Source organism: Cyanistes caeruleus, chromosome 1 (genome assembly GCF_971803275.1).
Source record: "Cyanistes caeruleus chromosome 1, bCyaCae1.hap1.1, whole genome shotgun sequence".
NCBI classification, from domain to species: domain Eukaryota; kingdom Metazoa; phylum Chordata; class Aves; order Passeriformes; family Paridae; genus Cyanistes; species Cyanistes caeruleus.
The window spans coordinates 137146794-137217915 of NC_141701.1; the positions used below are offsets into that span (position 1 = coordinate 137146794).

General features: G+C 44.5%; 2 protein-coding genes and 1 long non-coding RNA gene across 13 annotated transcripts in view; all 3 read left to right on the top strand.

Annotated features, from left to right (window-relative positions):
- The window catches only part of WAC (WW domain containing adaptor with coiled-coil), a 56817-nt gene extending 44247 nt beyond the window's left edge, over positions 1 to 12570 (top strand). For 6 of the 11 annotated variants that reach the window (XM_086862033.1, XM_086861988.1, XM_086861981.1 and 3 more), the window contains 4 exons: positions 970 to 1088; positions 5776 to 5959; positions 9087 to 9214; positions 11519 to 12570. In XM_086862033.1, coding sequence (XP_086718159.1) covers positions 970 to 1088; positions 5776 to 5959; positions 9087 to 9214; positions 11519 to 11588 — 501 coding nt within the window. In that variant the 3' untranslated portion in view covers positions 11589 to 12570. Of the gene's footprint in view, positions 1 to 969; positions 1089 to 5772; positions 5960 to 9086; positions 9215 to 11518 lie in introns of all 11 variants that reach the window. The other 5 variants (XM_086861986.1, XM_086862024.1, XM_086861975.1 and 2 more) reach the window with 1 other exon arrangement.
- A 24408-nt stretch (positions 12571 to 36978) lies between these two features.
- LOC111924102 (uncharacterized) lies at positions 36979 to 40878 on the top strand. Its single transcript, XR_002861467.2, has 2 exons — positions 36979 to 37858; positions 39001 to 40878. It is a non-coding gene; the product is annotated as an uncharacterized LOC111924102 (long non-coding RNA).
- A 1962-nt stretch (positions 40879 to 42840) lies between these two features.
- On the top strand, positions 42841 to 47522 carry BAMBI (BMP and activin membrane bound inhibitor). Its single transcript, XM_086862096.1, has 3 exons — positions 42841 to 43155; positions 45952 to 46242; positions 46721 to 47522. The coding sequence occupies exons 1-3, from the start codon at positions 43080 to 43082 to the stop codon at positions 47137 to 47139; spliced, it is 786 nt and encodes a 261-aa protein (XP_086718222.1). The 5' UTR covers positions 42841 to 43079; the 3' UTR covers positions 47140 to 47522.
- Positions 47523 to 71122: the final 23600 nt, after the last annotated feature.

The window sequence follows — 71122 nt, forward strand, 5'->3', positions numbered from 1 at the left end:
CCACTAGTTAGTAACCTACATTAATCTGAAGTTAGCGAATTCCAGACAGGCTGGACAGTTTGGGGTTTTTTTGTATTTATGGAGCCCTAGAAGCCATTTTTCCTTTGCTCCCTCCCTTTTCTCTTAAAATTGTTAGCTTGATTTCGTGGAGTGGAGGATAAATTTTGAAGCTGAACCTCTCTTGTACATATTTCAAAATTGACTGAGGTATGCAAAGCATTGGGCAAGATGAAGTATCTTGAATTGCATTTGCTGTAAATTGGACATTACTATATTCCTAAACTTCTCATCCTGACATAGTTCAGAAATTTGCAGAAAAGACTGTATCTTACTGCTGGTATCTTCATAGCTTACGTCGAACGTGTACTTTTACAGCAAAATAAAATCAAGAAGGTACTGATAACTATTTTTGTAGTCACTCATGAGTTTCGAACTTCGAGAAAAGGGAGTAGCAAACTGATAAATATGCTTCCAATTTTCTTTTCCCTTTCTGATAGGGATGTTTTTAATATGCTTGTGATGTAATTATGTTCTTGACACTGTGTGATGTATTTTCAAGTAGGGAACTCTAAAGTTTGTACATGAAGATTTTATTAGGGTAATGAACAACTCTTCTGAGGTTGAAAATTAGCTCAGTTCTCAGATGGAAGATACATTGAAAAATCATACTGAGTTGAACTGTTTTGCCTAGTAAGCTTGCACTGTTTTGACAAGTTACATGAGTCTAAATTTGCTTTTGTTATGTCTATTAATAACTCCTTAGTAAAAAAAAATCTTTCTGTCACAGCTGTGGAACTAGATTTTTTTTTAAAAGAACACCTTATGAAGAGAATAAAAATTGTGTCAACAAAAGGCCTTCTATCAAAAAACCCCACAGGTGTTGAGATTATAATCTTGTTTTTCTACACTTGGTTTCTTACACTTGCTCTTTACTGTGGAGGAATGCTAATGAAATTTTGAACTTTCCAGGTTGCTACTCCAGGTGTTAAACAAGGACCAGCTTCCCAGGCAGCACCTCAGCAGCCAGTAATAGCTGACAAGCAGGCGGGTCATGAACCTGCCTCTCCACGAAGTCTTCAGCGTTCAAGGTATATTGAAGTGCTTCTCTGTTCTGTCATTAGTTTTTCATCTGCATTCAGTGTGTGTTGTGTATGTTGCAGTTAATGGACTCTTCTTTGGCCTGTTCACTGAACTTGAGATTTACCTGCTGCTACTGAGATGGTGCAGCTGAGTACCTTTGTTACATAGTTAATGTGGTAGATTCTCCATTTTTGGGGTAATCATTAGACCATTCTCACAGAAGCAAAATGGAAGTCATAGTTGTGTTCTGTCACTCTGGTGTCAATTTTTCAAGTGATTCCTTGTATTTCAGAGTTTGGAGTTTCTGTCTCTGTGCAGTTATGGAATCTGTGATTTGCTTAGTGTTAGATGTTTGTGTTGCCATAGTGTAATTTGATTTTGAAATTAGCGTGATTTTTTGGTTTGTCAGGTGATTTTGCTGCTCTAATGAAAAACATAAAAAATTAAATAAGTTTCACAAATACCTTTCCTTGACCAGACTATTTTGTCAACATTGCAACTTACTCAGATGTTGCATGATACCAACATTTAACCATTGATTTACAAGGTAGGTTTAGAATCTGTATCTTGTTTAAATTTTTCTTTCGGGAAAAATCTGACACTCTTCATAGTGTCAGATGCTCTGCATTTCGTCACATTGGTTCCAGGGGCTGTAACCAGAGATGTGTCGTGAGATCCTTTTGTGATGGAGTCATGGTATAGAACTGTGGCAGGAAGAGGTTGACTTTTTTAGAGGTTCTGTAAATTTACAGTTCTTAATAGCTGGATTTTTAGAGTGATGGAATAAGGTGGGTGGTGTGGTATGGTATTAAAAAAACAAACAAAAAACTAAAACCCAATACTCTTGATTTGTCAGCATACCTGAAGCTACATTTGGTGCTGCTTTCCAGATCATAAAATAGTGAAGTCTTCTTATCTGCCCTTCTGGGACTAATAACAGTGGGGACCTTTGTTTTCTTTGTTGGTTTTGGCTGTTTTTGTGGGGAGAAGGGATTTATTTTGTGTTTTGAGGTTTTTGGGGGGACTGGGTTATCTGTTGTGTGCTTGGCAGTCCTGTCCCAGAAGCTGGCTTCACTGGAGAACCCTGCATTATTGACCAGTTTGAGGTTACAGACACAACCAGGTCATAAGTTTTGAGTTTTTAATGTAGGCTCTTTTACAGACACTTGATTCTAATCTTTGTCTGATTACAAGCCTATAACTCATTTATCTCTTTTAGGGGAATAAAGGCAAAATGTCCAGCTCCATCCCTAGTAATTATGAATGGTGCTATTTAAATATTTTTGAATTACAGTACCAAAAATTTAATTACACTTTGCAGCAGGCTAAGCTTTTTTATGAGGAGTGGTGAAGTTTTGGGGGACAGCTCTCAGTCACAGGCCCTTTTGTTCTTTCCTGTGAGCTTTTTCCCCACAGGAAAATATCTTAAGAAAGATAGTCTTATTCTTGGAAACCTTTACCATGGCTTGGAGCCTGTGTGAGTTGATGCTGATGGTATTTGCCTGCTAGTCCCTACCTCACCCTCCCTTTGGGTAACATGGCTTTGTACTCCAGCATGACCCTTACCTACAATGAATTTAGGGATCTGCTGTCCCTCTGCAAACCATTGCTTCATTTGGCGTTTTGCTGGAGGAGGCTGAGTTTTCCCCAGCAGTGCTGAAGCAGGGGAGTTGTGCAGGTAGCAAGGTCCCATGGCTGAGGGGGAGGCAGCACAGGGAGGCAGTGTGCAGGCCAGGATGAGAGATCCTGAGGCAGTGTTAGTATTGTTCAGTATCCTTTATCTCTTACATTAATACATATTTGTGACTCTGCTGTACTGTGTGTTGTGAGTTCATGTGATTCAGTTTGCTTTGGAAATGTCTCATTTGCAACAAGTGGAAGATTAAAGAATAGGTGACTTGGAAAAACCTGTGTGACTGGTATTTTCTTCTTTTGAGTGCAGTGGAGTTGAATGAAAGTGGACCAGCTCAGATACTGATTTACTTACCTGCAAGAGATTTGCTGCATCCAGGCAGTATGTCTTAATTGATATGGAACAGATAATTCCTTTGTAGGTGAAAGCTGTTGGTTGGATTGGGAATTGCTCTTGGGAGCTAATGTCCTTTACTTTTATAGGAGTGAACAACAATTTAGAAAACTGAGCTGTGGACAGATGGTCCAAAATCTTTTTAGCTCTGTGAATTAAGGTTGCATTTTTCTCCAGCTTAAATCCAGATTAATTGAGCAGAAGTTAATCACGACTACATTTCCTTGGCTCATTTAAAGTTTTCAGTGAATGGAGGTAAAATTATTTTTGACTTGTTGGGGTGGAAACACTGTGTAAGAAGAAATGAATAACTATTGCTAACTTTAAAGAAGTGAACATTTCAGCCTTTTAAATTGGGAAGTTAACACAATGCAGGCATATAGTGAGTTTTTCTGTTACAGATTGTTCCAAAGATGCACCATGAGTTTTGGTTGCTTTAAAAATGATACTAAATGAGTGCTTCCATAATTAATAGGTTAATCAGGTTGGTAGTTTCTTTTTAGTTTCAGAAAGGACTGAGACAATTTTTCCTTTACCTTAGGAAAGTGCTGTGAAGGGAGGTATTTCATTTTTTGTAGGTTATAAAATTCTGATGTTTGTAGTAGTGTATTTCAGAACCACTCTTGTACCCTTGTTACAGATATTTTTGACTCTCTTACTTCTGTTACTTGTGGCATAGTCAGTCTTTAACTCAGCTAATGCAAGTATTTGCCTTTAGTGAAGCATTTAAAAATACTGTGGTAGTTTAGAACAGTCATTGCTGCATTCATAGCTCCCCCTGCTGCTAACATAGCAATGCCTAGGATATTTTGTGACAGTATGTTTTTGTCGTAATTAAGATACAACTTTATTTTTGAGAAGCCCACAGATTTTATTTATTTATTTTCTTGAAACATTTCTGATGTGTTAGAGTGATTTTTACTGATGAAGTAGGAGCAGAAGACAGGCTGATAACTGAAGAGTTGGCAAGTCATAGGGGTAACTTTAATTCTAGTAGAACTAAAGTGTAAATAAGGTTATGCCTGAATTCTACTTAAGTTAATAAAAGTAGCCTTTCTCTTCATGATCACCATGCTGATGCTAAGTGAATACATTGAAACTTAGCATAATTTACTTTGGAACAGAATTCTAGTTACGTTTTACTTTGGTCTCAACTTAGAGTAGGAATGGCAAGGTTGAAATACTAAGGGCATTATTTAGGTGATTTTTTTTTTTTAATATCTCAGAATATCTTCCAATGTTTGACTGCCCTTAGGTTGATCTTTTTTTATCTCATGTCTAATTAGAATTTCCCTTGTTGCAACTTGTCTCTCTGCCTCTTGTGCTCTCACTGTGCATCTCTGAAAAGAGTCTGTTCTCCCCAAAAGTAGTAAAAATGTGTAAAAAGATCCCTCAATCCCCTTACCCTCAGGCTTCTGTTTTTCTGACTGAATAAACTTGAAGCTTCTCCTGATACAGCATGTGCTTCAGCCCTTTAGACGTCTGTGTGGTCCTCTGCCACATTCCTTTGCTATAGCAGTTTAATTCTTGTCCAGTTTTAGGCTTCCCACTACACAGTGCTCCAGACACTGTGAATCTCATAAGCTCTGAAAAGAGAGGAGGAATTGCTTTTTTTATAGGGGAAGTGCTTCATCCCTCTTGTCAACTTGGTGACTCTCTGGCTTTGTTCCAGCAGGTCCATGTCAGACATCCAGTTTGTTGGCTGTAATTCTTAATGCTGTAATTCTTGGCAAGTGTGAGTTGATTAGGATAAATATCCTGGCATTGGACTAGAAAGATAGTTGCATTTTGTAAGGATGTTTTCAGTCTTCAGGGGGACTGACAGGTTAGGTGATGAAGCAAAAGTCTTTTAAAATTTGGTTTTCCTTCATAATACTTCTTCTTGCCTGCAAATGATACAAAGTTTTAAGAAGTAGACTGAAATTATGGCCTGTTTTGAAAAGCTTCTGACAGTGGGAGAGTTGTACTTAAACAATTAGTGCTACTATATCTTAGCATATGTAGTGCCAGAGAACGTTTAACTGTGAGTTACCATCACTGTTGATGCTGAGTATGTTCCAGTAAAGCAGCAAACTTAGGTGGCTACAATCACACTGCTCCTGTGATAGTTTTGTTCCCCTGAGTGCAGTTAAGTGAGGATACATAGTGTCCCAAAACCATGTAGGTTTTGTTTTGACATGAGCAGTAAACTCCTCAAATCCCATATGGCTGTATTTTCAGATTAGGACATCAGGCATTGTTGTTAATGATTGTTGTGGCAAACCTCTGTTGAATAAACCTGTCTGACTCCCATCTGATGCATCATTACTGAAAATCTTAGATTTGCACCTGTTTGAAGGAAGATCATACATGTACATAATTTCTACCCAGCAGCATTTAGACATAGCTTACATCTCTTGAACAGCTCTCAGAGTTAAAATCCAGGCAAACACAAAACTCTATGAAACAAAAAAACCTCCTGTTATGTTGTAGCACTCAGACATTTCCAGTAAAAGTTAGAGGTTTATAGAAAGGTGGCACAGGTTTGGTCTGCCAGAAGTATTTCTTTGTGGTTTGAACACTATGTATTTTTGTTCCTGGAAGCAATGAATTTTCAGTGTTCATTTCTCTATACGTTCACATATGTTTTTAAATGCTCACTTTCTTTTTTAAATTCTTTCTTCTAGTAGTCAGAGAAGTCCATCACCAGGTCCAAATCATACCTCTAGCAGTAGTGCATCAAACTCAACACCTGCACCACAGAATACATCTGTACGACCCACATGTTCATTAACACCTACGCTAGCAGCACACTTCAATGAAAACCTTATAAAGCACGTTCAAGGCTGGCCTGCAGATCATGCAGAAAAGCAGGTGAGTACTTTGCATTGTTACCTTTAAGAGTGCATAATGTGTATCTTAAAATTTGGATTTCTTACTCAGGTTGCTATTTCTAGGAATTAAAAGTATTAAAACCCTTATGCTTGATCTTAGCCAGAAGAGAGCAGAGGGAAGAGAAATTACGCCAGACCTGCAGGTTTTATGTGTGTTTGCCTTTCAGAGGTTGAGTATTTTAGTCTTACTTGAAGTGTCAGTACTTTTGAAATTCCCTCAAATGAGTAGCTATCCTCCTAACTGTTTTCTTACTTCTAAAGTTCTGTTGAAATTTGCAGAGAACATAAAGTTCAACATATTTTTTCATAATGATATTTTGATTATGTGAAAAATGTTACAAATTAGGTAGTTAAACTATTTGAGACTACTCCACAGTTTTAGTTACTGACTTGTTAGTTCTACTCATTGAAAAAGAAACTCTGCCTTGTTTGTAAATTGATACAGAGTACTCAGACTGAATTTTGGGCTATTTTTAATGAGAAATCCAGTAGAACTGCCATCCATATATTATAGATAATTGCATGAAACCTGTTCTGTTGTAGTAATACAAGGAAACTGGATGCATGTCAGCTGCTTGGAATGTATTACTCAAAGGAACTCAAAGATTATTGAATCTAGTTCCGTTCTTTCCACAGGCAGCCCTATCTGATGCAGTCTAGAGTAATAATCTTACTTAGCCCAGTTTACTTCGCTCTTTCGAAGAGTTGTTGCATGCTGGCACAAGTCTGCATCGGAGACTTTTGAGTAGTAACTTGTGAGATGACTTTTACAAGTACAGTCTAAACTGAGACCCTGTTAGGATTCTTGCTTCTTTTCACTGATTTTTTTAAAATCAGTTTTAGAACATTACCAGCCTGTACTGAGTCAAACACTGAGCCATTGCTATGATGGAGTGTCTTTAAGGAAATGGTGTAGCACAGGTGCTTATCTATGGCCTTGATCCATGGTTTTGAAAGTATTATTTTCACAGTGTGCCGAATTCATAAGTATCTTAATATAGAAAACAGATTTATGCAGTGCAGTTTTGCAGTTTTGGGGTCTTTTTCCCTTGTTGGTAATAAAAGAGATCACAAAACTCAGCTAATGCTAGGCAGTCATATACTCAGTTGGGTACTTCTCCTTTGTGCTACGTGCTACATGCTGTGTTATTCTGTCTGCTATTTCAGATGATTTCACATGGTAGTGTTGTTTATAGACCAGTTTTGCATAGTAACACTTGAGGCACTTAAGTGAGATATTTGATATAAAAGTGAGTGAGAAGATAGATGCAGTATGTAGTGAAGAAGATAAAACAGATCAAAGTGGAAAGACTAAAAATGCGGTGCCTTGGTTTCTTCAGATAGCAGCCAGATACATAGTGTAATTTGAACTTAGGGCAGAAGAGCACATGCCAGAGTAAACTGAAAAATAAATAAGTAAATAAATTAGAAGAGTCAGGACTCTTCTATCAGTCACATACTCAGGTATGTACTAAAGCAGTTAGACTTGAAGAAATGTGCTGTGCAGTAAATAGCTACAACATTCTTGAATTAGAGCAGTTACCTCACAGTACTCATAAAAAGCACTTAACATGGAAAACTGAAAAACAATTCAGTAACTGGAATTGTGCAGAGAAGACATGGGTAATCATATCGTACTGGAGACCAGGGTACTCCTGGATGTTAACAAACTCCAGAAAATAAAACTTCTAGTGTAGAGAATTAGAACACAAAATGCTGCTTTGAACTGGAGAAACACCAAAAGTTGATGAAGACCTGTGCTAAATTGTATTATTTTTGGGAAGGAAGATTAAGCATACAAGTATCTAAGCAGATGTGGATAAATCCCAGGAGACAGCTAAGCACCACACAGCCACTTCCTTGCTCTGCCCCAGTTGGATGGGGGAAATAATTAGGCAAAAGTGAGAAGTCAGGAGTTGAGGTAAAAGCAGGTTAAAGAGTCAGAGGATGGGGGAAAGTGATGCAAAGGCAGTCACTACCAGCCAGCCAGTGCACAGCCAGTTCCTGAGCCATGGCAGCCCTGGAACACTGTCCCCCAGTTTTACTGCTGAGCATGACACCTTGTATGATATGGAATATCCCTGAGGTCAGTTCAGGTCAGCTGTCCCAGCTTTGATTCTTCCCTGTCTATTGTCCACCCACAATGTATTTGCTGGGTGGAGAGAGGGGGTCAGAGAGAGACAGGGAAACTCTTTATGCTGTGTAGGGTCTGCTTAGAAATAGCTAGAACTGTTGTGTTGTCAGCACTGGCTTGGTCACAGATTCAAAACATGGCACCACTTGGACTGCTGTGAAGAGAATTCTTTCCATCCCAACCAGACCCAATGTAGCAGAGGATAACACTGCTAAACAGTAATGCTGCGGGGAAGGCTGTATTTCGAAACAATTTTTCCATGTGCCACTTGAAAGAAGTCCTGTTCCTTATTGCAGTGTAATGCACAGCGCCTCAGGGTAATTATACTGGTCTTCATGGTGCTTTTGAGAAGTTCTCTGGAGTCACATCCAGTTCAGAGATGACACTTCAAGAAATGCACAAATTGGGAATTGGATAGGTCATGCTCTTTAAATTTACATTTCTGCTTGTCTCCAGCTGACTAAGTGGGAATATTAAAGTAATGGAGTCAGTCTGTTAGAGAACACCTGAAGAGAGTTGCATAGTGTTTTTTGTCAGGTAGAAGGTAGCTGGAAAGAAGATGGCATTCAGATATTTTTGTCACTAAGGCTTAATCAGTTGGGAAATTTAAGTCTGCCGTTGGAATAATGGTTGGAGACTTTGAACTACTTGAAAAAATTATTTTAGAAACTCCAAGCCCTGTCATGTACTGTCTTTCAAGATGATCAGGTAAGCGTTTGTTAGGATTAAGAAAGTCTAAACTATCCCTGCCTTAGTACAGGCATGGGTAGACAGTTTCTGGACAGCAGTGTTGTTTATTTGTGATTCAAAGTGGGCTTTTGTAGAGAACTTAACGTGCTTCTGATTTAATACTCCCTTTTGAAATTAGAGTGCTTTGCTGTTTCAAGAGACACTCATCCAGTAATTCTCTGGCTACTGCCGTTGTTTCCTATGCATGATTCAAAATTCTAACCTTTATGTTTAACCACTGCAGGCATCAAGATTACGTGAGGAAGCCCATAACATGGGAAGTGTGCATATGTCAGAAATTTGTACTGAATTAAAGAATTTAAGGTCTTTAGTTCGAGTATGTGAAATTCAAGCAACTTTGCGTGAGCAAAGGTAAGTGTGTGCCTTGTGCTTACTTGTGTGTGCTTTGTGCTTCAGTTACTAATGGAAGTTACTAGAACTTCAATTCTGGCATTATTTTGCATTAGTTTTGTTTACTAATGACTTTGTAAGTGCACCAGTACTTGCCATGTTTGCAAGCTGTCTTCCCTGTGTACATTCTGGCTGTTTCTCTCCACTAAATAGAACCAGATATGCAATTTCTGTATCTATTTTTACTTGCACAGAAAATAAATACCTTTGTAATGCATTAAGGTTTCTGCAAAAACCTGATTAATTCATGGTATTTCAGCATGCTTCTAGAGTATCAGCCTATACATAATGCATAGATCACATAGTTACACATCTGCACAGTTTTTCCTAATCTGAAGCACTACAGTTTATGAGAGATTCAATAGGTCTGAAGCCAAAGCAAGTTTGAAAGGTGTAATTTACATCAGAAGCTAAGGAAAAATGAATGTTTTTTTATAGCAAAGAAGATTTTGCTTCTTAAGTCAGCCACACAGCCACACTTTTGAATACTTCTGTGCAAGATTGGAAACTATAATCATAAAATATATGCTCAAAATATTCACCAGTAGTCATGATTTTGTATCTGCTTTCATACTCAGTTTCCTCTTTCAGTGATGTTATCCCAGCTATTAAGTCACACTACAATTTGAAGACAGTGCTTCTGATTTATTATTTGAAGCCAGTTTAATGGCATTGCATGCTGTTAAAATAGCTGCATTTATTCTAGAAGCTCTTGCATTTTGGCAGTTAGTGGAACAATCCTTTATAAGCAGGCTATAATATATTTGTAAACCTTTCCTGATAAAGAATTGAAAATACCCATTTTTTCTGAAGCTTTATTTCATAACTTCACTGCATGAATTATGATTTCTGTAGTATATTTAATGAAATGTTTGGTTTCTTACAGTTTTAATTTCCTAAGGTGTCACTTGTCTCTGACTGCATATTTGATCTGAAATAACATGTCAAATATTGTTGTTCATCTCATTAAATAGTACCTTCTTTCTTGTACACTTTGTATCCTTAAACTGTCAATGGATAATTATTATTTTGACTTTGAGCCTATAGTAACATATATCTTTTATTTTTGCTGCAATCCCAAAGATGTGGAATACAAGGCATAAGTAACCAAGTTGATGGGGGAGGCTTTCCCAAAGGATGGGATTATCAAAATCAATACATTTAAATGATGATACTATTTCTCTACTTCTGCACAGAAGAGTACTACTTAAATTTCTTCTAAGAAGGAACTTCATCTCTAGACAAAGCACATGCATTGTTTGAATCATAACTGACAGCATGTGAAAAGGCACTTTTCATTGACTGATATATTTTATATGCCCATGCCTTGAAGCTAAATGTTCTCTTTTTGGTGTGTCTGTATTAATACATTATTTTCCACCTACTTTTCAGTAGAAAATTAATTTTTAATGAACTGAGCACATATTTGTAAGTGTTTCACAAAAGTGCTGAATTAAAGGTTTTTCTGCATTTATTGAAGTTGCTTCAGACTTCATAGAATATTTATATAAAACCTAAACTCTTCCTGATTATTTTCTTATTTCAGTGACATGTTTGCATTGTACTTCAGCATCATGAAAAGTGGTTTCAAAATATTCATTAAAAATTCTGGGAAACAGTCCTGTGAGCCAGATGTTTGTTAGTCACAGTAATTCCTTATATCAGTCAGAAGAAAAAAATGTATAAAAAGTTGTGAGCAATATAATTTATTTCTAAGCAAGGTGTAGTTACTTTTTTTTTTTAGATGCCCTTTAATGATGCACCTAATGTTTCTGAAATTGGAGCTTGCCATAATTAGAGACTACCATTAGCCTCAGAGTCAAATACTTGAAAAAAAAGCAAATGAGAAGAAAGCTCACTTTAAAAAAAAAATGAGCACTTTAGGTTGTTTTACAATCTGGAAAACTGCATGACACAGGCATAATGCTATTCTGGAGATTATTCAGTTACTTGGCTTACTTGCCAGCTTTTTCTGGGAGCTGCATTCAAGTGAAGAGCAGATTTAAACAAAACTGTGTATCAGTCATAATAGAAATAGATCAACTTAGTTTTTTGAACTAAAGTGTCAAATGCACCAGGCCTTTGTGCCATCTGCATTTGGCTGTAGATGATTAAACAGAATAGGAATCAACTTGATGTCTGAATTTTTTTATGGGGCTAAGGAACTTGGTATCTTTCACTGAAATTGTAGAAGTACTTGTGTACTTATTTAATATATCTGTATAATGGAAATGTTTATACTAATTTGTTTCTTTTCTCTTGCAGGATACTATTTTTGAGGCAACAAATTAAAGAACTTGAAAAGCTAAAAAATCAGAATTCCTTCATGGTGTGAAAAGTTGTAAACAATTGCACATGGTTTTGAGTACAAGAACTATTAAACTGATGCCCAGTCTTAACATTTTTGAGCTGCATTTGAGTAGACTTTGGACCGTTGAGCTGGGCAGAAAAAAAAAGTTGACATGGGGAAGGGGACAGGAGGGAGTCAAATTCAGGGGAAAGATACAAGAATGATTTGTAAAACCCTTGAAATGTAGATTTCTTGTAGATGTATTCTTCACGTTGTAAATATATTTTGTAGAGTGAAGCCATGGGAAGCCATGTGTATCAGAGCTTAGACATCCAAAACTAATCAATGCTGAGGTGGCTAAATACCTAGCCTCTTACATGTAAACCTGTCTGCAAAATTAGCTTTCTTTTTTTTCCTTTTTTTTTTTTCTTTTTTTCTTTTTTTTTCCTTTTTTTTTTTTAGTTAATTTATCATTCAGAAATTTTTCATTTCCTGAAATTCAATGCAAGCGCCAGGCGATTTGTGTCTAAGGCTGCAACAGTTTGGGCAATGTACAAAATACCACGAAACAACTGTTTCCACACTTGCACCGAGTCGAGAGCAGTGCTTCTCCATTTCTGTTTTACAGAGAAATGTTTTTCATCTTCTGTGTTCCATTTCCCTGTGAAATCCTAAATCTGATTTTACCAGCTTTTTAATGCTTCTAATTTTCTCTTTTCTTAAGGCACTGTTGCTATGGCACTTTTTCTATAATCTTTTCATTCCTGTGTACAGTAGCTTAAAATTGCAGTGATTGAGCATAACCCACTTGTTTGTATAAATTATTGAAATGTATTTCCATTTGCACCCTGTAAGAATGGACTTAGAGTACTGCTGGGCATGTGTGCTGAAAGTACATTACTTGCTCAAATATAAGGAAATAGCCCAATGAACATGTTAACATGGTTGTGGGAGGGGAAAGAGGAAAAAAAAAAGCTAGTCAGATGTGAATTGTATCTGTTGTAATAAACATGTTAAAGCAAAGAAACACTGGTTTTCATTTCCTTTGGTCAACACATTAAAATTTGGTCTTTTTGGGGATTCTTTATTAGAACTGTTCTTGTTGAACATTTTTGTACTTAAATAATTCCTCAAGGGAGGTTTTGTTTAAAACTTGTAAACAGGAAAATATGTATAAAATATTTAAGGAAATATAAAATTCAACAAGGATGATTTAAGACACCTCCCCAACAGTTGTCATATGTTAACTCCTGGTTTACCTGTCTTGATATTATGACATTTCATTTCGAAGGATGTTTGTGTTGTAGCTAACTGTTTAAGTCTGGTGCTGACTGCTGTTCTTAACCATCACAAAACGCTGAATTTGTGTAATTGGAGCAACTCACCGTTTGAAAATGGTGGAAAAGCTCAGCTTTGTATATTGTTTCCTAAAGTATATTAAAAATAAAAAAGAAACTATTGCTACTACAAAATAAACGTGACTTTTTCTTTGCTTAAAAGTGACAGAAATCGTGATGGCAGTACTAGTTTAATTTTGTAGAGGTGTATAATGTCACAGCAGTCTGTTAAGTAGGAAGGATACTAGGAGATGGATTAAAAAAATCTTAATGATACAGATGGTGACATGTGAACATGTGATGTTTTGTGTTTTGTTCCTAAAAAATACTTTCAGCACCAGAAAAGGTACTCGATTTTTGTGTTGAGTGAGCTTGGACTGACTCTTAAAACCAGGTTTTCATCAGTGGAAGCTGAATGCTCTGACAAAACATTGCAAATGGAGCAAGTTGAAATACCTACCTAACAACAACAATGGGAAGTTGGGACAGATGAATGTGTAATTATTCCTCATTTTTTAACCCAGTATGTTCTGTTGTGTTTCCTATCATGCAGATGTTTGATTTTTCTCAGATAGTGGCAGTAATCTTGAATGAATTAATTTGAACATACATTGTTTCTGCATTTTTAGAGACCCACAGCTAAGTGACAGAATTCTTCCTTAGACATTCATATTTGCCTTGCATCCTGTTTTTGGAAGTTGCCCAAGTGTAGGGAGATGGCATGTGGAGTGCTTGGGTGTGCAAGGGATCTCTAACCAGTGGCTGTCCTTAATTTAGGCATTTTGCTGTTCAGGTACTTGCTGAGATGAAAATGGCTTCTGTCTTAATAGATGTGCTGGGTCTATTTTCCATGAGCTTATTTTGTTTCCTTTTGCTTGTTATAGTGCCCTCTGTAACATCCTGTATCAATGAGCTTCAGAAGTTAATTTTATCTGTAGAAAATTACTTCGGATAATTTTTTTTAAACCTCTGTTTTGAATTAATTTTCTTATGTTTAACTTATGTACTGCCTGTTGATCTTACAGTTTTGCAGAAGAGTACCCTTTCCAGCCTAAAAAAGAGTAGTCTGTTTATCACCTGAAAACTTTCATAAAGTACGAGTGGTTCCAGATAATTTGGGAGTCATAAGGATTAATGTGCCACTTTAACCCCTCAAACCAGCTGAATAAACACCCATCACACAGGTGCTCTTTCATCAGGTGATGCCCTCCCTTACTCTGCAGTAAAGGTGGCTGCTTTGTCACCATCTGATGGCATGTTCACACCTTGTTGGGTGTTATATTTGCTCACCATACAATAGCTTTCCTCCCCATCCTCCACACCCTTCCAAGACCTGGAGCTGTTGTTAGCTGAGGAGCTGAGCCTGCCAAACTTTGACTAGTATTAGACAAGTTGGGGAAGAGGATTGCAGGCACTGCTTTGAAGTCAAGAGTAGGTTAGGTTAAAGTTCTTCAAAATGGCTTCACTAAGATGCAAATACAATTCTGGCCTTTCTGTGTGATCTGGAGACCCTCTTCAGCTTTTGTAGTGCCAAAGCCAGCACTCTGTAAACTCCTTGGGGAAGAAATACTGATTTTTCTTTTCCCTATCAAATCTTGTATCTGAAGATGGATGAAAATGAACAGGTGCACTATTACTAGATTACCAGCTTTTCATTAATTATCCATCCTGAAACTGGCTATCCTTCACACTGGTTAATTAAAGGAGCTGTATTGAAGTGCTCTACACCTTTAAGTCAAATCAAGTGAAATTCCCCTGGATCAAACCTTGTATTTTTCCTAGGCAGATGTTCAGAAGGTGTTGATTGGAGCTGTGGGATGTTTCCTGTAATTACTTAATAGAGGTGGTGATGGAAAAGTGATGAGAAACTGGGGAAAGATCTATTGTTGCATATGTTGCTCTTGCAAATATTTAGTATAATAGAGAAACAGCCTTCAGAATCACTGAGGAGACTGAGCTGGTACTGCTCAGTCATACTGCAAAGCAGTGCTTTGTGGTACTGTACTTATCAGATGTTGTGGCATGCTCAAGGACTATAGCAGGAGCAGCTTAATATGATGATAAAATGACATGACTGATCCAAGGAATTCCTATTTTTACTTTATTGTTAAGGCACTCTAATACTTCTGCAGGTGAATGTATTCTTTTCACTGACCCTGATATGAAGGTGCTGTGGTCAGCTGCTCAGTTTGCAGCGACTTTCCCTTCCTACACTGATCTGTAGCGACGCAGTTTTCTTTTCAGACTCATTTTATTAATTGCATCTCTTGGTAGGAGCATCTTATCTTCTGCTGGTTACTGGTGCTGTCTTTACTGTTGCAGTTAAAAATATATTCAGAAAGAGAGTATAATTGAGGCCAGGAAGAATTTCAAAAATACCCATTCTTTTTTGGAGCAGCCTCATTGCAGGACTATCTGCAAAGATACATGAGAAAATACTGGGTAGTTGTGCCATGCCTCCTAAGTCAGTGGGTCAAAAAAGGCCATGTCTGTCACCCTTTTATTCCAGTGCCACCTTGCCTGTGATGACAACCTGAGGACTTAGCAAAGCAGAGTTCTTTGTTGCTGTGGGTTTGGCTGCCGTGGCCAGTACTGTATATTCTGCTGCAAGGAAGGAAGGAGTGATGTACCCTGAGCATCACTGCCGTGGTGCCTCAGCAGGGTGCTTGTGAGTCTGCTGTGTGTAAGGGGCAAGCACTTCAACTCTGTATCAGCACCCAACTGTTTTATATATAGTTAAATATCAAATCCATCCTTGGAATTAGCTGGATGTTTCTGTGAATATGTCATCCTTACTGCTGATCCTGGAATACTACTCTGTCCTCACCAAATCAATCTCATTTAAAGGTGCAAGATGATAATGAGGCAAATCTGGATGTTTTAAAAATAATGCCTCAACTTTCAGAAGTTTCCAGCAGAGGATGTTCTGAGCTAAAGTGCCATCTTAGTGACATGAGGACTACTTCTCTGCCCATCACTGTTGATTAATGATACATGAAGTTTCTTTTGTTCTGGTTTTCTTATTTGTTTTATAATATTTCTTAAGAATCTGAGCTTCTGACGTGGGAGGAATCTGTTTCATTGCTTAGCAAAAGGAAAAGATTCCATTTTTTTGATGGTTGTTTACTGTTAGTCAAGCAAAAGCTTTCATTTGCAAGTGAGATCCACATAGATGTTGACTTCTGCAAAGAAAATATCTTCAGCATTGTTAGTTTTGGATTCCACTTCCACATCACTCTTTTTAGGTATCTGTTAAGTTTCTGTCTCTGGTCTACAACAGACGCTCAAAAAGATTCAGTCTTTCAAAGTTGTAGGCAGGCGTCAGCTTTATCCTCTTAACCTCCACGGATGCCTGTGTTGCTGCTGCTGTACTAATGCATCTGGAACTGTTTCCTAGATGCTCCTGGATACAGATTGCTGTATTTTCCAACTATGGCATTTTTGTCTGGGGGAAAGGACTGATGTAGACTCTACCACTCAGGGCTGCAGCTAGCTGAGAATCTGGAAGTCACAAAACACTTTTCTCCTCCTTAATAAAGGCACTGACCCACCTGATCTAGGGCTTTGTAGAGAATGAAGTGTCAGGTTTTGTCTCCCATGGGAACTAGGAGCATCCTAGGAAGTCTTGTTGCATCCTGGATGGGTCCTACCTGGAGCTGGTGGGCTGTGTGAAGCTGTACTACACAGCTCCATTCACCAGTTAGCACAGCAGGTGTGCAAACACGGCTTGAACAAATTGATCTTTACAGCAGTTGTTCAATATGTGTGACTATTTTGTCACCTTCTGTTAGTCACACATGCCAGAGAGCATTTGCAAAGGGATTCTACCTACTCCTGCATGCAGCGCCACGCTCAAAGATTAATCTCTGTGGTCCAGTTTGAAATCTCAGAATCTGTGGGCTGTGTAAAAGTATGTTAATACAGTGATGCTCAAAATGTTGATTTAGGCTCATCTTCCTTTTCATTGTGTATTTCAAGAAAATCATTCATGGAAAATACTGACACAGTCTTCTGTATCAGGAGCTAGAATTTAAGTGCAAGTCACAAGTTGATTCTCCTAATTGTCCCAGATTCCTAAAGTTGGCACTTGGAGGTCAGTTAGTGTGTTGCCTTAGAGTTGGGACCATCCTGGACAGCTTTCTTCTGCCTGGCCAGGCAGATTGGCTGACAAGGTCTTACATATTTCTCTGGGCAAAAATCTGTGATTGGATCTTTTTTCCGAGTAATTGGGATGCTGTCAGAATTTGACTGGGGTTCCTGTTCTGCTGGATGCATCCTCCTTAGTAGCAGAAAACTTGTCCTGGGAAGAGTTACTTGGTAAAATGACCAAAGCCCATGGCAGATGGTGCTACAGAAGGTGAATATGTTGTCAGCAAGTCTGGACTGCGTGATGGTGCCAAGGGGCTCTGATGTCCATCAGTTCCACACAGGTTCTTTTAGCTGCTGCTCTGCATCCTCAGAGTAAAGGCTTTTCCATTCTTCCACATTTTGGAAGGTTTGTTAAACTTTGTGTTGGAGATTCAATTTCACAGTAAGTCTTCTATTATTTTTTTTTATGAAAAAGCTATTAAACCACTGACAGCATGTCCCGGTCTTCATTTGCTAAATAAAACCGCCTTTCTGTTGCATTAACATTTCCAGTAGAAGCATGGATAACTGAACCTTTTGATGCTGCTCTGGTTTTAGGGTAAAAATTCCCAGAGTTCACTTTTACCTAGGGTGGTGTTTGAATTTCATTTAATTAAAAGAAGAGGATTAATTTTGTGGATTAATGTTGTGTATTTTATTCTTATGTCCCCTGGCACCTCCTACCTGAACAATTAGAGACGGGGGTGTGGGGGTGTGTGGAGTAGAATACATATATCACATGTGTAGAGTGGAATATATGCATCACATTGGATACATACAGGACTCTGGTTTGCCTCACAAGTTGTTTTACTGCAAGAATTGCTCAGTGAGGGTGAGGCTTCATGCAGCTTTTACCTGACTCCCAGCTCCCTGCAGAAAGACCCATGCTAACTGCTTCCCTGCTCCTGGTGATGTGCTCCTGCTCAGTCCTTTTTGCCAGCCCTGAAGTAGTCCAGGGAGTAAAACCCCAGCAGAAATCTGCCTGGTAGATATGTCACTGACTTCAGAGGCTGATGGGGCTCACGCCAAGGAACCAAGCAAGGACAGGGCTGGCACCTTTTGGCATTGAAGAGCAGGTCAGAATAACGCTTGGGTCAGCTGTAAGCTCAAATGGCAAATGCTCTTAAAACTCTGAGCTACACGTGCAGAGAGCAGGGACTCGGGACATGGAGACTGCTCCAAGCATGTTTTTCTGGGGTTTGGATACGTGTATGCTTTCACCTGAAAATTTCATCTCTGAATTTGTACCTGCTGTGCCTCTGAACAGAATTTGAACAATCAAACAGCTCTATTTACATGAGCTCTCAGGTAAGTATAAATCAAGGTCTAACTATCAAGCATGTTCCTAATATATTTTAAACAAAGCACCCATCCCAAAGTAAATGGTGCATCTTTGATAGGTTAGGTATATAAATGAAGCAGTGTATCCAAGGAAATGCTATTCCTCTTCAACTACTACTCCTTATTAAACACTGAAGTGTTAATCTTGCTCTGGATTGTCTCATCAGATACCAAACCTCTCTCAGGAGAAAGAAAATCTGCTTGGCTGTCCTCATCTGCCATCTGATGAGTTTGGAGCATTTCCTGAACTCCTTAGTTGTGTGAGGATCTTGCAGACTCCCCTCCAGGAGCCTTGTGAGCAAGCACGTGCCCTGACTGCAGGTCCTGAGCCAGGCTGGGGATCTGCCATGGTTCCTGGGCCAGCTCGGGTGCTTGGCAGAGCTCTGCCCTTGTGCTGGTACTTGGAGAGATACAGGCTCTGTCTGTGCGTGCGCTTTCTCTCACTCTCCAGACAATCTGCCTCACTTCTGTGGCAGCTGAAACTGTTTGGTGCCAGGTTGGGGTGTGAGGGGGTGCACAGAACACAGTATTTGAGCTGGTCCAGTGCTGCCCCTGGCTCAGCAGAGACAGACCTAGCGCATGGCCTGATAAAAAGCCTCTGCTTCAGCTGGCACTTCTTTACCTAATTGGACTTTTTAGTGCAGTAGTAGCTGAGGAAACTCCGAAGTGCGGGAATCTCTCACACATGCAAGGCATCCAGCTCTGGAGGGTCAGAGCAAGAGCACCACCAAAATGAGAATTCAGAAAACCATTATCAGGGTCAGCACTCACCTGAGCTGCATTGGGCAGTGCTATTTTGGCCAACTCAGATCTAATTTTGGTAATGCTGGGCCAGACCCATGTTTCAATGGAAACTGGATTCCTTTTGCTTAAAAATGAACGTCACCAATTTTGGGGCTCTGATACCCCACCTAGAATAATCTTTGGTATAAGCCCCTAAATCTCTGTGCTTCTTTCCTAGATAACATTCGTGGCTTTCTCTCCTGATTGTTAATATATTTGAATTTTTACATTCTCTAGTACCCAGAGTCAGTAGTGATTGTCCTTGATCAATATAAGATTAAGTGGAGTTTGTATGCTAGGTGTAGTTTTGTGACTGATTTATTTTAATCTGAAATGTCAGCAATTGTTGCAAGCTACTTGAGATTAAAGGTTCAATTTAGAATAGATCAGAAGGCAACATTTTGATAGGTGGTTCATAAGAGTTTGTTCCATGCTTTTGTATTTTTCACATGACTTCCCTTCAGGGCATTGGCAAAGTGTAACAGTGGTTTGAGTTACACAAGAATCTGCCTTTTGCAGTTGGGAGTGGGAGTGGTACACATCATCCCTGGACACTATTTAGTAAGAGACTTTATTTCAGGCATGCTACAGATTGATTATTCAACATTTAGTAGTCTGAAAACAAATCTTCATTATCATGCATTGACTCAAATAGGTGCTACTATTTTTAGGAAACTACTCATATCACAAAATTAACTTCTGCTCACATCCCGTGTGCCGACCCATGGGCACTAGATTGTGTAAGATACAGTGTGAAATGCCTCAGGCTTTCATGGTGATATATAGTTTTTGATGGGGACCACCTAAAAGAAAACTGCTGTTAACTTTTACATTGTTGTTTAGAAAAAAAAATCTCATATATCTAATGAGGTTCTGTTCTTTTTACTGCTTTGTTCAGCTCCAGTGGGATTTGGATTATTGCAAGAGTTTTCTCAACGAAATTTTGTTAATCACATTTTTTCAGCAATGGCATTCCAGGCTGACAAATAGGAATATTGAAATAACCTCATATTTTGTACCTCTTCATAGCAGAGTTTATAAGATTTCCTCTTTAGAGCTGGAGTCATTAATTCAGTTACACAGAATTACTCAAGAGACAGAATTTCTACCTGGGGATCTAGCACAGTTGTGATGCTTTTGATGCGCTTTTTTAATACCACCTTTTTTTTTTCCCCCAGGCAAGCTGTACATAAATGAGGAGTGTTGGCATAAACAGTGAACCCTAAAACCCCAGAACTGAAAAAACCTGTGAGAATCTAGTACTTTTCTGAGGGAAGGAAAAAGGTAAAAGTTAAGTCAGATTTGCCTGTTCATTTTGTTACACACTTGAGTTCTGCACAGATTGGAAATTTTCAGGGAAATTGTATTCAATATCATTAAATGCTGTCTTTTTGGTGTGCTTTTACATTTCGTGGAATTTCCCAGGATGAGTGACAGGACTTTTGTGAACTATGGGAAATATTTTTAACTGGATTTACTTTTCAATATTAATCTAAAATGCAGAGATTATTAATACATTTTAATCAATGCAGAAATAGGCTATAGTGACTTTAGAGACTTCCCTGAACTGAGAAATCAGCCTGATTATTTTTCCCATTTTGAGCCATCGGGACCATTTTATTTGAAATGTTACTCTTCCTTTTAAGTATTTGAGGCTTGTTTTTCTTCTCAGCACACTTTTATGTCTCTTAAATTGCTTGTTATGTCCTGTCAGTGATCTTAATCTTTGGTCAGGGTTTGTGCCCCCTCTTCTTCTTTCTGCACCAAAGTGTCCTGCTGGGATATTTCAATCATGCAATTTCTCTTTTTCTAGGTTAAAGGTTTTTTATCCTCCATTGCCTTTTTATGATCTTGATACTGAAGTTTTGACTCTCATGGGCTCATCTTCCTCCACCTAGTTTTGTCTTCCTGCTGCCCTTCACCTCCTTTTGTCAGTCTCCTTCTGCTGTAAAAGGGCAATGCCCCTCCCATAGAGTTCTCAGTGGACAGCACATGTAGAAATACAGAATCATAAGGGAAAAGACCTCCAAGATCACTGCATCCAACTGTTAACTTGGCACTGCCATGTTCACCACTAAATCATGCCCCCAAATGCCCCATCTACACATCTTTTAAACGCTTTCAGGATGGTGATTTCACTGGGCAGTCTGTTCCAGTGCTTGACCACCCTTTTCATGAAGAAATTTTTACTAATACCCAGACTAAACCTCTCCTGGTGCAACTTAAGATGATTTCCTCTCATCCTGTCACTTCCTATGTGTGAGAAGAGACGGACCTCTGCCTTGCTACAGCCTCCTGTCAGGCAGTTGTAGAGTGGTGAAAAGGTCTCTCTTTACTCCAGCCTGAACTGCCCCAGTTTCTTCAGCCATTTCTCATAAGATTTATGCTCTTGACCCTTCCCCAGCTTCATTGTCCTTCTCTGGACCTGCTCCAGCACTGTCATTCTTGTGCTGGGGAGCCCAAAACGGAGCCTGGTTCTCATGGTGCAACCTCACCAGTGCCGAGTGCCGGGGGACAATCACTGCCCTGGTCCTGCTGGCCCTGCTAGTGCTGCTACAAGCCAAAATGCCAGTGGCCTTTTAGGCCAAATAGTGTTACAGGTCGCTGGCCATTTCCTCTTGGATTATGAGGGATTCATTCTGCTCCCTATCCTCGTCTTCCACCTTAGGGGCTGAGTACCCAGAGATCGCCGTGGAAGCCTACGCCAGTAGGGCTTTAATTACCTCAGCCTTTTCCTCATCCCTTGTCCCTGTGTTTCTCCCGGCATCCAGGGGAGGATGGGGAGCACCTTTTGTTGCCGGTGTCAGTCGGTCTCGCAGGAGCGCTGCGGCTCCCGCCGGGACAGCCTCGTTCTCCGGGAGCCGCCGGCCGCCGCGTGGTGGCGCTGCTCGCGCGGGACAGCGGCGGCTCGGCCGCATCCACCGCATCCACCGCATCCATCGTATCCATCGCATCCACCGCATCCATCGCATCCACCGCATCCACCGCATCCATCGTATCCATCGTATCCATCACATCCATCTCTTCCCACCGCAACCACCGCATCCACCGCATCCATCGTATCCATCGTATCCATCACATCCATCTCTTCCCACTGCATCCACCGCATCCACCGCATCCACCGCATCCATCGTATCCATCGTATCCATCACATCCATCTCTTCCCACTGCATCCACCGCATCCACCGCATCCACCGCATCCACTGCATCCACCGCATCCACCGCATCCACCGCATCCATCACATCCATCTCTTCCCACCGCATCCACCGCATCCACCGCATCCATCGCATCCACCGCATCCACCGCATCCATCTCTTCCCACCGCATCCACCGCATCCACCACATCCACCGCATCCACCGCATCCATCGTATCCACCGCATCCATCGTATCCATCTCTTCCCACCGCATCCACCGCATCCATCTCTTCCCACCACATCCACCGCATCCACCGCATCCATTGCATCCACCGCATCCACCGCATCCATCTCTTCCCACCGCATCCACCGCATCCACTGCATCCACCGCATCCATCGTATCCATCGTATCCATTGCATCCATCACATCCATCTCTTCCCACCACATCCACCGCATCCATTGCATCCACCGCATCCATTGCATCCATCCCATCCATCTCTTCCCACCACATCCACCGCATCCACCGCATCCACCGCATCCACCGCATCCACTGCATCCATCTTATCCATTGCATCCATCGCATCCATCTCTTCCCACTGCATCCACCACATCCATCACTTCCCTCCACATCCACCACATCCCTCTCTTCCCACCGCATCCACCACATCCATGGCAACCATCGCTTCCCACTGCATCCACCCCACCCACCACATCCACTTCATCCATTGTTTCCATTGCATCCATCACCTCCTTTGCTTCCCTCCACATCCATTGCATCCACTGCATCCATCGCTTCCATCACATCCATTGCATCCATTGCTTCCCTCCTCCTCCTCCTTCCACTGCATCCATCCCCTCCATCGCCCCTGCCTTCCTCCATCACCCGCTGCCCCAGCCTGGTGAGATTGGGCTGCGGGGATCCACTGGGCTCAGGACAAAATTCGCCTCCTCTGGCAGTTTTCCCCAAAGTGGCTGCAGCAGCAGCGCAGAGGGGAGGCACAGGTTGGTGGATGAAGGTGACAGGATGCCAGCATTGTGTGACACATCCTGGGGCTGTTTTCCATACTCATGCTGTTTCCCCAGCTCTTGACCACCTACACCTTAACCGTATCTCCACGGTGTTTCCCAGAAGTGTGGGCAGAACAGAACTCAATTTGAGGCAAATTTAAACTTTTGTAGACCTTCACCAGGCACAAACCCCACCAGCTCCCTCTGGAAAACTGTCTTCTTCCAGTGCTACAGCTGGTTTCCTGTAATCAAACCCCCAAGGGACCCTGGTTTTTCCCACATTAAAGATGGACTGAAGACACAGGGCTGGGTGAAAAACATTTGAATGTGTTTTATCATTATTTTGGTGCATCTTTCTGTTTCCTAAGCTGCCATTGCATCTTTCTGCCAAAGGTGTTATGGCAAATTGAATTTCTAAAGGGTACCTTTTAAAAGAATAAGATCCAAACATTTAAAAGGTTGGCACTTGGTCTGTTGTGAGTGTTGCAGATCTGTCTAAACCTTAGGCTCTCCTCTGTGCACGTGGGCTTGCAGCACCTGCAGGAGAGGGCAATACACAGTCTGCTGATGGTGTTCAGCCTCACCTTTCCTCCTCCCTCACAGTGCTCATCCAAATCTGCCCCTGAAGACCCTGGCCTAAGCTACTATAAAGTAATGGTGAGCAAAAGCCTTTTAGGAAGAAGAGGGTTTTGGGTATTCCTATGTCATCCTGGAAAAATGCTTGATTTCAAAGCCTGTGTTTGAACTGGTTTTGCAGGTTAGTGCACTTCTTTGGTTTTCCCCTTTGAGTCCCTCCTTACTTAGCTGAAATAATCAGTTTTAATGTAAAATATAATAACATAGCATTTGCTAAAACAATAAAAGGATCCAGCCATGAAGGCTTTGCTCTCTCAGCTGCTACTTAACTGAAGTGGATGATGCCATTTTGCAATGACTGCAGCTTTCACCAGGCCTGCTCCAGTGGTATGGCTCAGCCCTCTGTCTGGCCTGTCTGGATGTTCTTTCTTTCAAGAATTTTATATACTTGGGAACACAACTGGGAAATTACTGGGGAAAATATTGCTTTCATGCTGTGTTTTTACTCAGTGTTGGCACATTCTGTCCCTCCAAATCTCAGTGATTAAATGAGGAGGCTTTTGACCCTGAAGATGACAAGTAAATTCACTTGATTTGCCAAACTAGAAATGAAGTGTCTTGTGAGGAGGGAGTGGTCATGAATTTTTTCTGCCTCCATTACCCTTGTTCTTCCTCTCTGCACTCATCCTACCTCCCCACTCTCATATGTGGCAGAGCTGCTTCAGTCCCTTGATTGACCCTAAATATCAACATATATGACTGCAGCATACATGACATGCACTGTGTTTGGGTGTGCATACCTAGCCCCAAACCTCAGCCAACCTGGAGGTCACCAGGTTATTTTTAAGACTTGCTCCTTCCTAGAGGGGCATGGTTTGAAATTGCTTCTCTTTCCACTCCATGGTCCAGAGTGTCTGCAGTGTCAAGTCCAGAGAAGGGGAAACATCAGCTTGCTTCCCCCAAATGACCAGAGAAGTTCACTCAGTGTCGCTGCTGATGAAAGGCAGAGCTGAGCTGCCCTGGAATGGCAAGGTCCTTTGGTACCTGCTCCCCTTAGGCCACACTCCCTTGTGCTCGGTTTGCTCCCCTGTGGTGGGAATGAGGCAGAAGACCCCCTCCAGGCACAGTGCTTGCCCTTCAGAAACCCCGCAGGAGGAGGCAGAAGGACAGGAACCGGTCACCCGGGATTGGCCTGCCCTCTTTCCAAAGAAATGGAGCTTGACTTCCAGCTGACCTTCAGTCTTTTACAAGCTAAAAGAGAGAGAGTTACAGAATTGTTAACAGCTATTTTATTGCACTTACAGATTGTGTGAGTTGCGTTTTATTGGAATGCAGCACTTGGCAGGTTCTGAGTTTGGCTGCAAGGGGAAGTTGAAGGGCTGTGGTTTTACTCCAGCATGTTAACCCCCTGCTTCCAGCATCTCCTGCTGTGCTGAGCTAAGCCAAATGCTTGGGTACAGCTGCAACCTGTTTCTTTACAGAGGTGCCATGCCAAAAAACTGTGATGTGAAGCTAGTAGTTTCTGACCATAAGAGAATGGTCAGGGGGTTGTGGGTATCTAGAGACAGGAATAGTTTTTGATCAAAGTTCCATTTACTAAGGCTATGGCTTGACAAAAGGCCTTGGAAGCAGAGTGTGGCAGTGCTCAGCCTCTGCTGGGGAGGCTCTGGCTCCTGCTGGCATTTGCTGGAGGTGCATTCCCAGTGCAAAGCTGGTGAGAGGGGGGGACTGCAGGCTGTGACTCCCAGAGACATTTTCACAAGGTGCTTCTATTGATGGAGGAGAGCAGTTATGTGGGATTCCTTGTTTCTTGAAGGAATGTTAATATGTGCTTTTGAAAGCGTTTTTGATGAATATCCATACTGGGTACAAAGCAAGAAAATCACCTTAGATCTTGCCTGTCAGCTTTGTTTTCCTGGATGCATCTTCTCTTTTAGCACAGCTTGTTGCTCCATGACAGCAGCTCTCCTCTGCATTTCTGCCTAAGTGTCCCTTGCTTCTTATAGGGTTGTGTAAGTTCATTTTATTTCTGGCTTCTGCAATCTGGGAGGCAGATAATTTGGACAAGAGACTGGGAATGCTGTGACTGCCCATTCTCTTTGCTCTGCTCTCTGCCCTGATTTGTCATCTTTCTGTTTTCACAAAGGAAGAGGCCCTGGCAGCTCCCACAAGATGTGGGATTTTCTAGTCTGTTATGTTCATCCTGGGGTATACTGGAGACAAAACAAATTCTGTTGACCAGCCCAGCTTGGCAGCATAAACAGAATGTTGCAACAAGATGATTAAGAACCTAGCTGATGGATTTTAATGTGAGAACTGAGACTTGGCTCCTGTATATTTGACTTCCCAAATATGCTTGGACACAGGCTGGTTTCTTAGTCAAAATACCTCCTCTGTACCACAGAGCCATATCTTGAATTAAGAATGCATTTCCCTGGGAGTGACCTGGGTGGAGATCCTGTCCCTTACTTGCTTATTCATGGGTCAAATGAAGCCCTGCAGCTGAAAGGGTCACAATGTCTTCTGTGGGTTTGGGTTGTGCCAACAGTTGATCAGTGCTCAGTGGAAACTCGTCTAGATTTGGGGGAGAAATTATGGAAATGGCCCTCATCATTTCAGTTGAGGATAGGAAATAGATGTTTCTGAGTCCCAAAAAGGATTTGGAGCATTTAATGAAATAACCCTCACACTGCACAGCCAGTACATTTTAAAACAAGATACAATGACAGCCACGAAAAGTAGTGAGAAAAGAAAGAGAAAACTGAGATTCTTAGCTTGTTTATTAATCTGTTTGAACACCAATCTGCAACAATTTGGTATTAGGTGAATTAGCCTGTCCAAAATTCCCTCTAACACTTGCATGCAGCTAAGTAATGAATTTTGGGGTAGATTTTCTAACCCAGACATGATTATCCCCCCATGTTTTTACCCATCAGTGACAACTCTACAAGCTTGCTTCCCTTTCCTATCACACCCCCACTCCCCGGCAGTCCTTGCCTCTGAGAGCTCAGGCTTTCCCAGGTCCTGTAGTTGAGGTACCATGGTGCACATGCCCACTGCAAAGTGTTACAAGTTAAAAAAAAAAAAAACCAAAAAATTCCAAACTTATAAATCCTAAGTGTTTCTGGATGTGTCAAAAAATATGTAGGCTTGAAGAAATCTCTTGACTTAAATACACAGAAACACTTCTTTCAACATTGAGAGGAGGCACAACCTTGAGTTATTTATTCCTGATTCTTCGGAAAATAATTTAAGGCATCAGTTCATGAACAGTTTAGAAATGGCTCTGTTGTGGTAGCCACCTGTCTGCATCTGGGCTAGGGAGGTATAACCTTGATCTTGAACCCAGTCCTTCTGAGACTGGGGAAACGTGGTGGACTGTAGTAAGTTAAAACATAACCTGTCTGGAGAGTAGACTAAAACAGTAGGGGGACATAGTTACCATCTCTTTCATAATGTTCAACACAGAAAGAGCCAACCTCATTATGTTTTCAGAGATATTGAAGATAAATGGTAAGAAAAATAGCTAAAATAACACAGCTGAAAACTTTTACCTGACTCCTTTTGAATATCAGGGGTTTTAACACCTAACACATGTACTAGTGCTGACAAAGTACCTAATGCTACCAATGGTACCTATGCACACTAAGGAAAAAACAGTTCTCTCATATGTTGGGCTTCTCTTACATAATGCAGGTGCCTACTTAAATGAGACACCAGCTCACCTGGGTGAATCTGGGCTCCCCTTCTGACAAGGTAGTGAGAAGAGCTGATGTCTAGAATTGGTGCAACCAGCCCAAATTCTGCTGTTGTGAGACAAGCTGCACTGGCAGCCAGAAGCAATACCCTTGTTCAGAAGCTAATGAGGGGGATTTGTTGTGGCTCTAATGGTGTTCTTACTCCTCAACAGCTTTAAGAGACTTTTTCATCTGGCCTTTTCAGATTATGAGAAAACTGGTTCTGACTGAGATGAATTTATAGGGAATCCCAGCACAGCCACATAATCCCTCCAGCCAGAGCCATCTGCTGCAGCTTCCCCAGCTACATCAGTTTAATGAGAAGTAGCATCTCTGCCCTCTTTTTGCAACATAATAAGAGAGCAGGAGGCAGCTGGGCTGGGAGACAGCCTGTTACCCCCCAGCCCCAGCATCTGTGAATGAATAGGGGTAACAAAGGAGAATTTCACATGGCTAAGAGGTGGACTGGGACACAGCCTGAGAGGCAGGAATGGTGGAACACAGTGCTGCTGGAGCCCAGACCTACCTTGACCTGACGCTCTGAGGGCCAGGCCCACATGGTCACCACAAACACCTTGTGTTGCAGGCTGGATCCTGGGCTGGGTTCCAGGGACTGAACTCCACATTTTTCTCCTGGTGAGGGTGTGAAGACCAACATCCTCCAGTGTGGAGAATAGTTCTGGGGAAACTTCTGCAGAAGCAGACTGCAAGAGCTGGGTGAGGAAAAGTCAGGTAGAGAAAGGATCATCATTCCACAGGCCCAGACAGAGTGGATGCTGAAAATGCAAAAGCTGGGAAGCTGAGAGTTTGCAGCAGCATTGCTGATGAGAGAGGGAACACTGTTCTGCAAAGGGAAGTCGGAACCTGTTCCTCAGCAGGAAAGATTGACTGGATCCTTGCCCAAACACCAAGTGGGGATTGAACAGCATCAGTCAGAAGGGAACACCACATTCCTCAGTGGCTGCATGAGCTGCGGCTGCTGCACAAAGAAAAGGTGAAGGCTTTCACAAGAGTTACTGGCTCTGTCAGTGAGGATGACAGGGAAAGAGGTAGCACTGTGGCTGCACATGTTCCTGCAGGCTTCTGCAGTAGGAAAATCAGTTGGACCAGGCTGTCTTTCAGCATCCAGCAATGTCATCCAGAGCACAGAGTGTGGCGGGCGGTCACGGAGGGCTATAACCATCTGCACATCTGCTGGGAAAGGATGAGTGGGATGCAGACTGGCAAGAAATTCCAGCACTTGTTGCCATAATGTGTTTCATAAATATATGTGCCTATTCCTACCTATATGAATGAGATGGAAAATTATTTTTTTCACCTTCTTTATATATTTAAGAAAGAATTAAAAGAGGTAAATTCTAGGTTTGAGTCTAACCAGTAAAACAAATCAGGTTGACTGTGAAGATAAAAGGCAATGTATTTACCATTCAGGAATACAAAGTGAGAGGAGAGCAAACTATAGATAAAAGTCTTGAGTAAAATCAGAATTAGTAGGTAATTTCAGGTAGGGAGCCTGAAGGAAAAAGGAGTGAAGCAGAATTGGCAATTTCTTTAAATAATAATTAAAATAGGAGTCCCAAGAATGCCAAAAGAATTTGTTCCAACATGGATCGAGGTAAGAAAAAGCAGTAAGAGGTGATACTGGCTACAATATGATCTCTTGCTTCCCAAGGTAGGGGAGCACAGAAAGTGAAAAGTATTTTTCCTGAAAAACATGGAATGAAACTCCTTGGTGAAAAAAACAACTGTGCACAGAGGAAAGCCCACCACAGGAACACAGCTGGGGAGCAGCTGCTGGGAAGCAGCCCTTTGGAAGGTGTCTGGGAGTCCCATCTGTGTCCCACAAGCTGAATGTGGTATTGGCAGTGCATCTGCCACACAAAAACACCTTGGCTGACACTAGCTTTCCCAAACTCCCTTCCTAGTGAACAGTTAGCCCTTGTACTGAAATTTGGACTGCCTAAGCTAGACAACTCTTCAGGAATATCCTCTGGAGCAGCCTTAAAATTTGCAACAGGGAGATTAATTTCTTCCCTTTGGAGGTCAGTTCAGGATTTGTCTGAGAGTGTTGCTGTTGCAGAAAAGCAGCAAATTCAGAGGTATATGCTATGTTCCAGCCTGCAAAATCTACCAAGGAGGGTCTGAGGTGTAGGGTGGGGTCTGTATTTGCAGACAAGAAAGAGGACAATGATCTCCAAAACATGATGTGACAGAGATTAAAAACAGGGGTAGCTTAGCTGGGGGCAGCCTAAGGGGGAAAGAGGGGGTTGCACATGCAATATACAAATCTTCAAATATATAGAGGGTTGTTGCAAGAAACATAAGTTTTTCTGTGTCCTTGGCAGGTAGGACAAGGAATAAGCAGCTCTGACTGCCCTATGTTGGTTTTTTTTTTTTCAGTCAACTGTTACTTTTATTTTTCTTTGGTTCTGAAGTGATTATGTATGCCATGATACTTTATAGCTGTCTGCAGCTCTTTCCTTGTAATTTCTGGATGATTGTAGATGAACTTCCAACATCTGTAGAACTTGATGACTTCAATTTTGGATGCTGAACAAGTCTCACACGTTATTTTATGTACTGGAGCAAGAGTCTAGTGTGGGGTAGGGCAGCACTTTGCGTAATTCAATTATTTCTGCAGATTGATTGAGAAATACAGTTCATTTCTGCTTCTTTCATCTGTTCTTAAAGGGTCAAACAGGATGGTGATTTCTGCAGGGATATGCCTACTATTTCCTAAAGTTTTTCTGTAAGGGTTCTGTTCAAGAGAAAGCCAAATGAAGAGAAGGGCTTTTGTATGGAGGTTGACTGGACCCCTGCAGTGGAGCACTGTCCACAGGACACTGCCTTCTGCTGAGGGAAAAACACCTGTTGAAGTAAGTGTGATGTTTTCCAGTGGGGATACTTGAATGGGTGTTTGCTGCTGGGTGTGCAAACTCACTGACTCATTCTGGCTGTAGGTGCTGCTGACAACTTGCTCTGCTTCCCGTGTCCATCATGCTCAGACCTGGTTTGTAACCATCACCCTGTGCTAATATATTCTGTGGCAAATGGGAGCTTAGCACCACCAAATTCCCCTGAAGGATCCCACTCTTCAACATGGAGTTTGGAGGAAATAAGAAGCTCGTGAATGAGTTATTGTGCTTTCTGAATCAGCTGTAGGATTGTTTTTGGTAGTGGTCCAGTGAAGTTTAATATTGTGATAAGAGCAATGGGGGCTGGTGACAGAATTACATGTTTCCCAATTTATAGTGAATCAATTAACATTTATTTCTCTTGCTTCAGAATTGGCATGTGCATTTTTATTTAGGATCATCGCCTGTACCACAGTTGAGAAAATGAAGGTCTTTTAATGGAATATCATGAGAATTAATCATTTTTGCTGTTTTTAATACTGGGCTTTAGGGACCTTCTAGAAGAAACATGCTTTATAAGCTGAAGGTATCTGCTGACACACCATCTGCCAGTCCCTGCTGGTTGATGATGGTAAGTCATTGCATACCACCACATTTTTAAGCAATCTGTGTGAGGGAGTCTGAGGCAGCTGTGTAGTATTAAGGATTAAGGTAGGACCCTGGCTCAGTTTCTATTTTCAGGTTTCTGACAACCCCTTCTTTCAACACAAATGAAGTAAATCTCTGACAGAAATGTAGTGAGAAGGACTGCTACAGATGTGCCAGCAAAGAGGGAAGGCGCATGCCTTCTCAAAAAGCCACGTCATTTGTGCTTTCCTAATTATGTCACTGAAATCAGAAAGGAAAAACTCAGTCAGCCACAGTGAGATATTCCTCACCCAAGTGTTCCTGCAGCACCATCAGGGATGGAGTAGGCCATGGGGAGACTTGTTTTCTGGGTACAGCGAAAAATTCTGAGCTTGGCATGATGGAAATAATGATCTGTTTCTGGAGCATGGTACTAGATTTTAGGAATGAAAGTATGAGTACTGTTGCAGATTTGCCAAGAGCGATGTAGAGGGGCCCTCTCAGCTGAGAGAGGGAGCCTGACAGCGCTGTTCTACACAGTGTCCCTCAATGCTTCTGTCCTCCTGCCAAATATCTGCTCCTCAGATTTCAGGTGCACCTCAGCTTTGTGCTCTCCCTTGTCCTTCCAAGCTCCTCCTCAGTGCCAGCTGGGCTCCTGTGTTTGTCAAGTTGCAAACCAGTAGAGGGGACAGTGAGGACAATTTTTCACACGTCGGTGTTTGGCAGTGCCAGTGCCTGTCAGTCACTGTGTCCTTAGCCTTCATTACCACATCTCTTTTTCCTGGCACATCACTCCTTGTTCCCTCAGCAGAGTGCCAGGACCAGCTTTTCTCACTGCAGGGTTTGTGCTCAGATCCATTCACTGCTTTTCACTCCGGTGGCTCATTCCTCATCCTTCTTCCCTGCTAGCTTTTTGGACTCCTCTCCATTTTGGCCAGTTTTCACTCCACTTCACTTTGCTCAACAGCTCAATTCTTCTTGCTGTTGCTACTTTCTAGCTTCATGTGTAAATACAGTGAAAAAAAAAAAGTGTGAGCAACAGGGGTAAAGGGAAGTTTGGGGTTTTGGGGAGAGGCTTGAAGAGCATGTCAGTAGGGATGACCTTGAGCAACTTTGGTTCTGACCATATGTGAAGAGCAGAGATGTACATGGGTACCCAGCAGCCCAACAAAGCTGGTGAGCAGTTATTCTCAACTCCTCCCTCTTTGGGCAGGCAGAGAAACCCTGCACCAGTCTCCTCAGAGATGAATCAAGTGTTACCTCCTGCTACTGGAAATAGATGTGTTTCAGTTGGCATTTGTGTCATGAATTAGCCAATGTTGTTTTACCCTGAAGGTTTCTGGAAAGGCAAAGAGGTTTGGTTAAGTGAAATGGTCCAGGCTGGACATAGCACAGGGGCAGAGTTGCTGCCAGTGTCCTCCTGTGCCAGCCCTGCTCTGAAAACAGCATCCCACAGGGTCCTCCTTCCTTTGGCACAGAGCCTGAGTCCAGCTTTATGCAATGAAGCTAAGCTTAGCCTGAGTCCAGGAATGCAATTCAGATGAATATTACCTGTATTTATTTAGAAATGCATGTATCTAGGGTTAACAACAGGGATACTAATTAATGCAGATTGTTGTGTCTGATTTCTATCATGCTAATAGCCATTCAGTTGCTAAGTGTTCAGCAGCAGTTTCCCTTAATTTGGCTCCTAATATCAGCCCTTACCTTACTCTCATAGTTAGAACAAGATGAGTTTAAAATCTGCCCTTAGGAGGGAAAAGGACATTCTGTGCTTTATCAACCTTCCTGCCAGGCTCTCCATGGGGACCTAAAAAGACACACTTAATATCAGTCTGAACGTGTCTTTAGAGAGATTGATAGAATTTTGTTTCATTAGGACTTGATAGTGAAGATGAAAGTGAAAACTAGGCTATTATTGAATTAATTAAAAAAGGAGGTGGTCATAGATGGGCTGCTGGAAGAGGGGGGGTGTGCCAGACCAGGCAGCAGCAGCCACAGGCAACACAGTGCTGCCATGAGCATCAAAGGCAACAAAGATAAGACAATGCAGTTGGCCAGCCTGTTCAGAGTCTATGGCAGGCTGGGATATTTGCTGAAGGCCATAATTTAGTCTCTTAATTACTTTTGGTACATTGGAACCCCATCTCTGAAGCTCCTTTTGGGTCTCAGATGGCAACACTCACTACCTCCTTTTTTAATTTCTTTCTGTCAAAGTGAAGGAAAAATATTCCTCCATAAATAATGTAACAGCATTGAAAGCACAGAAGTAGAAGAGCAGGATGTTGGAGGTATGGCAGAGGAAGAGAATGGCAGCCTGGTGGAGGCAGAGCCAGTTCTGTTCTGCAGTGCAGAGACGTGAATCTGGGGGCTGGGGGCAAGGCTTGGGGGTGGCTGCCCAGCAGCTCTGGCTCTGGGGCTCTGGGCAGCACTCTCCTGCTCCCCACCTCCAGTGTGCTCAGCTCTCATGTTTCACTACTGCCTTGCAACCTGTGGAGAAGAACTTGGTTTAATATCCTACTCTGCTATATAATACTCTTTGTTACAAAAGGTGCTTTGAGAATAATCAGGACTGCTTTCTGTCTCTGAGGCTTCTTAATTTTGTTTTAGTCCTGGATAACTTTAATGTCTTATAGTTATGAAAACATAGGGGCCACACTTCTCCCCCCTTCCAGGACTCTCAGCTCTCTGAACTCAGCCCCCTTGCACCCTTGCTGCCTCTGAGGCCTGGACTGTGAAGAATCTGAATTTTTGTTTCACTTGGTATCACTTTCTGCCAACACTGCTCTCTCCACCCATCCTTTCCTCTGCCTGATCTGCCTTTGATCTCACAGTGCTCCTACAGATGAACCCTTGTGGCTTCTTGAGGTGTTACTGGCAACAAGCTTCTTATTCTCCTCCTCTGCCTGAGATCATCCTCTCAGTCAGAGGCTGCTCAAACCTGTTCCTTGGGTGCTTCAGCTCCAGGCTGCAGATGATAAGGATGGCTCATCTCATCTGCAGTCCCTGTCACAAGGGTAGGAGTCCCTCAAGGAGGGCTAGCAGAAAGCTGAGGGCTACCTTCACCCTCCCTGCTTAAACCTACCAGAGGTGGTGGGCTTGGGTCTTCAGATGCTGCCCTGCCTGGCATCCCAAGTATTGAATGCCTTCATCTTCTTACATATTTGCCAAAGCTCACTGCAGCTCCCCTTGCCCTGTTATTTGTCCTTTTTACAATTATTTTAACTCAGAGTTATCAGAATTACGAAGTGTCTCTGATGTACTTACTGATCCTGTCCTAGAGCCAGGGCAGGGAAGTGTCCACACTCTCCCTTTGGAGCACACCATCACATGCTGCTAGAATTTAAGTTGGCTTTACTGACTTCATGTCCCCTCTCACAAATACTTTTTTCCCTTCTCTTTTTCATGGTAAAGTGAGAGTAAAGGTTTTATTCTTATTGCACCTCTGTGCTTAGATGTCCTGCTGTATTCTATTTCAAACAGCAGCTTTGTGGGGCTGAACTATTAAAATCTTACTAAGATACATATCCATCTTCTTTAAACTGCTGGTTCTTGCTCTGAGATCTAGCTCAGCCTTCATTTTTTTCTATTGTATTTGCAAATGTCTGTCAGAACTGGAGCTCGGTGTAACAGGCAAAGTGCTGTCTATTTAAGTAGGGGAGACTCCCGTCTGTCACAATGTGTATGGGCTTTCCTGACTTCCATTGACTGCCTTGGCTCTGGCACTTGGCTCTGAAATACTCAGAAAACAGAGCTCGAGCAATAAATATTGACTAATATGAAGTAATGTATCTCTGGAGAGTTTCTTTATCTGAATCAAAAACTTTCAGAGCTGCTGTTGTGAAGGGGCTGCTGACAACAGATTTGCAAGTGTAGAACAGTCTCACATAGCCCTCAGGCCCTGCAGAACACCCAGGGTTTGACTGCTGGGTGAAAGTTTTGCAAGGGTTAGGATAAGTCCTCCAAGGAACTGGCATTTGTGTCAGACTCATGGACAGTGTAGCATGTGCCAATGTATGCCTGAGACTCTTGCTTAGGCAATAAGCTCATATTCAAAAGAAGCTCTGGTTTCACTGGCAAACATGACTGTGTTGCTACATGTCCAATATCCCAAATTTCTGTAAGAAATGTTACTTGAACTGTATATTCTGTCCTGCTACAGTGATGCTCGATTTCCAGGGTTTTCTGGCCATGTCCAGCGCCAGCTCTCCTCCCCCACGTGCACATTATGCTGTGACAGGACGTAACTAATGGTTTCTCATGCTTGGGATCTAAAGAAAATTTCTAATATTTGCCATACCTTATCTCTAGACACCTGATAACTCAGATCTGATAGGTGGTGCTTGACTTTTTCGGTACCGTTTATAAATTCTGACATGTAACACCTTTACACGGATGTTTCAGAAGGTGATGGCCGAATACTGGATGTTAACTCCTGTGTGCAGGATGTGGCTGGGGGGAGATGCTCATGTAAACCCCGGTGTAGCCGCTGTACTTTTGGCGGTGGGATTGCTCATCTCTACGCCTGCAGGCAGCCGCATCCTCCCGTACCTCCCCCCGGCGCCCGTTCGCCCTGTGCTAGCAGAGGGCCGGCTGTCACTGCTAGGGCCGGCTCTGCCGGCAGAGGGCAAGAGGTGCCCGCTCTGAGCCGCCGCCGGCCCGGGGAGCGCCGCCCTCGCCCCGCAGCGGCCCCCGCTGCCCTGCTCGCCCTGATGGAGGTTCCATGAGCCTGCCCTGCTGTTGGTGGCTCTGAGCCCCCGGCGGCCGAGGCTGCGAGCGGGCTCTGCTCTCAAGGAATCCAAGGCTAAGGCGCAGCTGTGTCCAGTGCAGACCCCTCGCCTCAAGCCGGTGTGAGCTCTGCTCCGAGATCAGCGAAGGTGCCGGCCTGGCACAGGGACAGGGATACCGAACCACCTGCACCGTGCCCCGGCAGAGCTCCGGGAGAGCCGCAGGGCTCCTCTCCGGCATTCCCTCTCTGCTCCCGGGGAGTCGCACCCCACACCGGGGAGCTGTGGGGAAGAGGCTGCGGTGGCAGAGAGGGTGTCTGCAGGGAAGGGATGAAGGTTAAGGGGTTGGGGCTGAGCTTGTCCTGCCTCGGGACAGGACCGCGTTTGGCCCTGGCAGAGGCATTGGGGGCTCAGCGAGTGACTTTCAGGGCACAGTGACAATAAATGCACCGGGAATTTTACGGCCTCCCAGGGGAAGGGACAGGAGGGCTCTGGAGGCCTGGCAGCGGTCAGACCCAGAGTGGCTCTCCCGAATGCACGGGCACAGCAGCCAGGCCTGTCCCGGGAGCGCCAGTGCTGCTGCCGGAGGGAGCCGGCCGGGCTGGGAGCGGGGCCGGGAGCGGGGCCGGGAGCCGGGCTGGGAGCGGGGCCGGGCTGGGAGCGGAACCGGGAGCGGGGCTGGGTGCGGGGCTGGGAGCGGGGCTGGGAGCGGGACTGGGAGCGGGGCTGGGAGCGGGACTGGGAGCGGGGCTGGGAGCGGGGCCGGGAGCGGGGCTGGGAGCGGGACTGGGAGCGGGGCTGGGAGCGGAGCCGGGCTGGGAGCGGGGCTGGGCTGGGAGCGGGGCCGGGAGCGGGGCCGGGAGCGGGGCTGGGAGCGGGGCTGGGAGAGGAGCCGGGAGCGGGGCCGGGAGCGGGGCCGGGCTGGGAGCGGAACCGGGAGCGGAACCGGGAGCGGGGCTGGGAGCGGGGCCGGGCTGGGAGAGGAGCCGGGAGCGGGGCCGGGAGCGGGGACGGGCTGGGAGAGGAGCTGGGAGCGGGGCTGGGCTGGGAGCGGGGCCGGGAGCCGAGCCGGGCTGGGAGAGGAGCCGGGAGCCGGGCTGGGAGCGGGGCCGGGAGCGGGGCTGGGAGCGGAGCCGGGCTGGGAGCCGGGCCGGGAGCCGAGCCGGGCTGGGAGCGGGGCCGGGAGCCGAGCCGGGCTGCGCCGCCGCGGGGCCGGCCGGGCTCGGGCCATCTCCTTCATGTGTGTCTCACTTTGTATTGAATGATGTTAAGCAGAGCTGGAGCTGGCGCCTCGGCCTCATTACCTTCAATTACAGTAATTGTTGCCTCTCTCCAGTGTTTTGCATTTCTCCCTGGGGGAAATCTCTCTGCTGCTTCTTTTCCAGTCTTGCTCCAGCTTTCTCCTATCGATTGGATCGCTCTGGCCCCGATTCTAGGAGCGATGCCTCCAGGAGGATAAATGCAAATCGCCCTATTGATTGGGAGGAGTAGAAGTGCAGCTCGTTTGGGGGAGGGAGGATTCGTTTTAAATGAAGAAAAAAAGTAAAGTGATGAGCATGACAGGAAATGCTTCACTTTCTGGGCCTCTTAAGTAGTGTCTCTTTATCATGTCCTGTGTCTGAGGGGGATGTAGATTGGTGCCATCTGGATAATGTATTACATTCATGGAGAGGTGGATCCCGCGACACAGACACTAGTCTGGTTTCCTACTCATTTTAGGTGAACATGTATCACTGATCATTTCTGGAACGCAGCTCCCCTCCTCCACTTTGAAGGTGACTGGGTTTCACTGGGGACACGCTAATTGCTGCTGAAAATGAGCAGGGAGTAATGTGGAGGCCTCTATCCACCTCCTTGAACTGCCCAGTGACAGGGGTAAGGCTCCTTGGGAGTTATTAACCTTGAGGGAACCAGCTCAGCAGCCTGTCTGTCACAGGGGAGCGGCTGGAGGAGCCAGCCTGTGGGCTCTGCATAGCCTTGGATCCTGAAATGGCTACTTGCTTCAGTAAATCCATGGCCAGATTCAGAAGTGGAAAGCCAAAAGAATTGCACAGTCACGGTATGTTCCCTGCCCCCTGAGCTTTATGCCAAACTAAGCTAGCTTAAGCCTTAATTATTTTTTTTTAAGGCAATAATCAGCATAAATAAATGTAATGAAGTAGAATTAGCTTGTGTGTCATATCCCAAATGCTAGCAAAGTAACTCAAAAAACAATTATTGTTTGTTGCCTAGTGTTAAGCAGTTAACAAAAAAATGCCAAACTACTCTGATTAATGTTGCTCCAAAGATGCTTTAAACAGTCCCAATGCTTTTAACTTCACATCATTTCCAAATGAGAAATTCCCAGCTGAATCATAATTGCAAGGTGCAAAAAGGAATGGATATGGTGTGCAAATGTTGCCTTTGACACCGATTTGAAATGACTCCAAAGCAGCAGTACTAGCCTTTCCTTGCTAGTGCAATGAGCATCTGATGTGGCAGTACTGACAAATGCTGGTATGTGCATGCAGATCCAGCAGTATGCAAATCCTCATCTCCCTGAGGAATGTGGGGCTCCCCAGGACAGGGCTCCAGTGATGCCTTGACTAGAGAGGTGATTTAAAAAGGATTTCCAAATTGCAGCTCTAATCAATTTTTATTTTTGCCTAATTTTTTTTTGTTTTTTGGGAGAGGGGATATTCATTGTTGAAAGGTTCAAACAAGTGAATAATAGTGTAAAAACATGGGGGTTTTTGCTAGAAATTGTCAGAAGGGTTACATCCAGTGATTTGGAAGAAATGGTGGTGAGTTGCCAGCATGCCATGAAAGTTTACAGGAAGGTGAGGAATTCATGATAGTGTTCAAAGCTGTCAGATGAAAGAATTACTTTTGATTCCAAACTGTTTTTCTGGGTAAGTTACTGAAATCAGGGGCACCTGCAGGCTGAAGTTGTGACTCTGTTTTGCAGACAGGCTAGACAGGCTACTGTGGTGGCACATAAACAGTAGGTAGTAGCAGCAGGGACAGGCATTAATGACAATCCATGTGAAAAAGAGAAAGAGAATATATGAAAGAAGTAAAACAATGGGAGGAAGTTGAATTTTCTAAAGCTGGGTTCCCATAGCCAGAGAAGAGCTTTTCTCTTGTTCAAAGTTCTGTACTTAGAAAATGCTGCAAGGTTGATCTCTGTCTTGGCTTGTCTTATTTTCCTCCTTGATGCAGGAAAGGCCTAAACCCCTCATGGTGGCCATCCTCTCATGCCAATGCTGGGACTCTCAGGCACATGGAGATTCTGGAGAAGGTGATGGATGTGATTTGGGACTTCACTGGAGGGACTCTGACATTTGGAAGCAGACTCTTGCACAGCTGCACTGCTCACATGCTCCTGAGCCTCTTCTGGAATGTGACTGTAGAGAAGAGCAGGTGTTGTCCTGAGCTTTGCTGGCCTGTCAGGAGAAATCCTGTTCTGGAATAGTTCAGGACACTAGGTGCTCACCTGAATTGGTCTTTTAGAAGGATTCGTCAGTCCTTCCAGAAACTTGGCACTGCAACTGTTGGCTTCTGAAACGAAGTAAAAGAATCAAACCAGCATTTGTGTAGCCTGCAAAGACTCGTTGGATGGATCTCTTGTTTTAGTTGGCAATTTCTTCTTAAAGACAAGATTTCACATCTGTGACAGAGCTTTGAGCTGATGCAGAGAATGTGCTCCTGTGAGATGCTGCCCAAAGCAGTCCCTTTCTGTGAGATGCCCAGAGGCTGATTTTGCAACCAGGTCCTTCTGTTCATGTTGGCTTCAAAGGCCTTCACGTATCTGGTGGGAGGGAGCAGCCCTGTGCTCTGCAGGCTCTGACTACAGGCTCTGTAGTCCATTCAAGTGGAGGCTTTAGGCTGCTCTCCCATGGCTGCTGGAGACATGTAATGCGGCCTCAGGCTCCTGACGCTTTCCTTGATGGTTCGTTATAGTCATTATCCCACATTCCTTCTGGTTGCAGAACATGTTGTTATTATTGCTTTGTGCTGGGTCTGTCTCCTGTCCCTTTTTTACAGGCCAATCCGGCCCTATTAGCTCTTGTCTCTAAAACAAAAGCAAATTAGCACTGCAGAAGCTGAATTATCTTGTTTATGTTATAGTATGTCAGGGGACCCCACACAATCCTTGCATGTCTCTCTGAGCAGTGTGCCAGAGAGTGAAGAGACACAGTAAGTCGGTCAAACCCTCCTGGCACTCTGACCCAATCCACAGGTTTCCAAAAGGGTCTTTAGTTGCTTTGGGGAAGCTAAGGCTGGTCAGTGATCCCTGCTGTCCCTCCCTCAGTTTTGGTATTTTATGCACGCTTGTGCATACAGAACTAGAAATTTTTTTACAGTAAATTGTACCTCTCAACTCAAACTTGACAGCTGTCAATGAAATTTGCTGTTCAAAACTGATCTCAAACACATTGCCCTCTGGTTAGTCTGTCTGTGCTCCCTTGGCCAGGATGTTTATAATACTCAGGGAGTCTCTCATGTTACTTAGTGCAGTAATGTGGCTCCATGAATAAAAGCCATTTCCAGTCTGTCGGTACTGCATGTAACAAATGAGATCTGTTAAATGCGCTTGTCACCATTGATAGGAACAGGAGAAGCAGAATTGCACATGTTGCTGTAATGATTCTAAGTTATAATGAATGATATTTTGTATGTTTGCAAATGAGTGTCTGATAGCTGGTGCCAGACTGGGAGATATGGCTTGGCTGTTCCTGCTGTTTTTGTAATTTCTAAATTCAAAGAAGAATTAGAAAATTACTTTGTGGTGGAGTACAAATATGCCTAACATAAGTGGAAAGACTGCAGCACAGCACACGTGTATCTATCTTATACATATGCAAATCACAAGACTCACAGTAAAACCATTATAACATGTGATGGCATCAGCACTAATTAGTCAGAGATCCAGCCTGTTCCTCTCTGCCAAAGTAAACTGGAGTTATCTCAGTCTCAGATTTCATATTTCCTCCTTTCTCTTTCAGAGAGGAATGTCTCCAACATGAGGTATTACGTCCCCTATTGAAAATGTTTTTAAAGACTCACAAAAAATTTCAAATTAAAATTCTCAAGTGATTTTTTTATTATTATCTACACATCATCCAACAGCTTTAATACTAGTAGTGGACCCAAATATATGAAGCATTTTGCCCATAAATGGGTAACAGTCTCTGCTGTAGAAATCAAGGTTTACAAAATATAATGAGCAAAGAAATAAAGAAGAGAAAGAAGAAAAAAAGAAAGAAATAGAGAAAAAAGTAAGTTAGCAAAGTTATTTTAATTAAGGAGCACATTTTTTTCAAGACCAACACGTGAAGGAAAACTGTCCAAGCTAAGCAGGACCCACAGGAGCTGTATTGAAGCTCAGCGGTAGAACACCAGCTCGTGCTTCCATCCCCAACAGCTGTTCTTGGAAAGGAAACGCTGGAAGGAGAATAGCTACTGCAGGGTATATTCGCTAATAGCTCTGTACCACGGGCCTGCTCTTGCTGCGTGTTAGTGCCAGCAGCGGGTGAGACCGTGCTGGGCTGAGTGCGAGGTGCAAGAGCCCCCGAGCAGCAGGGGGGGCAGGATGGGCACCCCAGCTGCACCGCGGTTCCAGCCGATGGCTGTCGGCTCCACGCGGCGCCAAGGCCAAGCACAGGATTTCCATAACCTCGGGAAAAAAGCCCCGGTTGCAGTGAACTGTTCGGGGAACATCTCTGCACCCTCGTGCAGCCCTGCGGGTCGGGGGCGGACAGGCAGGGACCGTGCTGGTGGCAGCGCTGGGACCGTGGGCAGGAGGGCTTGGCCGCCGCCTCGCTCCGCATCCATCCATCCATCCATCCATCCATCCATCCATCCATCATCCATCATCCATCCATCCATCCATCCATCCATCATCCATCCATCCATCCATCCATCATCCATCCATCTATCCATCCATCCATCATCCATCCATCCATCCATCCATCATCCATCCATCCATCCATCCATCCATCCATCATCCATCCATCCATCCATCCATCATCCATCCATCCATCCATCCATCATCCATCCATCCATCCATCCATCATCCATCCATCCATCCATCATCCATCCATCCATCCATCCATCCATCCATCATCCATCCATCCATCATCCATCCATCCATCCATCCATCCTCCATCCATCCATCATCCATCCATCCATCCATCATCCATCCATCCATCATCCATCCATCATCCATCCATCCATCCATCCATCCATCCATCCATCCATCATCCATCCATCCATCCATCCATCATCCATCCATCCATCCATCTATCCATCATCCATCCATCCATCCATCCATCATCCATCCATCCATCCATCCACCCATCCATCCTCCATCCATCCATACTCCATCCATCCTCCATCCATCCTCCATCCATCCATCATCCATCCATCCATCCATCCATCCATCCATCCATCCATCCATCCATCCATCCATCCATCCTCCATCCATCCTCCATCCATCCATCCTCCATCCATCCATCCATCCATCCATCCATCCATCCATCCAGCATCCATCCATCCATCATCCATCCATCCATCCATCCATCCATCCATCCATCCATCCATCCATCCATCCATCATCCATCGCTGCTCTGCCGAACTCGCAGTCAGAACATGATGTTTTTCAGTGGAACCCCGCGCTGCTGCCTCCATAGGGAATTATCTCGGGGACCCAGCGGAGCCCGTTCCCCCGCTCCCGGAGAGCTCCGAACCTAAGGCGGCGAGCGAGGGCGCCCGGTGCCGCCAGCGGCCGCTGTTCGGCAGCGCTGCGGGGCTCCCGGCGCTGAGCCCCCGGCCGATCCCGGCGCTCCCGGCCCGCCCGGCGCCGCCGCCGCCGCCCGGGGGCGCCGCGGGTGGGGCTCGGGTCGCGCCGGGGGCCGGGCGGGGCGGAGCGGGGAGAGTCCCCGCCCACTCCCGGCAAGCGCAGCCAATGGCGAGGCGGGGGCGGGACAGGGGGCGGGGCGGCTCGGCCCAGTCCGCGCCCGGCGCCGGCCGTATTTACGGGGCGGGGGCGCCGCCGCCGTGTCAGTGAGGCAGCGCCCGCCGGGCACCGCGACCGCGCCGCCGCTCCTGCTGCTACTGCGGCCGCGGCGGAGCAGCGAGGGGAAGGCAGAGAGCCGCGGCCGTCCCCCCGGCCCGCAGCGGTGGCCGCACCACGGCTCTGCCCGCAGGCGAGCGGCGCTCCGGCGGGGCAGGGGCGGGCGGGCGACGGCGGCTGTGCCGTGCCTGCGCTGCGGGCTGTGGCGAGCGGCGCCGGGTAAATGGATCGCCATTCCAGCTACATCTTCATCTGGCTGCAACTGGAGCTGTGCGCCATGGCCGTCCTGCTCACCAGAGGTGAGGGGTCGCGGCGGGGCACCCGGGGGCGGCTGCGGGGCTCGCGGTCCGCGGCGGAGGGAGCGGGGTGCCCGGGGCCGCCGGGCCCGGCCCTGGCCCTGGCCCTGTCTCGGGACCCCGCGGCGAGCGGGGCTGGCGGCCGAGCCGCCGGGGCTGAGCCTCCCGCCCCTCCGTCCCTCCCCTCACACCTGGCCGCCGCTGCCGGGCAGTCACGGCCCCGCGGCTGTCCCGCTGGAAGCAGGGGGCTCCGTGAGGGCTCCGTGAGGGCTCCGTGAGGGCTCCCTGGGGGCTCCGCGGTTTGTGGTCTGGCCGCCCGGGGAGCACCCTCCGGGGCAGAGGCGACCCGCTGGCTGCCGGTAATCGTCGTGCTCCGGGGAGGAGGGTAAAGGATAAGTTAGCGTGGTGGTGATGTGCGACGGTATTTATTTATTTTGGAAGGAAGGCTGTAATTAGCCCTAAATAACAGCCTTGCAGCGTGCAGGGGGGAGCCTGCTGGCCCCATCAAAGCGGGCAGAACAGGGAGTGACTGAATGATGTGAAGTCGCAGATACTGAAACTATGTGCCTGATAATGATATAATTAGGGGATCACAGACTCCTGGCTGCTGTTGACTTCAAAAGCTTTAAAAGAAGCCTGCAGTCTCTCCTGTAGCCATCTTGACTAAAAGCAGACATTTTTCTTTAATAGCTACGTACAGTAACAAGAAAGAGGAGGGAACAGAAGGGCATTGTTCACTGTTTCAAAATACTAAATACCCTTTCTGGCCTTTTGCATAGCACAGGAAGAAATTTTATGAATTGACAGAAATACAGTAATACAAAGTCCATTCTGTTCCACTGAAAACGTGGCTTTAATTAAAAAGCAGTTGAATTAACCTGATGACTAGCCTGTCAGATTTTGTTTGTAACATTGTCTTAGGGCATTAAAATTTAGATTTTTGAACGTGATTGTATAAATGGTTCCAATGAAAATATGTGTATTGTTTCATTTTATTCCCATACTGTGTTGAGACTCATGAAAGAAGTGTCAGTTCTGGTACTATGCCATGTTTGCATCTTAGATTTAACAGTGCAAAAATTATGAAAACTATTTTTTTCGGAGGGGTAAGGGGGAGACCTCATATAGAATGCTTAGAAAATGATTGAGTCTTTTTCTGTAACATGCTGGATGACAGTGAGTGTGAATTCATGAAAAATTAGATTACTTGGTCTGAAAGCCCAAGGGAATTGGACTGGAGACAGTGAGACAGTCCATCATTTGGCTTCTATTAAGCTGAGTTATTAAAGAGCAGCGGGAACTTCGAGGCCTGGAGCCTGCAGTAGCATTTTGGGGAAAGTATTAAGGTAGCCCGATGAGGGGAAGCTAACTTGTTTGGGATGATTTTTAACATCTTGCAGAACAGTTTTTTTAAGATATTATTGGTAGGTAACATCATGAGAAGGGGTGGCAGCAGGAAAGCCTGTAACTTGATTTTTGACGTGCAGACTGTAGGAGGAGGATATCTGACTATTTAGTCAACTTTGAAAGCCTTGGTGCTACTATGGTGGCTAGTACAGTAGGCACACCAGAAGTAGTTTTAAGTCCATTCTTCCAAGGATGTCCCCAAAATCTGGCTTCCTCTTAAACCTTGGCTCGATGGCACATTGAATTATATTTGAATAGCAACTTGCCTAGAAAGAGTACGTTTTTGCTATAGCACAGGACGTGTTTAATTCATACCAGAGCAGTTTGGAGAGCACAAAATGAAGAATTTTATGAAGGGAACTTTTTTTATCGCTTCCTTCAGAAATTTTTGAGGTTTCCTGAGATTTTTCATAGAGCTGGTAGAGGATTTTCAATCTTAAGTGTTTCCTCTTTTCTACTGCATGTTGGATTGCATGTGAGATTGGGGAGAGGCAAGGGGGGAGCCTTTAGCCTTGCAGTTTCACTCCATTAAAAAATATTAAATTTGAATCGAGAGTCACTCTCTTTGGTGAACAGAGCCATTATTAACTGCAACTTTTTTTTGTTTTATAATAGTGATGAAAAAGTCTTTTTGCATGAATAACTATTTAAAGATTTTCTGGAGAAATTACAAATAGTTGCTCAGTTTCACACAGTAAAACCTTCCTGAGTGACTTAGATGGTAATGGTTCTAGCTAATAGCTTTATAAGGTGTTAGTTAAACCTTTTAAATTTTGGCGCACTACTGAGAGGTAATAAACAATTCAGCAGTTCCGATTTTATTTTTCTTTCATTTGTCCCATAAATATTTGAACCTGGTATTTTTGTTGTGTGCTTATGCCTAGTTAAAAGAAATGTTACTTTTATAAAAATAGGATGCTGTTCCTGGAGTAATGGTTAAAACATAGATGTGACTTTCTTCTAGGACTGAAAGTGTGTGTTGCTTTTAGAACTGGTATTTCACTTTAAATGTGGTTAAATGCAACTGCTGACAGCGAGTGGAAGTAGCTTTAAAATGGTCTTGTTAGTTATTTACCTTGGAGAAAAAAAAGCCACTGACCTTCCTCCCCCAGTCCCTGTTTTAGTGAAATGCTCTTGCTTTAATTCAAAGGACTGTAGTACTTGTCATTTAAGCAAGTGCCCCAAGGCCTTTACAGGGATTAAGGTTACAAGGAGGTAGGCGCTGTACAATGATGGGAACAGCCCCAGCTCCTGTGGATCTACAGTCTGGAGAAGTACCTCAAAACTGGCACTCAGTTTGGCTGTATGATGTGTGTGGCTAATAAGGATATAGGATGAGGTGTCCTTAGAGGATCAAATTCTTACCTTTCTTGCATGATTTTTGTTTTTTAGGTGAAATCAGATGCTACTGTGATGCTGCACACTGTGTTGCAACCGGCTATATGTGCAAATCTGAGCTTAGCGCCTGCTTCTCCAGACTGCTTGATCCTCAGAATACACATTCCCCACTTACTCATGGCTGCTTGGACTCTATTGCAAGCACAGCTGAGATCTGCCAAGCCAAACAAGCACAAAACCACTCTGCCACCACCACCATGTCCACATTGGAATGCTGTCATGAAGATATGTGCAATTACAGAGGACTGCACGATGTTTTGTCTCCGTCCAGAGGTGATGCTTCAGGTAGGGCAATAAAGCTTCAGTGAAACCCCTCTTCTGGCCATCAGGCCAGCAACAGTCAAAACCTTGTGCATCTTTTATTTAGTTGTTAATGTAAGTAGAGACACCAGAGGGAGAAGCAGGTGGCTGGATGCAGAGGAACATCTCAGCCAATTAACTTTCTTGTCTGCCTTAATATTGGAAGTTTCTCTTGCCATCTTGACATGACCTTTTAGAACCAATGGCAGTGGTGTTCCTAGTTAAACTGGCTATTGGGATAAGAAATTTCATATTATAAGCAGAAACTGTTGGAAAAGTTGGAAAATTGGAAAAAATTTGAAACTTTTTTTTTTCTTTACAGGGTATTTTCTGTAGATACTGCAGGGTGTAGCAGTTTCTCCTTTAACTTGTCAGTGTGGGATTTAAGGGACTTGCTTATATATATAAATATATAGTGGATATATAAATCCTGAAACAAGCTTCACATTTTTCCCCTTTGCAGGACAAGGGAGCAGATATCAACACGACAGCAGCAGGAATCTCATCACCAAGGTGCAAGAATTGACTTCTTCAAAAGAGTTATGGTTCAGGGCAGCTGTAATTGCTGTTCCAATAGCTGGTGGGCTAATCTTGGTGCTCCTTATCATGCTGGCCTTGAGGATGCTCAGGAGTGAAAACAAGAGACTGCAGGATCAGCGACAGCAAATGCTCTCTCGTTTGCACTACAGTTTTCATGGACATCATTCGAAAAAAGGGCAGGTGGCAAAATTGGACTTGGAATGCATGGTGCCTGTGACTGGTCACGAGAACTGCTGCATGACCTGTGATAAAATGAGACATTCAGACCTCAGCAATGATAAAATTCTTTCCCTGGTCCACTGGGGAATGTACAGCGGACATGGGAAGCTGGAATTTGTATGACCAATTATTTTTTAATCTGGGCTAAACTTACTCTCTGAACTCTTGAAGGCCTTTGGGTTCTGCTGGACAGGAGCACTTTATCTTAAAACAAAAACTCTCATAAATCATCTTTGAGAAACAAAGGACCTCTGCAAACAGAATCTTGGATATTTCTTCTGAAGGATTCCAAAAGTTGTCTTATTTGCACAGAGTAAAATACACTCAAATGTATCGTTTGCTTCAGAGTTGTGAAAGCAAAAGTTAGAAGTTGTAAACACTGTCACCAGGGTTATCTGAACTGTAGGGAGCTGAGAACTGATTTATTATAATAAACTGTATGCAAGCTCCTGTGTTTCCTGACTTATTGTAAAGATTTTTTAAAAATATATATATTTTGTCTGAAACTTGCTTGTGACTTTTATTTTGGAAAATGGGTTTTCTTGTGGGCGATAGTGGGAAACAAATCAAGGTGTGTATGGTAATGCCATGCATAACAATTAGATTCTGAAAGCAGACTATTTTCCTACTCTGCAAAGGAATTCACATGGTTTTGAGAAGGAAGGTGGCAGCTTTGTGTTATACTTCAAGTAGCTGTGAACCCACATCCTCGATTCTTGGCTGTTGCATTTTGTTCATAACCTCAGTGAATTCTTCCAAAGCTTTGTGTGATAACTTTTTCTTCCTCTGTTAATGAAGAAAGACTTCCTCAGTGCAAAATGTATCAGAAAGAGACTCCTAATTCTTTATAGCTGGCTGTCTTTCCTTGTTTCACAATTCTTATTTCTATGATCTGTTTTCTTTTTGTACCTTTTACACCCAAACTTTTTTTTGGGGGAGGAGAGGGAAAAACCCCAAAACCGCACTGCCTAGTAGGTTTGGTTGGGTTTTTTTCTGTTTACAACACCTCTAGGCACAGTGGAAAGTATCTGCCTTACTCTATCATGTAACTAAGTATTATATGCTCCTAGTTTTGTGTGGGACTGAAGAAACAACACTGTACTTTAATCTTTGGCTCCTCCTTTATGCTATTCCTGCATAGGTGGCTTTTCTTTCTGGCCAATATTTGTGCACTTAGTTGTTTCTTACTCCTTCTGCTAGTTGGCTGCACTTGATAGTTTCATTTATTCAATGCTTAGTTGCTAAAAAGCAAACAACCTCTGGATTATTCAAGGAATTTATTGTATTTATTTTTCTTGCTGTATTAGACTTTTACCATAATGAAAGTATACTTACTTAAAAGACTGAAACCACATCATGGTGAAAGAAGCATCCAAAATGCTGCTTCAGAAGACAGAACCTGGCAAGAATGTAGTATTCATCTGTGTTTTAAGAAGCTTTAGAAATGCTTTTGCCTCCTGTTCTGGCTGTGAAGTTGAAGTCCTACTGTTGCCAGCAGTGAGAAGGGGACGGTACACACGGGGTTACAGCAGCCTTGCAGCAATGCTCTGATCCTGTGTGCTGTGGTAGGTTGCTTTGGGATGTGCAGGCTGAAATGCAAAGGGGGCTGTAAGCAAAGAAAACCTGCCCCTCTAAGCCACAGGCTCGTGTGCCTGAAAGCACACTTAAACATGTGGCAGGGTTGTTGTTGGAGATGAGTTGGTCACTTGGCTGTGCAAACAGAGGCCCTGAAATTGCAAATTTAACCCTACAGTTAAACACTCATGTGGGCCAAGTGCAGTGAGAGCCTTGGGAATGCCAAGGTCCCACTGTGCCCATGTTTGCAATATTAAAGTGCAGTTTAGAAGGATTGTTTCATCTGTGTACCTCAAGCTGCTGACCCTTCTTACTATTTCAACGTGCCTGGAGAGCTGCTTTTCATGCAGAGAATTAGGTCTGATTTCTTCTCCTCTTTCTACTGCTGGAGTTCAAGAAATTACGTGGCCACAACTCTTGGAATCTGGCCTGTGGTCTTCTGGCTGACCTTTCAAAGTGCTGCTTTCCTATAAGAGCTCTGCCCTTCCTTTGCACTGATCTGAAAATCTAGGGCAGTTGTTTGCTCTGCCAAGTGTATTACTTTTTGGGAATGTCTGACTGGGAGCTTGATGCTGAAAGAGACAAACCTGAAATACTGTCTGTAGCTGCACCAGTAGTTACTGTGACTAGAGAAGTTAGAAAATCTGATGGCTAAACCTTTTACGTGCCTTCTCCAGCAATCAGAGGGAGCATGTTGTATAGTCATTTAAGCGTCCTGTGTCCTTCACCACTCATTTGCCGCTGATTTGAATACATAAGGGCCTATTTATGCTTGCCATTAAAAGACTAGTAAGACCAGGATGCTCTAATTGGCCCCTTGCTGTGGAGATGCTTTAAAGAAGAAAAGAGCTTGTTTGCCATCCCCTGCAGTCATGGCAGCAGGGCCACAGAGTGCTGGGGCTGGGGCTTGGGCTAGCAGCTGCCATCTCCTGGGGTTCTTTACCTGGTGTGGTACTTGCAGTTTGGGTGTGGTAGATGATAGGGCCTGGGAGTTTCTGGGCTATGAGTCTTCTAAGCTTTCTTCTGAGAAGAAAATTAACTCTATCCCAACCAAAACCAGGACAATATGAAATCTGGATTTCCAATATATTTTCAAGCCTTTACATGCAGGAAATTGTGTTATGAGCTCTGGTGTCTGTCTGGCAGCAGCTATGTGAGTTATGGAATGAGCCCCAAATCTTTTCACTGAAACCACTGACTGCAGAGTCCAAAGGGCGTTGGAGTAAGCAGTAGCTGGCTTCATCACTGATATTTCTGTAGTAGCTGCTTATACAGCCTGCAGGCCTCAGCACTTGTGGGAATTAGAAACCTTGCCCTCCTGTGGCAAGGAGAGTCCTTAGTGATGTTCCCTGGGCTTCCCGGCTGCTGGCTGCTGTACCAGCACGAAACAAAGTCCTAGACCAACACTTCACCCAGCCTAGTGAGGCAGGCGACAAATATTAATGGCTGAAGAGCCTGGCCAGAGGCTGAAGAGGTGAGAGTAATCGAAGGCTATCCTTTTTAATGCATTTCAGTTAAGAGCCTGGATTTGCCATTGTGCTAAGCACTCTCAGGTTTCCCCCGCAGACAATAACAAACACTCCTTTCTTTGAAACCCCTTCATGCCTGGGAGCATAAGAAGGACAGCCCTCTGTTTCCAACTGAGAAAGTCTCTCCGTTTGGAATAAATGAAATCAAATGTCCAAGATTTAATTTAGCATACCCCGTGCCTCTTTCACTGATTCTTTCCTCCAAACAATAATGGTTGTAGCTTTTCTTATGTCTCTGCCGCTCCTGGCTTTGCGAGCCGCTGGGTTGGTATGTCTCCTCTTAACTCCTGCTGAACTGATTCTATTAAAAACCCCTTACTCCACAGGGGGCTTGACCTTTTTCTGAAATACCAAATGCGTCTGCTTTGGAAATCACAAACTTCTCCTCTAAAGAGCTTGTAAATCTGGTTTCAATATTGAGTGATTACAGCCTGTGCAGAGAGTTTGAAAGTAAGCAGCCACTTCTGGTAGCAGAGCGCTGGAGCTGGGCTGCCGGAGCTGAGCGCCACTCTCATTTTTCACCCCGGTGTGTGTTTAGCATAAAACCACCGATGTCAGCTGGTTCAGCCGGATTAGCAGTGGGGTGACTGGTCAGGCTCTGGTCGCAGGACACTTGTCTTCTCTTATCAGGACCCCGGAATCCAGTTTTTGTTGTACAACCACTTGCTCTGTTGTAAATCCAGGGATCTCATTGCAAATGGATGATGCCCTAGAGGCCAAACACCAAAAAAAGCCTGGGAAAAGGGCAAGGTTTTTTCTTAGGTGTAATGGATGCGTCTGCACCTTCTCTTGCTGCTCCTGTGATAATTAAAACAAGGTTTGAAGAAGGGAAAATATATCACCAGGCTGCCTTGTGAGATGGGATGTGCCTGTTAGCTACCAGTCAGTGGGGTTCCACAGTGAATAAATGAAAGCAAAATTTGGCCTCCTCCTCAGAAAGGGGGAGGGATAAGAAGGCAATCTACCAAGAAAAAAACATCTATGGTCAAAAACTCCCCACCATAATTAGGCACAAGTGGAGTGAATATAAAAATGAAGTCTCTGAAGGAGGCAAGGTTGCCTTTATTTCTTTTTTCAGATACTTTCCCACATGGAGATCACTGGAAGCATATTTGTATTGTTCCAGTGACTGGTCACTTCACAGAAAAAAGTTCTTCCTTGTTTTGGCTCTAGGAGCTACTTGGGGAAGAAGTATTTTGGATCTGTCACTGTGTTTTATTTCTGGGTAAAAACAAGTGCTGTAGAGGTGCTGGTAAATTACGATTATCTCTTGGGAGGGGCCAAGTGTCTCCAACATTATGAATTCTGGCTCCCTCTAAATAAACACCCAACCTCATTTTCTTTGTTTCACCTCTAACCCTCATCTGCAGCCTTTACAATCCCAGGGGGTGAATCCTGAAGTAAAACAAACTGCAAGGGAAGGCAGCCAGGAGGGAGCCGCAGTGCCTGCAGATTAACAGAGCCTTCTGCTCTCCAGCCAACCTTGACAAAAGGATTCAATCCTGAACTGACCTTCAGGGGGAAAAGCAAAACAAAAACCACCTTGACTTGAACTTTCAAGACCGCAGGAGTTTAATGCTTGGTTTGATGTCTCCTAAAGGGAGCAGGGAGTTAGAGCTGCCAAACACCTGTCTTGCAAAGTCAAATCCTAATAATTTATCATGAAATCTGAGCCACAAATCACGTGGATTTGAAAAATTTAGGATTTGCTCATCACTGTTTCTAAGTCATTCAGTGTTGCTAAAAGGGCCTAAAACCATGTTTTTATTCCCCATTTTGATTGTCTAGGCAAATCTATAACATTTGGTTAAACAAATAGTAAGTTCTGTTGAAACATCAATATTTAAATGTGACTTTTCACTGAATAAATATTTCTGCCTGGAAGCAGGTCCTGCCTCCCAGCCGAGCCCTGCTCTTTTCCTTGTAGGCAGAAAGGAAGAGAACAAGTCAGCCCTGACTTCATAAAATAACCGCATTGGCACGAATATAGGGTGACTCCGTTTTTAAAGTTTTTTGTCAAAACTGAAATTTTTGAGTGTTTTTCTCTTTCTAGTTATCACACTACTTAAATATATCAAAGGCCATACAGTTGGGAAAAGTGAGTGAAACACATTATTTTGCTCCCCTTGGCTATTGGCTGCATCTAAAAAATACTGACTTGTGATAGTGTGTAAAGAATGGAGCCTCTTCTGTAACTGCTTTTTAACCTATTGGATTAAAAATTCAGGACAGTGTCTGTGGAGCAGCAAGGTGATGAGCACTTGCCTTTCTCTTAACATTAATTGTTACCTGTTTTCCAACAAGGAAAAAGGTAGAGGTGGCACTATGATGAACTAGCATCCGTCTGGGGGAGGCTCTGGGGGGCAGGGGACTGTCACCCCGGCAGTGCCACTGGTGTAGCCAGAGTGGCTGCTGAGTGCCAGGCTAGTCTCTAATTTTGGGATCTTTTCACTCCAAAGGCCTGCGGTTGCAGATGTAAATCCCCTTCTTGTCACTCGGGAGGAAAATATTGGTGCACTAAATCTCCTCCTGGCACTTGGCTGTGACAATGGGGAGGGAGGAACAGTACAGGCTCAGGGTCCTGCCCAGGCTGGGGATGCTTGTATTGGTGTGCAAATCAGGGCTTGTGTCAAGCAGGTTGCTTTGAAATGCTCAATTTGCTGAGTTCTGGCTGTGAAGTAGCTATTTCATCAGTGGAAGAAGATTTATTAACCAATTTTTTATGGCTATCGACAATGGCTTAGCTCCAGCAGGGTCCCAGGCATTTTTATGAAGTGCAGTGGGTTCCAGAGGTAGAGGTGTTTTATACTGTTCTGGTATTTTAACCCAGTGATCTAAGGCCTCTATCCTGCAAATACTTAAGGTTGTGCATAATTCATTCCGGTCCCAGGGGCTGTTTTGTCCCTGCTGCTGAGCTCTGGGCTGCTCTTGCAGCGGGCTCTGGGAGAGTCTCTCCTGGCCATGGCATTTGCTTTGCTGAAGGGTGGAGGGGAACTGAGAGTTAATGCCAGCGTTCAGTCACAGTCTCACCGCTGGTGGCCGCCGAGCCGGTGTTTTCCCTTGAGCAGTGACCCGGCTGTCCTGGCTGTGGCTGCTGATGGAGGAGCAAAAGCCCGTGCTGGACACAATTCAGGAGCCAAATTAGTGTGGATGTGTGTTTATCAGGGCAGCATCTCACCTGGCTCTAGAGCCTCGTCCTTGGCTGCAGCTGGCCCTTTCTGCAGGCGGTGTAGGGAGGAGCACCCTGACAGTTTCCATCACCTAAAACCTTTTATGCTTTTGCACACAGGAAATCACATGGCTGCTAAGCCTGCAGAAGACCAGCTCTATAAATCTACCCGGTGCCCAAAGCTGTGCTCTCAGCCATCATCCCCCTCTGTCACACACAGTATGTGACGGTCAGGGTTTTAATTACATGAATGCATGCAATGGTGTTTCCACAAAACCCCCTTATTGAATCTCCCCACAGCCATCTGGGTCCTGGTCTGGCTGGCTGCAATCTCTCTGCAGCTCTTCATCTCACGTCCTTGCTCTGTCTCTCCCTCCCCTGGATGCCTTTCTCTTCCCTTCTGCAGGGCTGGAGGTGCAGGGCGCCCTGCCTGCTCTGGGGCAAACTCTCCCTGGCAACAGGTACCGTTCCCAGCCTCCCTAGCTGTTATCACTCCACAATAACCTTTCCCTTATTTGTTGTTTTTTTATCCCTGGGGGACTCTAGGGGACAGCTACAATTATGTTTTTTCCAACCCAATTCCACCTGGCTGTTGGTAGTGGGAGAGCAGATGGGAGAGTGGATCCCTCATGTAGGACTCTCAGGTGGGTGAGCAGAGCCAGGCTCTGCCAGCTCCCATGGACTAGCAGTCTCCTCTCAGGATGGGATAGGCCCAAACTTCGGGGTCTTCCTCTCCATAAAGTAAAAGTACAAAGCACTCTCTTTTAAGTGATTTTTCTGTGAAGCTTTTATATCAGAAGCTGGAAACAATTTCTTTTTCTGCATCAATAGATGACAGAAATACGGTTTTTTTTGTTGTTGTTGTTTGTAAAAAATGCACCAAATTAGGGACCTGCTCACACATTCATTTATCATAATGCAAATGAAACTTGCCACATGTTTTTGTTTTAAAAAACATCTTGTACCAAAGCATGACGTTCCTAATTGTGTTTATAGGCTGGGTTAAAATTGCTTTATAGCAACTTTTTGCTATGGGATGGATTGGTTGTGGAGTTTTGTAATCTCCTTCATTACCCGCTCTGTTATCTGTCCCGATTGCTGCTGTGCTTTACTGACTGCAGGATAATTTTGTCTGTAGAAAGGTTGTCACCCTTTACCTCTTTGAACTGGACTTTGTCTCCTTATATCTGCTGGTGGCAATTGGCACTCCTGTCTTTCTCCTGCAAGGGAGAGGGACCCCCATGGCCCCAGGGACTTGTGCAGCCTTCTGGGTCTCTGCCCCATCCCTCAGTGCCCCCCTTGCTGCCCCCACTGTGTGAAGCAAAACGCTGCTGGTTCTGCTGGCATCTTGCAGCTTCCAGGAGAGCTGCAGGCTCCAGGAGGAATTTTATGACAAGCACCTTATCATAGGTTACGGCTGAACATACACAAGCACTCCCAGTGACCAGTGTAATCCACTCTTTACTGGCATCATTTGACTTTATTTTTTATTTACACAGGGAGGCTTGGGTGGAGTGCTATGTACATGGTATCAGAAAAACAGTCTGCTCCACCTTGGGGCTGCACACGTGCTGGAGGCAGCACAGCCGCCGCCCCACGGGCCCAGCAGCCCTTTGTACGGAGCATCTCCACACGTGGGAAGCATTCGACCTTCTCCTATGAGCAAGCAGGTTATAGTGCCCCAGCAACCTTCAATACATGGCCAAACATTCAGTGACATTCCCTGTTTTACAGTGGCAATCGATGAGTCTGCAGGAGTGCTGAGTACAGCAGTGAGCGGGTGCCTGCTGAACACAGCCAGCCTCTTATCAAAGCACTGGATCCCTTCTGGAGCTGCACCCTGTTCACATATTAATATTTGATTGTTCATGAGCAATTTGCAAATTTGTAGTGAGTAATGAAATATCCTGGGAACTGTTTGTTCACAAATAGTTTCCAGAGTATTTCATTACATATGACAATTTTGTAAGTAATTGCCAGTATTGGGATTCCTGAGTTGCCTGCTCCTGAGGAAAGTGCTGCTGCAGGACAGATGGACTGGTATCTGCTTGATCACAGCTGGGGATGCTATTTTTTTTGTCACAGTGGATAAAAACATCCAATAGCAAGATTACAGGGATCTGCTACATATGTTATTGAGTGAAAATAAATCAGAAATACAATATACAGGAGTTATTTCCAGTCTTCACTGGAGTATCTTATCTCACTGGTTTCCTCCACAGACAGACATTTTCTTCAGTTGCCCACCTGGACTTATAGATACTAAATCCATTTTTCCTTGATTTTTGCTTGTGTTTTGCCAAGAGCTTTCTAAAAGTCTGGTTGTTGAACAGCAGTAGCAGCAGTGAAATATGGAGTTTTGGAGCAGGATAGTGGAGTACAGACAGAAGAAGTCACTGGGAGTTTTTTCCCAGATCAAGGTGGAAGAATTTGGCACAAAAGGAAGATCAGATCATGCAAAAACCTATTTTCTCCCCTGAAAATATACATTTTGTACGCTATACAAAATTCACAGAAATAGCAACAGATGGACTTACCCCTGCACTGTAATACAATGTGGATGAGTTGGCTTTTAGCCTTCAGTGCTCCCATAGCATATGGAGGCTTTTGTTGCAGCCTGTGGATGACTGCACTGGGCAAGGATCTGATGGGATGGCTGCAGCCAGCAGGAGGAAGCATATGGGGCTGAACCCAGTTGCATGCAGCTCTTTGCTGGTGTATTACACAGCACGTGGGTCAGGTGAGTTTGGGCCTTGTGGTGCTGTGTTTCATGGGCACTGCACCAGGCATCACCCCCAAAGCTCACAGCTCCCAGACAGGGGCAATTCCTTCACGAGAGGCAGCAGCAGTGGGAGCTGCTGGGTGCACAGCACAGGCAGGTGTCTGGCAGCAGGGTATCAGCTTGCAGAGAGAGCACAGAGGTAACCCCATACCTTGAATTTAACACCTAACTGTGGGGTGCAAAGGCTGGCAGACTGTTCTTGGGGCTAGATTGCCTTGCAGGGGCACCATCACTGTCACTGCCACTGCTGTCCTCTAAACAGTCCTCTGGGTACTGCATAAGTGAAAGCTGGATCAAAAGTCTCCTGTCTCTCAGGAAAGCATCTGACTTGGTGAGCTTTAGGTTAAACATATTCTAAAATACATTAAAAATATGTGTTTATAAAATTTATAAATAAAATTGTCTTAGCCTTCTGGCTGAGGGTGAGGATTATGTAATTAATTTTTATATTGGTAGTAAAGAAATGATTTTATAATTGTTTAAAGTTTTTGTATAATTAACAACATATCCAATAGAACCTGAATGGAGTGCCCTGTCCAGCTGACCACACACTCATTCTTTGCTCCTCTCTCTGCTTCCTCTGGCCAATCTATATGTTCTCCAGCTAGGAAGAAGACTTCAACTCTCAAGAACTTTTCAGGTCCATTCTAGATATGAGCTGCAGATTCTCAGTAAACATGGATGTGGGAATGGGATCCCTAATAGAGGATCACTATGTGCAGTGATGCCTGTATATGTACAAGCACGTGTGAGAAGCTATAGGTCTGTAGGTATGCACTTCCCTGGCCAGGATGTGTGGCAGCAGCCACAGGTCTCCAGATCAGCCTTTGAGATGATCGATGTTCCTCCCCAGAGACCTGTTTCCAGGGACACCATGTTTCTGGGTCATGTCCTTCAGAAATCATCCTTACAACTGATCTTTCCAGGGCTGATGTGGGCTTCTCCAGGGTGCTGGTCAGCCATCTGCTTTGTGTTGTGGCAAAACTCTGCCCAGAGCAGACCAGCCCTCTTCTATAGACAGGTTAGAGAAGCTGCTCCCCAAGAGTCTGCACAAAACCAGAAATCATTCTTTGAGGTTTTCTTCCTGCTTTTCCCACCAGTCAAGAAATGCTAACGTTATTTCTTAAAAATAAGAAAAAAGTACTTAAAATGCTGCTCTAAAATGATGAGTGTGTGGGAAAACCCCTACTTGGTCAGAGGAGGAAACAGTAGAGACATAGAAACAATTACTGCTCAGTCTATTTATGTTTGTTCTCCCCAAAACAAGAATGAAGAATGGGACTAAATACAATTAGTCACCAGCCACTGGTGAGGGAGAGGAGGCTGCTGAGTCACAGCCACATTCAGCTCTGACCCCAGAAAATTTAGTGCCAGCTCAGGGTGGAGGAGCCAGACTGCAATGGCTCCTGCACCCCCTCTCCTTGGGGACACTGACCCCAGGATTGGGGTGCTGCAGGGGCAGGTGTTGGTCCTACGACCTGCTGCCCTGTCTGTGCCAGGGATGATCACCCCTGCAAAGGGACAGGACTGCTCCTCTGTGGGATTTCTCTGCTCCCTCTGGGGGTAGCCACACTGCTGTTTCTGTTCCAGCTTCAGCAGAGTGCAGGATCGAGCCACTTCCTCCCTGCTGTCCAAAAAATTGCAGGGATGGCAAGATCTAGAGAGGCATTCAGATACTCTGGAGAAAGGGACCTGAAGGAATCTTTCTAGTCTGCTGTGCATAAAGCAAATTTTTAAGAACCTGTTCCAGTTGGTGACTGGGATTACTCCCAAGCAAACACCTTTTACCTGAGACTTTCCTGCCTAGTGAGTGTGCAATGTTATCACACAAGCATCTCTTGAAACCTCTCTCTGATTTCTCTGCTTTGCCCCCTCAAGGCAAACAGATGGAAGTTTAATCCTCTCCCCTTAGTGTCTCAGGATTGCAAAGCCTTTGTCAAAAGAGAGCCTGAGATCTTAAAACCTAATGCTTTTTCCTAGATATTGAGATAATTGCTATGGGCTAGATGCAAGGAGAATAAAGAAGCCAGGCTAGGCAAAAGGGAAATGGCAGGAAGTGAGAACTAGATAATGGAAAAAGTAGTTCAAAATTATTTTCTTCATGTCTCCATGTACTGATTTGTTGCTGGAACAAATGGAAATGAGCTTAATGGATTCTTCACTGCTCTTAAGGTTTGAGAATAGGTGCATTGAATTTATGCCAAATTAGGGAAGAGTCTGGGCATTTCCTAGCCAACAAGACGAGAGAAAAGCAAACCAAAAGAAATAAGTTTTTCCTATTCCAGATTTCTAATAGGTTAGGAAGCAATGCAGGTAAGATGTAACAGAAACTGAGGTGATTCTCTTCCAGCTTGCTTCTTACTGGAAAACAGCCCAGGTGTAAGGCACATGCTGCCAGGTGCAGAGGGGAAGCAAAGCTTAGTGGCCTTGCAATGGATTGTCCTTGATTAGGTGATGCTGTGACTGGCTTGGCTGGACTCTAACGATGGCCCTTTCTCCAGGGGGATGTTGAGGGAGCTTACACCCCTTCCAGCCACACTTCCAGGGTGCTGGGGTCCTGCAATGGCTCTCATGCCTGGCATGGTTTTTCTCCTCAGAGACTCTTTGGAAAGCAGAGGTTCTTCACAGTGTGCCTCTCAGTGTGTGCTCACACTTACGTGAGTATATAAGTATAGAAAAGGTATAATAGTGTAAGTCAGAAAAGATGCGCAGAAGATTTTAATTTCCAGGCCAACTTACTATGCAAATTTTATTATTGTTAATCTATTACTTGTATAGCTTTTGCTGTCTGAATAAAACAAATGACCATAGATGGCTGTCAACTGATGCTTTCTCCTGAACAGGAAGAACAGCATCCCTGGAGATGCTTGGGCAGGTATCTGTTGCTGCAAACCAGCTTTGGGGCATTGACCAGCAAGACAGCACTGATTTCTGCATCTCAGGTTCTATGAGAGAGCGTGTCCTGATACATCATGGCCATGGCTTTATTTATTCCTCACTGTATGCAGTCAATAACAGGAAGACTCTTGACATTTTCAATTGTCAGATGGGGATCACATTCTTGTGGAAAATGTCCTGTCTGAAACAACCTCTTGAGAGTGGTGCCTGTGCAGAGAGAGAGAAGGGAAGGTCCTTTCCCCTCTGGGTCCCCAGCAGTATTTGCATGCCATGTGCCCTACATTTTGGTGATAGAAACTTGCTCCAAGAAGAACCTCAGGGTTTGTCTGTCTATCCCCATCAAGAAGCGATGAGAAAAGTGGAAACAACTAATTCAAGTGTTTGGTGATGGTGTTATGAGCAAGGATGCTTTAGCTGCATGGAAATTATATGGCAGTCCCTTTTAAATTGAAGGTACCATGTCAAATATTGTGGTGTGTCACAAGAACTCCCAGTAGTGCAGCTCAGGGTAGATCAGACCAGTGTAAAGGCAGAGATCAAATGTGACTTTTCCTGTATTGACATAATGCACATTGCAGTTTCAGTCCACCATAGCACAAAAGAGATTAGAAGGCAAACTACACAAATGATCAATGATGTTAATTACAGTTCTCAGTGAGGGAGATGATAGCAATGCAAGGGAAAGTAAATACTTATTAGCTCTAAGGAGCATCCTGTTATCTGTATGAAAAATAAACACATTTATCTAGGCACCACCTTAATGGCTCTGGCTATGAAGAGGCAGTGTGCTTACTTCACCCAGATGTTGGCATCATTATCATGTCTGGTGGAAAACAGAAGAAGCTTCACTGATGCTAATGGATGTAAAACTGGTCTGAATGGACAACTGGACCTTAACATGCACTTCAGCTGGTGCCAGAACACCAGCCTGTCACCTAACAGCTAGAGCAGGTGTTAAGTACTACTTAGCAATATGCTATATATTATATGTGCAATATGGTACATTATACAGCCCCTTCTCCCTCTGGCCTCCTGAATCCTTTTGAAGATCTCATTAGCCCTATTACAAGGACAATGGGCACTTAGATTATGGGTAGGTGAGACTTGCTGAAGGCCTCTGGAACAAAGATGGAAAAAGATTTTTGTCCTTTCTTTAAGATCCAGATGACAGTTTTGCTGAAAGCTGTTGTGGTTTCATGTTTAGAGGTGCTAAAAATCCCAGTGGTTACAGGGTGGGTGGCAAGTGCTCAGCATTTCTGAATGTCAGGCCAGGCATGTCCTCACTGGCCACCTCTCTCCAACCACCTCCACATGATTCCCCAATTTTTTGCCACTTAGGCTTCAGCCCTGTCTCAGAGGTTCTCCATTAGTGGTATAATGAACTGATACAATGCTAAGTCAAAGGATTCAGAGCTAGTGTGCAGTAAACATAAACATATGTTTAGTGTTGGGTTATAAACTACTGTAGCCAAAGTGGGCAAGTGTTACAAACTTCAAACATGAAACAGATGCAAGTTAATTAGAGGCATGAAAGTGATGACAATAGATGTGAGCTGTAGCAAGGAAATGAAATGTTACTTTAGGCAGAAGTTGCTGCAGCTCTGCCTTGCACTGGAATTGCCTGCAGTCTCTGCTGAAGATGGGAAGGCATAGACATACTTTACTGGGACAGCCAAGCATGTTGTCCATATGTCAGAAATGTAAGTCACTGCTATGAGTGAACGTGTGAAGGAAATACAATCTGACAGGCTTTTGAAAGCTGGGAATTGGCTTGGTATGAGGCCACAGAATCACAGAATAAGCTGAGTTATAAGGGACCCACAATGATTATTGAGTTCAAATCCTGGCCCTGCACGGGACAGTCCCAGGAGTCACACCCTGTGCCTGACTGCATTGTCCAAAAGCTTCTTAAACTCTGCCAGTTTTTGCCAAACTCAGGTTTGGTGCTGTGACCTCCTCCCTGGAGAACCTGTTAGAGTTACCAATCACCCTCTAATTGGTGAAGGTCCTTTTCCTAATATCCAGCCTAAACCTTCCCTGACACAACTTCAGGCCATTCCCTCATGTCCTGTCACTGGTCACCAGAAAGAGATCAGTGGCTGCCCCTCCTCTTCCCCTCACAAAGAAGTTGTAGACTGCAATGAGGTGTCTGCTCAGTCTCCTCCAAATGGAACAGACCAAGTGACTTCAGGCTCTCCTCACACGGCTTCCCCTCAAGGCCCTTCACCATCCTTGTTCCCTCCTTTGGACACTCTCTAATTGCTTAATGTATCTGAAGCTGGACTGCAACAGAATTGTTCAATGGTTTGGGAAGGGACTTTAAGGACCATCTAGTTCCGTGCCAGGGCTCACAGTGCCCAGTGTGCCAGAGAAAGCAGGTGTCCCACGGCATGGGCGTCCCCCGGCAGAGGGGTACGGGGCTCCTCCGGCCGTGTTGTGGCACGGCAGCCGTGCAGCACTCAAGGGCTCAGGTCTGCCCTCCCCCTCAAACTTCCCAGCCCTTGTTCCTTACCATAAGAGATTTCCAGGCCCTGGCCAGGTGCTGGTAGGTGCCCAGCTGGTGATGAGTCCCACCAGGGAGGCAGAGGTGCTGCAACAAGATTGGGCAACCCTTGTGACTACAGGGCTGCCTGCAGTTCCACGCTCTGTCCCTGCCTTGGCTTTCCTCTTCCCTATCACTGTAGACAAAAGATTTAGTGACTCTTCTTGCCAATAAATCTTTGCCCCAGTTGCTTATACTCTGCCCCTTTGTCTACCATCTGAGTAGTCCTAAAAGCAGTGGTTTGAAGAAGTTTTTGTTTTATTAGGTTCTTGTGAGCTGGTGTCCTCCCAGGCCATGCATGTTTCTGTGGTTGGCATGGAGACTGTGGTAGAAGAAGAGGGTATGTGGTGTTGGAAGGATAAGAAAAACCCCAAATAGATGCCTTAATAACAGTAGCTCTGAGATGACTACAGAAGCCTTGGGTATGTTCCCTTAGTCCCAGATGAGCAAGTGTGCCTCTCAGTCCTGTGCCAGCCTGTGCTTCAGCAGACAGACAGTCTTTGTCCTCCTGTAGTGCTACTCTGATGTTCTACCCTCCAACATGTTCTGCACCTCTGCCTCAGACAGACTTGGGAGCCAACAGGGCTACCCACAAAGCAGTGATTTAAAATAGCTCCCCTGACAAAAAGAGCATTGCTGCTCAGCCGCTCCTCCTTTCCTCCCGTGGGCACCAGCAGTGCTGGTTGTGGGGCTGCTGTGCCCATATTAACACTCACGAGCAGCCTTTGGCTCCCAGGCCAGCAGCCTGCTCACACCTCTGCTCCTGGGGCACTGCAGCCCCTGCCCTGCCTGGTCAGCCCAGCAGCATCACCGTGTCCCTGCAGGGCTCTGATCTGCCATCACACGGCACAGAGCAGGCAGGCTCACCCTGCCGCCAGCCAGCCCCATGCCCCAGCACCCCCATGCAATTTAGGGCCTCAGAGAGGTACTTGAGGGATTAGCTGCAGTAAAGTCCTCCTCTAAATGAGAATTTCAGGTTGGGACCTGAAACTGCAGCAGTTTGGAAAGCACCCAGTGGCTGTGCTGTCAGGGAGTGTTCACAGGCAGTAAAATAAAGCCGTTGCCTAATTATAGTTTCACCAAGGGGCACTGTAGTGCTGGGGTATTAACTCCTTGCACATAAACAGCGATGGGCAGGGGCTTGCCTGCAGTGCTTCTACCTCCAGGAGATAAACAGGTAACGGTATCACGGTGCCGCCATCCAGACGGGAGACAGCTGCTCGGTGAAATTACAGGAACATTTACTCATTCAGTACAAAATTACACCTGACAGGGGCAGGAACTACACCTAAGTGTTATCCAGCCCTCCTTTCACCAGGGGGGGAAAAAATCCGGAATTGGGAACATACAGACCACAGCAGAGGATGGCAGGAACAAAAAAGGGACTTCCCACCATTTGTGGAAGTTGAAATTGAAACAAACAGAAAGAATCACCAGCCCAGGGAGGGTTGTAATTACTCTATAATCAGCTACTCAGGTAACGAAATCACACACTGGCACAGTGCTAATAGAAGGGTCTCAGCTGTCAGAGGAATGCAGATTAAAGTGGGGATGTCAATATTTTTATTTGGAGAATTCTTTTCTCCTTTAATTATTTTAGACAAAATGATTTAAAAAGTAAAGAAGAAAGCCAGGTTGCTGGAGATTACTGTATCAGGAAGAAGGCTGGGGGAGATGGGCTGGTGGGGATTTCTATCCACACAGAGCTGTTCCTTGGGGCTGAGTGCTTTGGTCCCAGTTCTTCCCTGGCAGGGGACAGGCAGTAACAGGCTGGAGGAGCTGGTGGAGGAGCTCTGCATGGGCATGGGCTGGCTGGGGTGACACCCTTCTCCTGCTGCATGCTGGCTCTGGGAGGACATGCCGTGCAGGAGTGGCTGCAAAGCACATGTGTGAGCAGGGAGAGGATGCAGAGCCTCATCTCAAAATTCAGACTTACATGAAAATTCTAATGCCATGAGCAAGTGCTACAAGTTATTTACATCCTTCAAATCTTAGGTAAAAGTGAGTAGTTTGGTTAGAGTTTGTGGTGGTATGCCACATAAGAGTGCAGCAATATCACCTGTGGTGAAGCACTGCCATGCAGGTAACCATCCAATGCAACTCCTTACACAAGGAAGGGTTACTCACATGGGCGAGGGAAAGAACTGGAAATGCTCTGCCACAATGGTGCAAGGTCATATTTCATTTCCATAGTGTTTTCTCTCCTCAGGAGGCAGCCAGCAACTAAAGCAAAGTCTCTGAAGAATTCCCTTATTAAAGTTTGACCAGCTCCTTTGCAGCTCCAAGATGTCTCTTAGGAACTGCTTAATTCATACAGAAGGTGTTTTGCTTTGTGTATATGAATCTTTTTTATTATCACTATTTTTATATTGAAAAATATCTTTCTTTTCCCACCATCCCTTCAGGTCAAGATAGATGTTGTTTGACATAGAAGGGGTTTTTTGGCATGTTGAATTAAACCTTCTTGACTTTGGCAAAGAGTGACTGCAGGGCCAAGATAATTACCGGGCTGATTCGGTGACTTATCTCCCTGGTTCAGCCCCAGCAGCACTGCCTGCAACAGAGCTTTGATAACTGCTGCTGGACACCCCACAGAGCAACAGTTTAATTGTCTTTCAGGAAGCTTTTCTATCAACTACTTCTCTGCAGTTTGATAAGTTCTGTTGCTTTTGAAAAGTCTTCAGACTTCCTGACAGGTCTGAATTTGGTCTATGAGAAGCATGGGTGGTCCTGAGGCCCCTCATCCCTCAGCTGCCCCACAAGTGGTGCTAATGCCCCAGTTCCTTGCTCATCCCATCATTGCCCCCCTGTGGAGTCCACCAGTGGGAAAAAAAAACTAGTCTGTACAAGAGTGCCCAAATTCAGAGAGGGTAGCTGTGGAGGATGCTGTGGGACTGAGTTTGACAAAATATATTGGGAAAGACAATAACATTACCTCCCCATTACACAGTAAAATTAAAATAAATATTGCCCTAAATATTAGTGAATTTGCTCTAGCAGTGACTAAATTATGTTTTGAAAGTTGTTTTTTTTCACTCAGAGAAATATGAAAAGGGAAATTTAAAATTGCTTCTATTTCTTTGTATTGCAATCTGAAAACATCAATGGTCAAACTCACCATGACTGGATTTAAAAGCAGCCTGAGTAATAAGAAGGCATTTTATCTCCATCCCTTTCTTAACGAGGGTCTGTGGCAGTGAAACTCTGCTGTGCAGCCTCCCTCTCCTTGGGATCTCTGGAGCTCCCACTGTCTCCAGGTGAAGGCTGCCCAGAATGTTTAGGGGTCTTTCTCAGCCTAGTCAAGTTTATACACGCAAGGACCCCGCAAGGGGATTAGGTGACACACAGTTTAACTTTCAGTTACTTGTTCAAAGCAAAAAAGGCTTTAAAAAGTTATTAGTATGTATGCAGAAGGAATGCCTGCACCAGCTGGCTTTTATGACCTGCACCTCCTCAGCAAGTTGGCCAGATGAACATTTCTGCATGATGTCTGCCTCCAAGAGCCCTGCTTCTGCAGAGCAAGCACAATTTGGATTTGGGTGGCATCACCTCTTGCTAGCCAGGGAGGCTTCAGTGCTTACTTGAACAGAGCTGCCTCTAGGATGGCAGGACTCAGATTATCACAGGTCTGTCCTCCTCACCCCTCTCTTCTCCCCTCTGAGCGACAAGAAATGCTTTAGCATTACCATGGCTTTAGTCCCTTGGCTGCTGGCTCTTCAGGCATCACACTTTTCCATAGCTACTTTGGCAGTGTCATCAAATGGGTCACAGCCACTTCTCAGCCAGACTGGAGTTATGCAGGTGAAGCAGAGAAGCTCCACAGCTCAGTGCCATTTCTACTCAGACCTGCACAAAGTTTAGCTGAACATGAATGCCAAGAGCTGAATTTGGATCTCCTGGCCAAGGCTTTGATGTAAAATCTTTGCTCTGCAAAAAAACTCCTCTGATATAAACTGACTGAAAGTATCCTGTCTGGCTAACTATGTTCTCTGCACAAGCTGTGTTAAGCTTTGACTTAAGAGTCTAACATCTCTTAATGTCTCTCCTAAGCTTTCCTGTTGAATGTTTGCACCATTTCAGAAGAAATAGGGATTATTTAACTGAAATAGCCTTGATGGATTTGAAGGCTCTGAAGATCAGCTGACTTACAAAGGGGAAAGTATTTAAAGAAGAGTATTTAAAATTAAAGCAAGGGTTATTCTGAAGGTTCATTCTTTATTTGAAGACAGCTTACGAATGATTTATCAGGGTTAACTTTGGAGAGAAATATCCTGAAGTCCTCTAGGAGACATATTCTTGCAAGATTGCCAGCTAGTTTATAACTGAGATTCCTCATTCTCCGTGGGGGTAATTACTGCAGCTGGCTTGGAAATGCTTCAGTATTAAAACAGCAGTCAACGAGCTACTGAACACAGGCTCAAATCCACAAGGAGATTCTCAAAGCCTGAGCTGATTAGAGCAGAATAAATCTTGGACTGGATTGCCTGTCCCTGCCTTAATGTCTCGCACTAAGAGGTTATGGTATGAAATGGGGCAGGCTGATGTGAGCGTGTCATGCATTTTATCTGAGAAATGAGCTTTCCTTTTTCTGGGAGGTTGCTGAAAGAGACACTTAAAGTGAAAGCCTGAGGTAAGGAATTCAAGACTGAGATACGTAATATCCAATAGCAACATATTAAAAAAACATCAAAAAACCTCCAACTCCTCCCTGCTTTTCTTTCTCAATCAGCCATGAATATCCTGAGTTGGAAGAGACCCACAAGGACTGCCAAGTCCAGCTCCTGGCCTGGCACAGGACAACCCCAAGAATCACACCATGTGCCTGAGAGCACTGTCCAAAGTTCTTGAATGCTGTCAGGCTTGGTGCTTTGAACACTTCCCTGGGGAGCCTGTTCCAGCATTTGGCCACCCTCTGGGTGAAGAACCTGGCTCAGGAGCCAAGTCACATGTTTGGAGCAATGCTTTCTGGGCAGCTGCTTGTCTTCAGTAAATCCAGAATAAAATCCACATACTTCAAGGCCTGTCAGTGCTTCTGCAGTCTGAATGGGTGCATGAGAAGCTCTCACTCCTCTGCAGGGTTTTGCCCAGCTCTGTCTGTCCTGCCCTGTGGGATGAGGGTCTGGAGGGAGCTCCCAGGTTCCTGGGCTGCTGGGTCAGCCGTGATGTGTGGGTTTCACAAGGGGCTGCTGCATCACTCTGCTCCAGCTCTCAGTCACATCTTCTTGTGACTTTCCCAGCCCATCACCTCATTGACAGCAGGACCAGGAATCCCTGATCCAGGCAAAGAGGTATTTTCTCCTCCCTTTGGCTTTGGTGGAGCTGTGGAGCGGGTGAAAAGGAAAGGGAGGGAGCACCTGTGAGTTACTGCACTGCGTGTTGGGATCCAACCTCAGAACACTCCAAACGTAGAGATATAAGTCACAACACATTTTTTTCAAACCCTGCTGCAGTGCTGGATGCTGGTATTTGTGAACTTCAATAGCACTAGTTTAGGGAGCTCTGAAAGAGCACACACCTCAGCCCCATTTCAATCTGCTTGTGTTCATTGGTTAACCTGAGCATGTTTGGTTTATCTGCACAGAAACCACAAAAGAGTATTTTTTCCACATAACTGGCCAATATATTTTATCAATCATATTTTGGAAGAAACAGTTAAATAAATAATCTTCACTTTTCTGTTTAAGCTTAGAGACACAACAGGAAAATGATCTCTAGGGAGGAATGATTAAGTCCATCAAACTGGAGACACATGAACATTTTGTCTGGATGTGGACTTTTTGAAGCCTATTTGGAGATTTTTTCCTTTGGAACATTGGTGACTTCTGCCATTTCCAGCTCTCCCTGGCAGTTTCCAAATTGCCCTGTGATTACAGGACATGTGCTTGGCCAAGGAGCCCTTTTCTGAAGGACCAGTTGAATTTTAAAAGGATTGTTCCTTAAACAACAAGAAAAGGCAGTCAAATGTGAAGTAATAAATTTTTCTGCCAGTAACAGATGATAACCAGTTGGGAGTTTGGAGGGTGCCTGTCTGTGCCCCACCCACTGCAGACCTGGAGAAGCAGGATGGATTTACAGCCTGATGTGCTCTAAGAGCCTGTTTCAGGATCCTCACTTGAATTTCCCATCCCTGGCCCAAAGGAAAGGTGCTTTCTGGGTCTGAGGTTGTTGGTTACATTTTCAGCAAAGCCCTCAGCAGACCCTGGTCTCCTGAAGCCAGCCCAGCAGCTGGTACAAACAGCAGGGCTCTAGCAGTGTTAAGAGGCTTACTTGAGTTTTTGTCTGGTGAGTAGCTCATTCCCTTGCTCTTACTGAGGGATCAGGAAGCAAGTCATAACAAATACCTGTGTTTGAACAACCACTCATTTTCAAAAGCTGGAGCAATTGTGATGATTTGAAGTTGTTGACTAGCGGATCCCAGGGCAGTCATTGTAGAAAGGAAAGGGGTTTTTTTCCCTTTTAGGCTTCTGGAAAGGCTGGCAGTGCGTGTCAGGATACCTGACATTTTTATTCTCCTAATATAAGGTTTGGTGAGATCTTGCAGGGTTAGGTCAGGTTTAGGAACTTATAGCTAGTGAGGTTTCCTTGAACTGCAATTAGAGCTGTCAGGGAGCATTGGACAGAAGAGCCTTTTTATTCCTTTTATCATAGGCTTTTGGATGGTAGCATGCCAAAAGTCATGCTGCAGAAATGCTGCTGATGGGGTGGCTCTGATGTCCTGGTGGGACAGGGCTGCAGCCCTGGTCCTTCTTGTAGGGCTGCTGGAGGTGCCTTTCCGTGGCTTTGCTATTGAGCCTGCTCTTCCCTTGGCAAGCAATAAAAGTCTCCCAGGAAAGGACGCTTGCTCATATCACATCTCAGAGCTTATCATGACTCTGGAGAAACATCTCAGTCACTGCAGCTCTTGTTGCACTGGTCTAACTTCTATGAGAACCTTTTTTACAGGCATGCATAGAAGTTTGGTTTCTGTTTTTTTGTTTTGTTTTTGTTTTTTTTTGTTATTGTTGTTTTGTTTTAGTTTGGTTTCTTCCCTTTAAAAAAAATACCCAAGGTCTCAGCTATGCTCTGATGCTTCATGAGAACATTATTGAGCTCTTAGAATTGTTTACTGAACAGGAAAACCATTTCTTTCCCAGTTCCAACTCTGCCTGGAGCTCTGTGGAGGCATTGCTTGTGCCTCCTGGAACAACTTCACCTTCTGGAAACAGTGCCTGTGGAACCCTCCTTTTCCTCCTTTTTTTTTTTTTTAATCTTCAGGCCTGTCATCCAGCTTTGTGAACTGCAGGCACGATGTTTCCTATCATTTTAAAAGAGGTTGTTCATTGAAAGATATAAAAGCATAAACAAAAAGTTCATGTTTGTTGGCACAGTTTTTAAATGCAGACATCTGGGTTAGAGATGTGAGAAAATTGTAAAGAATTTGAAAGGTTCAAAGGCTCATGTTATTAAAGTTTTAATAATCTCCTTTTCTGCCTAGCCCCAGCCCCCTGCTAGTCTTTGAATCTTGAAGGAAAATGCCGTCTGAACAAGATTATAGTTAATTAGGGTAGGATCTTCTCTTTGAAAGCCTGTAGGAAGCTGTCCTGCCTTTTTATTTTTCAGACTCGAATGAGCCGTGTGTAGGAGGAGATACATGGCAAAAAAGCACTTGAGTGCAATGTTTTAATTTAAAGACTCCAGGGGCTCTGTTAAGTTTCTATAACACAGATGATGGTATTTTCACAATCACTTTGTTATGTAATCCCCGGAGAAATAATTCACCTGAGGTGAAATTCACACCTTGTAGAGGGGGCCAGGGAGGGCTGGCAGTAAACACAAGTGCCTTTACACACACCCTATAGACACAGGAGCCTATGGATACACACCTATAGACACACCTATAGACACACAACCCCACGGACACCCGTGCACAAAGCCCAGTGTGCAGCAACTTTGGGAAGTCTGGCGTGAAAGGATAAGACTGGGTGAGCCCAGACTCCTGCTGCCCTCCTGCTGCTGGGTGATGAGGAAGGATGGGGAGTGGATGGGGCCTTTGCTTGGCTGGCCATGCGTGGCTTGTCCCAGGGCTGGCTCTCTTGCTGTGAAGGGCTGGAGACTGTGGACTCCCCACCCTGAAGGTGCTCCAAGCCAGGCTGCATGGGGCTATGAGCAGCTTTGTGTAGTGGAAGGCTCTCTGCTCATCACAGGGGGTTTGGAACTAGATGATCTTTAAGGTCCCTTCCAATCCAAACCATTTTAGGATTCTGTGACCACAGCTCCAGCAAGCAGTGGGCAAAGGGATTTAGTGCTGGCTGCACCCTGCAGCACCGTGGTGCTGTGTGAGCTTCTTGTGGCATGAACCAATCTGTTACCCTGTCATGCTCCTGAAGTTTTATGTGTGTCCTGTCTGGTGTCAGTGCCAGTGGGGAGCCCATAGCACCTGCTCGTGGCTGCAGCACTTTCACAGCAACTGCAGGCAGCTTGTGGGCAGATCTGCACCCATCTCACCCATCCCCTGCACTGCAGCCTTTTGTGGCTCCTTCTCCCAAGAGCTAAACCCTCTGCTGCTTCAATAGGACGTGCAGGTGCTGCTGTCACCGTGGGTGATGTGCAGGGGCATGGCTGCTTGATCGAAGAGGTCACTGAGCCTTAGGAATACAACAATAACAGGCTGGACCCTGCATGGTGTCACTCAGCCTGCAGGAACTACAGGTGAGAGTGTACAGGCAGCACAGTGTTGCTGCTGTTTTTGTCAGGACTCCTCATTCCCAGCTAACCCACACGGAGCCTGGATGCTGACAGTGGTTCTTCACAGCTTCAGCCATCGCCAAGCAAAGGGAGGGTTGGGGCTGATGATTTGTTTTAGAAAAGGAAATGTACCTTTTTTCTTTCTTTTTTCCCCCCTGAGTTTGCTATAAAAAAATAAAGCCAGTTATATTTCTGGTCTATTTTGTTTTTAGTGCTTGCAAGATGTCCTGAGGGAGCTATTTTTTTTTTTTTAGAAAAATAGGGCGTTAAGTACCGTAATTTCCCTAACACAACAATTCCATATTTATTTCACTTTCTTTTTCTTTACACTCAGTGGCTTATAATAGCAGTGCTTTTCCTCATCTCCTCCTGTCTCTCTAGTCTGCTAACAACCCAATTAGTGAGTGCCCAGAGCATGAAGCATTCCTGGCCTTGCTGCTGTTCCAGCCAGTCATTAACTAGGTAGAGAAGGTTTAACAAACGCTGGAAAAAAAAGTGAATTTTTTTTTAGAAGTTAGTTGAATTTTACAGCATTAAAATAGAAAAGGTAGTAAAAGAAGGAGGGGCCAGGGGGAGTAAACACGTTGCCAAAATACTAAGTCAATTAGCTTAGGTGAAGGGCCAGGTTTTTCTGGTGTAGCCTGGAGTCTGGAATTGCTCTTACCAGTAAAACACTTCCAGAAGGTCCAAAGAGCAGCTATGCTGCTTTTTATTTTTTTGCTTTAATTTTTTTCCCCCATGGGTTTTGGTATTCAGGCCTTAAACCCCAATGTTTGCAAGTTATTCTTCTGTCTTTCTGGACATCACTGTAACTTGGATGCTTTGTACTCCACTATTGGGAATTTTCTCCATCTTCTGTTTGCTCAAAAATTATTTGCTGACTTTTA

Bases quoted from the DNA above. Each gene is read 5' to 3' on its own strand.
- BAMBI (XM_086862096.1), top strand. From the start codon at position 43,080: ATGGATCGCCATTCCAGCTACATCTTCATCTGGCTGCAACTGGAGCTG. The intron at 43,156-45,951 runs GTGAGGGGTCGC...TTTGTTTTTTAG, and splicing joins GGCCGTCCTGCTCACCAGAG to GTGAAATCAGATGCTACTGT. The intron at 46,243-46,720 runs GTAGGGCAATAA...TCCCCTTTGCAG, and splicing joins GTCCAGAGGTGATGCTTCAG to GACAAGGGAGCAGATATCAA.